At 32.2% G+C, this 58824-nt stretch overlaps 4 protein-coding genes across 5 annotated transcripts; 2 read left to right on the top strand and 2 right to left on the bottom strand.

Annotated features, from left to right (window-relative positions):
• Positions 1-4088: 4088 nt before the first annotated feature.
• LOC120088970 lies at positions 4089-5369 on the bottom strand. The gene has a single exon (XM_039046408.1). It carries the CDS (start codon positions 5367-5369, stop codon positions 4089-4091), a length of 1281 nt encoding a protein of 426 aa, XP_038902336.1.
• Positions 5370-10584: 5215 nt separating this feature from the next.
• LOC120088471 (AUGMIN subunit 2) lies at positions 10585-22422 on the top strand. 2 transcript variants are annotated; one of them, XM_039045805.1, is made up of 7 exons: positions 10585-10961; positions 11223-11458; positions 12854-12979; positions 13144-13248; positions 21035-21103; positions 21521-21634; positions 21797-22422. In XM_039045805.1, exons 2-7 carry the CDS (start codon positions 11336-11338, stop codon positions 22169-22171), a joined length of 912 nt encoding a protein of 303 aa, XP_038901733.1. In that variant the 5' UTR covers positions 10585-10961; positions 11223-11335; the 3' UTR covers positions 22172-22422. The 2 variants fall into 2 exon arrangements, with proteins under 2 accessions (XP_038901733.1, XP_038901732.1); XM_039045804.1 differs by having other exon boundaries at positions 11217-11458.
• A 3132-nt stretch (positions 22423-25554) lies between these two features.
• LOC120088275 lies at positions 25555-30141 on the top strand. The gene is made up of 9 exons (XM_039045460.1): positions 25555-26179; positions 26466-26607; positions 26692-26982; positions 27062-27209; positions 27754-28743; positions 28836-29074; positions 29154-29227; positions 29452-29575; positions 29719-30141. Exons 1-9 carry the CDS (start codon positions 26124-26126, stop codon positions 29749-29751), a joined length of 2097 nt encoding a protein of 698 aa, XP_038901388.1. The 5' UTR covers positions 25555-26123; the 3' UTR covers positions 29752-30141.
• A 755-nt stretch (positions 30142-30896) lies between these two features.
• LOC120089493 (small ubiquitin-related modifier 1-like) lies at positions 30897-33470 on the bottom strand. Its single transcript, XM_039046981.1, has 3 exons — positions 33306-33470; positions 31355-31504; positions 30897-31266 (listed from the first exon to the last, which is right to left on the bottom strand). The coding sequence occupies exons 1-3, from the start codon at positions 33390-33392 to the stop codon at positions 31201-31203; spliced, it is 303 nt and encodes a 100-aa protein (XP_038902909.1). The 5' UTR covers positions 33393-33470; the 3' UTR covers positions 30897-31200.
• Between the last annotated feature and the right edge of the window lie 25354 nt (positions 33471-58824).

Here is a 58824-nt window from a genome sequence, read left to right as displayed (position 1 = left end):
CGTGTATCGAATCTAGAGACGGACACGAGAGACATGAAAGCACAATTGTCAACTATTTTGTCTCTATTATAGTCTATGAAAGGTTCCACGGTGTTTGAGGCGACAAGATCTCCCACTCCACAGATAGGCCATAATGCCACTATGTCCCCACACTCGACTGTACGTAGGTTACCTACCCCACCTGTACGTAGGTCACCTACNCTGTACGTAGGTCACCTACCCCACCTCCACCTAACTCACCTACACCACCTCCACCTAAGTCACCTCCACCACCTCCAACTAAGTCACCTACCCCACCTCCACCTAAGTCACCTACCCCACCTTCGCCTAAGTCAACAATCCCACCTCCACCTTCATCTGTACAGATTGATATCACGACCTCCTCTAACACCCTACATCTCGATTCACAGGTATGATCATTATGTGATTCGAAAATTTCTTTTTTCATATTTGTTATTCAACATGTTCACCATTTTGATATATTTTTGTAGGTTATGGTCGAGAGTAGAAAAACAACACGTAAGAAGAAGGTCGTTGACAAGTACACACCTCCCGTTGAACCAAAAAAGAAAATAACAAAAGAGAAGGAAATTAAGGTTCAACTTCCTTTGGATCGTCCAAATATTAAGTACCCTCTCCCTGGGGTACCCACGATACAGTTTAAAGCGACGATCCAATACTCCTTGGGGCATGAGGTTCCAGTGGCTATATTGAAGGAAATGGTGAACTGGATTGCCGATAAGAATACGGACAATGAGGTTTGAGAAAATGCAGTTCGGCCATTATTCAAAAGCTTTTTCTAGGAGTTGACTGAACCAAGTTCATGGGTTGAGTGTGACGAAAGTTTACGATCCTTGTCCTTTTTACCAAGTACATACAATTATAAACCCTCTCCTAATATATATCTTGTTCTGGATGCAGACCCTGAATATCCTATTTAAGTTCATGAAAGATAAATTATATATGCGACCAGACATGTGTATGGCTCGCTTCACCATCCTACCAATTGGATGCTGCCGTAGCATGGACGGATGAGACGTTACCAAATTATATCATGGGTAAATTTGATGTCAAGCGGTCAGATGTGGACTTCGTATACACGACAACAAACATTGATCAGCATTGGATGTTGATAGCATTCGATCTAAATAGAGGTCGATTGTTCGTATTTGATTCACTACCGTCCATGACATCGAAGAAGAAGCTTGAGTCTTNCGATTGTTCGTATTTGATTCACTACCGTCCATGACATCGAAGAAGAAGCTGGAGTCTTTCCTTAAACCGTTGACTTACACCCTACCATCGCTATCGCTTCTTCACTACTGTGACTTGAAATGTTGGAAGCCGGACATCGAAACGTCTCATTGGAAGATATCCCGACCTACCTCTACGAATACACAGCACGGGTCTTTAGATTGTGGAATATTTGTTGTAAAATTGTTAGAACATTTAGTGACTGGTAGTGCCCCATCTGTAATAACTCAGGATAAGATGAATAACTATAAGATGCAATTGACATGTCAATTGTGGACGAACACTCTGTATTATTAACGTACATGTATATTATGTATATTATTGATGTAATTTTACTAACATATTATTTAAATTGTCAGTGTAGAACTACCATGAATATAGAAGATTCATTCATGAATAGCCAACAAGTTAAATTAAACTTATAAAAGAGGGAGCGAGATAAGCGAGACATCTAAAGGGATTCATGAATAGACAAACTAGACGATCGTTTATAGTCTTTACATGTTTGCTTAGTAACACTAGACGATCACCCACAAACACTCCGCGATTGCTTACAAGATACTCCGACCGCTTACTAACTATTACACGATCGCTTACCAGATTTTATACAATCGCTTAACTCTACTACACTATTGCTTAGTAGAAGTAGACGATGAGCGGCACACTACACGATTGTTTATCAAATGCTAAATGATCGTTTATAAGTTCTACACGATCGCTAACAAATACTAGACGCTAGCTTACAAAATACTCCACGATCGCTTATAGATTACAACACGATCACTTACCAACTACTACACGATCACAGGGCTCCGCTACACGATCGCTTAGAAGAAGTAAACAATAATCATTAATTACACTTATAAAAGGAGAGTGAGATACGCGAGAAGGGCTTACAAAATACTCCGCGATCGATTACAAACTCCTATACGATTGCATATAATTTATTACACGATCGCTTACAGATTACAACACGATCGCTTATCAACTACTACACGATCACAGGGCTCTGCTACACGATCGCTTAGAAGAAGTAAATGATAATCATTAATTACACTTATAAAAGGGAGAGCGAGATACGCGAGATGGGCTTTTTTATCCAAATAAAAATGCTAATTTTATTTTATTAATTTTTTTTACAATCACTCAATTTTGATTCGGAAACTTCTTTTTAAAAATTATATTTTAGGCTCTAAAGTTTAAACATGAAAATTATAATTTAAGTCAATTAACTTTAAAAAATATTTATTTTAAATTTTAAATTCTTATTTTTTTTAAAGAAAATTGTAAAAACCACCCCTTATGTATGGTGATAGTTGCAATTATACCCTTAAACTTTCAATAAAATTGAACCCTCAAAATTATATAAATGTTGAAATTATGTCAAATTAGACCTTCAAACTTACATAATTTTATAAATTGTAGCGTTTATATAAGTATAAAAGTTCAATTGTTAACATGTTTGGTTAATTTTCTACGCTTACAGATTACAACACAATCGTTTACTAACTACTACACGATCACAGGGCTCCGCTACACGATCGCTTAGAAGAAGTAAACGATAATCATTAATTACACTTATAAAAGGGAGAGCGAGATACGCGAGATGGGCTTACAAAATACTCTGCGGTCGCTTACAAACCCCTACATGATCGCTTATGATTTATTACACTATCGCTTACCAACTACCACACGATCGCTTGCGAACTACTACACGATCACAAGGCTCCGCTACACGATCGCTTAGGAGAAGTAAACGGTAATCATTAATTACACTTATAAAAGGGAGAGCGAAATGAGCGAAAGCGAGATTAGCGAGAGTGAGATGGGCGAGAGTGAGACGTTTCTAGAATGGTTCACGAATAACCAACAATTTAATTACACTTACAAAAGGGAAAGCGAGATATCTGAAGAGATTCATGAATAGACAAACTCTAGTAATCAAACTTATAAGTGAGACATTTTAAAAGGGATTATAAGTGATAGCAAAATTAGCGATGGCGAGACTAGCGAGAGCGAGACGTTTCCTGAATGGTTCACGAATAGCCAACAATTTAATTAATATTTGAAGAGATTTGTGAATAGACAAGTGGCACATAGAAAATTACAGTTTTGAGAATTAAAGTGGCACATAGAATGTTACAATTTTGAGGATTCGTGAATAGACAAGTGGCACATAGACAATTACATAGACAAGTGGCACATAGACAATTACAAAGACAATTGGCACATAGACAATTACAATCGATCGACATTTGAATCATTTGTATTAGAATCAATAGGTCGCCCTGACGTCAGCGGTTCATTGCAGTTTTGCCGATTATGCCCGTACTTCCCACACCTACACATTTTATTTGTCTGTGTTGTTCTCCTCTTGATGGTATTCTTTGTACTCTTCATCGTCCGACCTGTACCACTCTTCCAGGAGGTACAATATGCTTTTCCACATATCCCGGAGGTCTCTTCCATTCAGATATATGACCAAGTGGATTTACAGGTTCTGCATAAGCAGCCATGAGGGAGTCAATGCTATAGAATGGACTGCACAAACCATGGATGGGGATGTTTCATTCTCGTGCAGCCACAATCGCATGCGAACATGAGATACCGAGTGAGTCAAATTCCTTGCATGTGCATTCCTTCGTATGGAGGTTCACAATACAATCCAATTGATTGTCCTGCACATAGATCCTATAACAATTAATTGGCTCAACTCAATGTCGTCTACCTTTGTCACACTCAGTTGCTAATCGGTTTTCACAGTAGTCCGAGTGTGATGTCGTTCGAAATGCCAAATAATTTTTCTGTTCATAAAACCATGATTGGATGAGGCTTCAAACGTGATTCAACAAGCACATTATAGGCAGCTGTCGATATTCTTTGGTCAATGAATTGAAACACTCTGCACCATTGGATGTCATGTCATCGTATCTTCGTTTTGTTTGGTAAACACGCGTCCACCTTTCAAGACCAATATCCTCCAAATATTTCGATACTGCACCATTTCGAAAAGTGCGTAGTTGGTCATAGTGTGCTTGGAACTCTAACATACGAAATGCCCTGGCTACATCCCGGAACATCCCAACAATCGTGTTGTCCTTAAAGTTGAAAAGAATATTATTTTCTAGGTGGTAGGTGCACAATCCATGAAATGTTGTGAGAAAAATTGCACGAATGGCATTGCCAATAGATACTAATCGATCAGACACAAACACCAAGTTAAGGGGTTCTCCAATAGTATACTTCAAGTTCGACATAAACCACTTCCAAGCTCGATCAGTTTCATTGTCCACTATGGCATATGCTAGTGGGTAAACTTGGTTGTTGTTATCCATGGAGACGCCGACCAACATGGTCCCTTTGTATTTTTCTTTCAGATGCGATCCATCAACAATTATCATAGGCCGACAACTTGAAAAACCTTTAATACAAGGTTCTAATTCTATAAACATGTACTTGAAATGGACATCATTTTCAAGTTCGATTTCAAACCTTGTACCTGGATTCTCCATCTTTAACGTTTGACCATATGCATGTAAAACAGCGTACGACTCTTCTGGAGTACCCCTGGCGAGAGCATAAGTGGTTTCCCTTGCACGCCACACCTTATCGTAACTTATGTTTATGCCGTACTCTTTCTTCATATCCTCGACGATGTGACGAGGTTTATAAACACGTCCTATGCCTGTAAACTTGTCTTTGATTAGTTCACCAACTACCACAATTGTTGCTTGTCTATGGTCATGATTTAAAATTCCAATAAAACATGTGTGTGACCGCATATACTTCATGATCTTAAATATGTCACACCCTGAAATTTTAACTGCACGAAGGCTCCACTTACAATTATCCTCTATACATTTAACAGTAAACAAAGACTTAGTTGACTTTCTTACCTTATATTCAAAATTATTGTTTATGCACAGAATAGACAATCTCATTTTTAAATCACTCTTACTCAAAAAAATTTGATCAACTTCAACATCTGTCTCGGATGAAGAGGTGCCAGGCATAATCAATTTTCCTCTATGACATGAAGACATGGAATTCAATTCTGTTGATCTCTTAATAACAGCCACTGCAGGTCTATACACCTCTGAAGAACCACAGTCCATAGAATTAATCCTATTGATCTCTCATTATCGACCACGAAAGGATCACGCTCTTCTGAAGAACCACAATCCATAAAATTCAAGTCTGCTGATCTCTCATTACCAGACACAGGTCTGTTACATTAAGTTTATCTTTCCAAGTCCATTGCACGAATGCTGTCATTATCTATTGATAATGTTGATGGTTGAGTGTTCATAAACAATGGAATATCACTCTTTTCTCGATTAAGCTCATATGATGCCTCGTATTGTTTGTCTACACCTATACCATCATCACTCATATTCACATTTTCGTCGTGGTATGATTTTAGTGTTATATATAGCTGAACTGTAGAAAGATCGTCCCGACAAAGAAGGAAGTAAACATCACCGTCATTCCGTATAAATTGTGGAAGGGCTTCAAAGTCAAGCTTATATTTAACTCTCATAACAACATCAAACTCTAAGCAACTTACATTTGCAATCCTGTAAATTTGAGCTTTAAGTTCTTCATGCTTCAAGGTAATAGGCACAAAGATTCCTGTTAGCTCACCTCCAACATACAAATTTTGGTTCTCATCCCAATGACCTCTATATCGAATTAGTAACACTTTTGTGTCATCCTACAAAGCAAGAGAACATTTTTTTTTATTAAGCAGATAGTAATACACATGGATCTTTCTTGCTGTTACTCCCACGTGTTCTCGCTCTCGCGGCTCTCACTCCCAATTTCTCTCGCTCTCGTGCCTCTCGCTATCACTCAATCTCACTCTCTCGCTATCGCTCAATGTCGCTCTCTCCACCTTTTTCTTTGTCCCTCTTTCTCACACCCCTTTCGTTATGCTATTTTACAATGTCTATTTACATACCTGTTTTGAGACCACGTTTCTACAAACACCAATGAGACCAAGTTCAAGAAAAGTCTGTTCCGTTCTGAAAAACCCGTTCTAAAAACTCCGTTTGTTTCGAAAAACTCTGCTCTGGAAAACCTCATTCAATAAATCTCCGTTCAACAAAATGACGGTTCAAATGAAGTTTAGATTTTAAAGAATACACCATTTTGCTGTGTGTTAACGATTTTAAGTTGTAGATAGATTTCGTGAAAATTGTCAAATCAATCGTACAGTGACAAACAATCACATCACGATGGAAGATGAGCAGACAACGAGAACGAGATTAGCGAAGCAAGGGCGAGACGATTATTAGGGGCAATTTTTGTAATATCATCTCGTGCTGACGTAAGTAGATGATCAATTGACATTATTTTTTAAAAATGGATCATTTGACATTTTGGACCAAAAAATTGGGTCATCCGTACAAATTTCCCAAAAATAAAAAACTTTTGGACGCCCATATATGAGAAAAAATGGGATATTTTTAAAAATAAAAAAATAAGAAAAAATATTTATACAAAATACTAAAATTTTAATCTTCTTTAATAAAGGTTAATAGAGGTTAATAGAAGTTTATGAGTATCTATAAGTGTTTTTTGTGTTATTTCTGTAAATTGTTTGATTTTTTTTTTCTATCTGTGAAAAATTTTCAAAAAAAAAAAAAGCTATTTAAATATACTTTCTTTTAGTAGGATGGGGTATTAAAACTCTCACGACAGGGTTGATAGTATAAGAACTATGTTACTTAAGACTACGTTTGATAACCATTTCGATTTTTTCTTTTTGGTTTTTGAAAATTAAGCATATTTCCTCCCCACTTCTTACAATTATTTGTATTTTTTAAGTACAATCGTTGAATTCTTAGCCAAATTTCAAAAACAAAACAATTTTTTTTAAAAGTTGTTTTTTTTTTTTTGTAGTTTTCAGAATTTGGCTTAATTTTTTAAATCATTGGTAAAAAGTAGATAACAAAAGAAGAAATTTGGAGGTAAAAACAGTGTCTATAGGCTTAATTTTAAAAAAATTAAAGTCCCGTTTGGTAACCATTTTTTTTTTTTTTAAATTAAGCCTATGGACATTATTTACACCTCTAAATTTCTTTTTGTTATTTATTTTTCACCAATGATTTAAAAAACCAAGCTAGATTTTGAGAACTAATAAAAGTAGCTTTTAAAAAGTTATTTTTGTTTTTGGAATTTGACTAAAAATTCAACTATTTTACTTAAAAAAAGATACAAATTATGGTAAGAAATGTGGATGATATATGTTTAATTTTCAAAAACAAAAACAAAAAACTAAATGATTATCAAACGGGATCTAAATAGTTATCGAAGGGAGCTAAATTATTAGTTTTGGAACTTGAGTGTGTTTATAATTAGTTTCTTTTTCTATCTTAAATTTATAATAATTTAATCTCTAAATAACTAAAAGTCAAGTGCAATATATGAAAATTGAACCTAAATCCATGAAGTGCCCTAATTAACCTTTGTGATACTATATAGTTAAAAAAAAGAAAAGAACAAGAATAATTGAGGAACGCCTTTCTCATAAGTTGATATTTTGGGGTTGTGTGGTCACCAACTTTATAAATTGGTATTAAATAATTCTACTTGAAGTTTGTACATTTGGTGAGAAATTTCATTTTTCTATTTTCTCTATTTTACACCTTCACCGAGAAATTACATATTATAACTCTACATTCCAAACAAGTACTTACTAACTTTAACATCTTAACTCTCGAATCCCGAATTCATAAATCAAGTACTCCAAACACCCCCTAATGGTTTTTAAACTTGCACAAAAATAACAATTTAATCTATGAAATATGATCTACAACGATTTAGTCGTCACACATTCAATTTTTTTAATAATTTTATCCCCATATTTAGTATGTAACAATTTATTTTATATGATTTCACATCCGTAACCAGTGAACCCTTATCAAAATTCATTAAAATTACATGATCTTCATATAGATCTTAAACATATATGAGTACCTATTTAGTTTATTTAGCTACTTAGGCAATAAATTCCAATAAATCTTTACATTAGCTTTCCATAAAGAAATTAATGACTCGTTTAATAATGTTTTTGTTTCCTATTTCTTATTTTTATTTCTAATTTTTTAAGAAACTAACTTATTTATGATAACCATTCTCATTTTTGTTTCTAAAGTTTAAGAAACGATTCTAAAAATTAGGCAACATTTTAGAAACTACATAAAATAATTTCTCTTTATTTTATTTATTTTTTCTCTTAATATTAAGAAAAATGCTTAGGTGCATATTAACGGCACCTATTTTGTGTATCTCACAAAATTGTCCAATTATGATCTGTCACATGATAAAATATATTCTTATTTTATTTTAAAAATATTTTAATTTTTTTTTTTGACGTGAGTGATAAAAGAGAGAAGCATATATATAAGTACATCTTAGGATACACCTAGTATTATCCATTCANTATATTAATATGCTTGGTTTAGTCTCATTGATTTTAGTTTGACACATGTCTGGACAATATATAAATATTTTATTTTCTTATTATTTTATATTTATATATTATTTTTATTTTGAATTTAAAATTTTCTAATAGGTAGATTTATATATCCTTTTCTAGTTGTGAATTTTAAACTTTTCAATGTGTGTATTTATATATTATTTTAAAATTGAATTTAAATATTGTTTTAATTTTAAATTTAAAAAATTCAATAATAACATTTGTATATAATTCAATTTAAAACTTTGAATTTTACTTTTTGGTTCATTTAAAGTTTTGGTCTCTTTGTTTAGGAGTTATAATTTAGTTCTTATGATTCTAAAAGTCAAAATATAGCATTGAAGTTTGATAAAGCCTTATAAATAGTTTTTATGGTTTGATAAATCATTCATAAATAATCTTCACTATTTAGGAGGATTTTATTAAACTATATGGACTAAACTCTAATTATAAAACACAAAAGACTAGATCCCAACATTCGCCAATTTATTGAGTCAAATTTATAATTGAACTTTGAATATCAGTTTTAATTTATTTCATTAAACTGATAACTCTTATAAATTAATGAATTATTAAGACCATAACATGCATTCTAATAATATTAGCCAAATATAACAATTATATTTACTAGGTAATGTTATGCTCAATGCATCGCCATTTTCATCATATAATATAACATTTATATTAATCTTTAATAAAAATCATACAAACCCATCACACAATATACCATTTATATTAAAGTTTGATGCATGGATATGCTTTATTAATACATGCAATTTTATAATATACCATTTATATTAATTAGATGCATGTCATATAACACCATGCAACTATATAATATACTACTTATATTAAATATGATGTATGAAAATATTTATTCTAATATGGGATTTTTAAAACTATATGATATACATTATAGAACATATATTGTTCAATCATACATCACATGCATAAATTAAATAAATAGTAAAGTAGACTAAACTTTAGCACTACTAAAAATTAAATAAATCAATATAATCAAATTATATTAATTTAATTAATTAAAATAATAAATTCACATAAAATATAAATTAGAAAAAAAAAAAAAAAAAGCAAACTATGAGAAGAAGATCGAGACAAGCTCTCCATAGAAAGATCTCACATGTGGAAAGAGTGTTAAGACAAACCCTCCATATAAAGATTTTCGATTTGGGAGAAATAACCAATGACCACAAAGTCTTCCACATCTTTATCATAAGAGTGTATGAGGAGGAAGAAGAATAAAGAGAAATTGCTTGAGCCAATTTGTAGCCACTTTTTACTGAGTACGAGCCTTTCTTGTCACAATGCCAAAAGAATTCATCAGGACTAAAGGAGCTAGAAAAGATATTTGTTTGATAATTTGGGTGTCATCAAGGATGGAAAATTCAACAACAATGCTTGAATTCCAATTGCCATTGTCAATCAAACAACTAACATTTGGATGACTCAAAGGCTGAGGAGGAGAGATAAGTTTGAAAGTGGTCTCTCGTGGAATCTACAGATCAAAATGAATATCAATCGACTTATCAACGTTAATTTTCTACCTATCTCCTCTGATTATACAGTCTCGACTTGATAAAATGCTACACCATGTATAAGAGGGGCGACATTCAAATCTACAAGTAGAAAACGAGAGTGAAAAATACATTGCTTCTAAAATTTGAATTACTTGAGATTGATCAGAGTTTAATATATGCCATCAAACGAAATAGTTGTTGCAATTTTACAAATTATACAACTAAATTATTGTATAATAAAATTTTAAGGAGAAAAGTAATACAAAATTAGAAGTATAAAAACTAGTTGCTTAGGAATTAAATTTAAAAAACATTTTAAAGTGGTGGTTGGTGAGAGTGTAACGGATCAAAAGTGAACAAAGTGATTTTTAACCGAGAAAAAACCCTGTCTCCGGCCGCGGCCACGGCACCGCCACAAGGCATCTTCACCATTTTCCTGCCTTCTTCTTCACATCTACTCTCTTCTACAACCTACGCCGCCACACCCTCTCCGCCACTGTCACACACCTCCATCGCCTACGCTGCTGCAACGTTTCTTTCTCCTCTCACTATCACTCTCGGCTGCAACCTCGCCGGCACTCACCACTGCCCAACCTTCTTCTGATCCTCGCCGACGGCCCACTGCATTCCTCTGCTCGTCGCCAAGGTCGCACAACCCACCATCTCTCTATTGCTGAGTTCGCAAGGTTCAATTTTCTTTTTTTCCTTTTTTGCTTTTTTCATGTGCATTTTGATTTCTTCAACTTAACCCATTCGAAATTAGGGTAAAACTGGAATGAGTTCAAAATTCATCTTAAATCCTGTCGAATCCGGCCTGTTTTGGACTGAAATTTTGATGGGACCAATTGGGATTCAAGCCCTACTTTTTTTTAATGTATTTTTTTATTCTAACCAAACACGGGAAATGATTTCATATCCATTCTAATTTGAAATCCTTCCAGATTCAGGGTTCCAAACAGAGAATTATTCTCCGGCAATTAAAGACTGCAGGCTATAAAAATTCTGCAGTCTTAGTTGCTTTCTGCTTTGGCTCTGTCGAAGATCGCGTCTGGGTGATCGCATGTCGATGGGGAGCGATACCACTTGGGTTGGAAAGAAACCTCTGAGGCGAATCGGAGGAATGTCCGATGCTCTCTCAATTGCTGCCGATCTCGGTTTCTCTGTCTCTCCTCCGCCTTCACAGGTCACTGACCATTCTCTCTCTGTCTGTCTGTAAGTTTTAAATTTTATTTTTCATAGATAGATCTTACTTTTTAAAGTTTTTGGAAATCCTTAAAGAAGTTGATAGGTTAATGTGGGTTGTGAATTAGTTTTTGGAAATGGTATAGAGCTTTCAATTGGAATTCGTGGCACGCATTTGGACTCGAATTCAAATCCCAGAACTTAGTAAAATTAACCAAGGATTTAATGGAGGAAAATTTTATTCATTCATCAAATTCACAAAACGGGGTCAAGTGCTTACTATCCTCTTGACTGACGGGGAGTGAATTGTTACTGTACACATGGGATGAACTTAGGCAATACATTTAAAAGATAGTTCGCTTATCCTTTGCTTGGCTACTAAAACCACGCATATTAGTAAAATGTGCAAGCTGTTAAAAAAAAGGCCCATCTCTCTTGAAAGAAAAATTCTTTGTGGATGAGCTTACAGATATCCCAATTGTACCATATAATGAGCTTACAGATATCCCAATTGTACTATATATCCCCCAAAATTTGAATATAATCAAGAAAATCATGCATCGGTTCTTTGGGATGGGTGGAAGGAAGGCATCAATTAGACCATTGGGCTACAGTATTTATCCACATCACATTCAATTTTTGGTTGCAAGTGGTTGTGTAAACTAATAAGGAGGATTGGATATGAAAATAGTGAAATGGAGTAACCTCTGTTCTTGGCCATTTAACCACAAGACCAGTAGCTTAATCAAGCCTTATATCAAGCGTTGACTATGGAAAAAGATTATAATTTGGAATGACAGTTGATATTGCTTGGATTGTCCCTCGGGTGAGTTTTTGCTGTTGTTGGTCTGTGGCTCATGGTTTAAGGGAAAATCTACAAATACAATCAATTGGTCAGGGTCTTACATAACTATCTTGTGGATGATTAAGGACAGGAATAGGGAGATTTTTTGGGAAGAAAAGAGAGACAAGGGAGTTATTTGAGATCATGTGAATTATTTTGTATCTGTTGGTGTCCATTACCAAGGTATTATGGTTGCTTCTGTTTACTTAATTTCTTGGGCGCGACAGCTTCTTTTGTAATCTATTGTGTACCTTTTATCTTGAACAGGTGTCTTGTCTTTATCCAAGTAATTCTAAGGGCTATGTTAATAATTACCAATACAAGATATGAGATCACGGGAAATTTTCTGATTGTTTGAGATCATGTGAATTATTTTGCATCTCCTCCCCTTTCTCCCTGAAAGTTTCTGCTCATGGAAAGTTTTCTCTTTTAACTTTACTCATGGCTTGTTGTAGTGCATTATTTGGGATCGCTGATTTAGTAGTACATTATTACTTTTAGAATTTGAAACTTTAATTTGAAATTTCAAATGGGATAATTTGTCTTCTTTAGGAAGAACTACAAAACATATCTTCGGCTACTGGTGAGAAGGGTGATGATCTAATCAGAGTTTTACGAGAACTTACTGCTGTTCAAAGGAAAATAGCAGATCTTCAAGTGGAACTCCAAGGCCGTAAGGTGAGTATCCTGGTTTTTGCTTTTGTCAGTTTCAACTTTTAATGTGTACGAAGTTTTCAATGTCAAAATAAGGTAAAATTATTCTTGCTTCTTGTTAATTTATATGTTTTCTATATCCGTTTGGAGTTTATTGTTACTGACAGAATTGAAATATTTGTCCTTAGGATGACAAGAATGTAGCTCATTTGACACATGTGAGTGAAATGGAAAAGAAGATTGAAACTTTATCAAGGATTACTACCATATTGAAAGATGTCATCCAGAATAAGGTGCTTTCTTGGACTATGACGCTCAACCTTGTATATTTTGCCATCTTGTCTTGGATTTGTATCATGGTACCTTGTGCTTTTAACCTCTTTTTTATATAAATGACCTCAAATTTTTTTTTTGTAAAAAAAACATTTCAATGATAAATGAAATCAAGGGAGAATCCAAGCACCAAAAGGTGATTACAATAGAGAGCGCCAATTATGGACTAAGAAAGATAAGCTATAATGAATGAAAGGGTGCTTAATTTTGCACCAGGAAAAAGTAGTAGACAGAACCAACTCCAAAAAACTATTAAAGGAGGAAGAAGTTTCCTGGAAAAGCCTTCGATTTCTCACCCCACAAACTCCAAAAAAAAAGTACGCAGCAGAGCCAACCAAATTGTTTTCTTAGAACCACCAAGAGGATGACCCACCAGTAAAGAAGCCAGAATATCATAAATGTTATTTGGGCAAGTGAAGGACCAACCAAAGGCCTGCAAAACAATGACCTCAAAAATTGAGAGTAGCACTTCCACTAAATGGCATCACTAACTGTATGGGTTATTTCTTTGGTTGTAAGATGCCTTCAGTTTTAATCTCATGATATATATATATATATATATTTTTCTTTCTTTTAAGATAATAGATAATTTCATTGATTAAATGAAATATCCAAAGGTATCCAAGGGTACCAAGGAACCGATCGTATGGTATACAAAAGTTGTTTCCAATCTGCAATAAGAAAATAAAAACTATGGTATTTTAAAGCTGATATATCTTTCTTTACACACACACATACACACACACAAAAAAAAAAAAAAAAACATTAAAGATGGTGGAGTCTAAGATGTCTTTTGTATTAAGAACTATATATGCTCTTGCGGTAGTCTTGATCAATTGACTCTCCTGTATTTCTCCCAGAAGATACAAGCATTTCATTCGTCCCATATCTTCCACAAAACTGCAGAAACATTGCAAGTCCATAAGTGTTCTTTAAAAGTTTTGAAAGGCAGATCAATGAGCATTAATCAGAGCCAACTTTGTGTGTCATTTGGGAAAACCACAGTCCAATCAAAAGCTGTAAAAATTTCCTGCAAATGTAAGATGGACTCATTGTTGGATTGAGAAAGGCAGCAGCAGGAAGGAGAAATTTGGAGCCGGGCAGCACTTTTGAATACAGTCCATGGTATTGAGGCATGAATTAGCTATTTCCCCCAAAAGGATATTAATATGGTTTGGGCAAGGACACCTCCAAAGCTTCTTGTACAAGTCCTTATCATTAGATTGCCCATAAGGAATAATGCTTTTGTATAAGGATTTGGTGGAGAAATCAACTTTCTCTAGCTTCCAAGTCCAGAAGTCGCCACGCCACTGCCTGATAGTTCAATGTTGGGGATGCAAGGAGTGAAATCAGCCCACTCAATAATTTCTTCCTCCTTGAAAAGTCTTCTGAAAGTTAGGTTCCAAGAACAGAGATAAGAATCCCAAACCTCAACCACGCACGGATGCCCCTTACTAGCAAGTTGAAAAAGTCTGGGATATTTCTGCTTAAGGGCATCATTACCAGTCCATAAAGCATGCCAAAATTCAGTAGCAGCGCCATTGTCAATGGTGCAATGTATATTACCATAGGTGAGATCTTTCTGTTTCAATATGTGACTCCATGGACTTCTCAAGGAGGAACAATGCAAATCAGAAGCCATAAAATCAAAATGGCAGGACCCATATTTAGCTTTAATCAGAATTCTCCATGGTGCATCTTTTTTCATAATGAAAGCGTCAAATCCATTTTGCAAGGAGGACCATGTTTTGCTGTTTAATTTCAATGATTCCCAAGCCCCCTTCCTTCCATAGGTTTCTTAAGATTATCCCATCTCATCAGGTGATATAACTTGTTGTCTCTGTATCCAGCCCGCAAAAAGCATCTAAAACACTTTTCAATGCTTTTGACTACTTTAGATGGTACTTTAAAGAGAGAGAAAAAATAGATAGGCTGATTGGTTAGTGTAGCTTTCAAGAGCGTCTGTCTACCGCCTTTAGAGTGATGGTTGCGCTGCCAAGACTGTAGTCTTTTGTCTATCTTGTCCAAAATAGGTTGCCAAAAAGACAATGAGGAAGGTTTGCCATATAGCGGGAGTCCCAAGTAAGTGGTCGGCCATCTCTCTCTGACAATCAAACTTCAAAGCAATGTTCTCCACCCAAGAATCTTCACAATTGATACCCAAAGATTCTGATTTTTGTCTATTTATGTTGAGACCGGAGGCTGCTTCAAGAAAACTAACCAAGTTGATGAGGTTTTCAATTTTCTCTTCATTGTTGGTAGAGAACAGTAGGGTATCATCAGCAAAAAGTAGATGATTAATGTTGATGGATGATTGAGGCACTTTGTAACCGCAAATGAATTCCCTATCTGCCGCCAAAGAGGGAATTCTACTAAGACCCATGATGATGATGATGATAAATAGGAAGAGGGCTAGCAGATCACTTTGTCTTGGGTCTCTTGAAACTTTGAAATTCCCTTTAGGCTTGCCATTAATAATGATGAAGAAGTTGGTTGAGGATATGCAACCGCTAATCCATTGTCTCCATTTTGTGTCAAAGCTTTTTACTTTGAATAATTCCTCGAGAAAATCTCAATCAACTTTGTCAAAATCAAAAGCTTTCTTAATGTCAAGTTTAATGGCAACCCCTTGTACTTTCTTGGAATGCCAATCAACAAGGATTATGGCGATAAGAGATGCATCCAAGTTTGCCTTCCTTCTACAAAAGCCGTCTGAAAGCGCAAGATGGTTGATGGGAGAACTTGTTTAAGATGATTTGATAACACAAGTGCAATAATCTTATAGAGGCAAGTCATGAGGCTGATAGGTATACAATCCCCCACTTTCTTTGCATCAATCTTCTGATGAATAAGGCAATTGTAGGTCTCGCTAACAGTTGGGATGATGATACCGTTCTGAAAAAAATCTTGGAAGACTCTAATCGAGTCAGATTTTTTCATGATATTTCTTGAACGCTTTTGCTCCAATTCATCAGTTCTCCTACTTTTCATTTAAAAATTGGCAATCATTCAATCCTGCAAAGTATGTACTTGGTATAACTATCGTAAAACTCTTAGGTTTGAGAAAGAATTAGAATACTCTATTCATTCCCTAAAGATATGAATATATACAAGTATACAAAGCATAGAAAAGGAAAATATCACAAAATATTTATAAGAATGGAAAACCTTAACTATAGAATTATAACACTCCCCCTCAAGTTGGAGCATATATGTTAATCATGCCCAACTTGTTACATAGATAATCTATACATCTTCCATCCAATGCTTTCGTGAAGATATCTCCTAATTGTTTTCCAGTCTTCACATATCCTGTAGATGCCAACCCTTGTTGAATTTTCTCACGTACAAAATGGCAATCAACTTCAATATGTTTAGTCCTTTCATGAAATACTGGATTAGACGCAATATGAAGTGCTGCTTGACCACAACTTTGTCGGTGTGGTGATTTCAAATCCCAACTCAACAAGAAGTTCATATATCCAAATCAATTCACACACAGATTGTGCCATTACTCTATATTCTGATTTTGCACTTGAACGTGACACCACATTTTGCTTCTTACTCTTCCAAGAAATCAAATTACCACCAACAAAAACACAATACCCTGAGGTTGATCTTCTGTCTTCTTTAGATCCTGCCCAATCAGCGTCTGAGAAACATTCAATATTAGTATGACTATAATCCTTATATAATAATAAAACACACGCCCGGGAGCAGCCTTCAAATAACAAAGAAATCTGTTCCAATGCAGCCCAACAATCAACTGTGGGGCATGACATGTACTCGACTCACAATACTTACTGAATAGGCTATGTCGGGTCTAGTCACTGTAAGGTAATTAAGTTTTCCCACTAACCTCCTATATCTTTCAGGATCTTTTAGCAATTCTCCATCTTTTGTGAGTTGTAAGTTGGCATCAATGGGGTACTACATGGCTTAGACCCTAACTTTCCTGTTTCAGTCAACAAGTCAAGTACATATTTTTCTCTGTGATAATAGAATTCCTTTCTTGCTTACATGGCTTAGCCCCTAGATTTCTCTGTTTCAGTCAACAAGTCAAGTACACATTTTCTCTGTGATAATAGAATATCCTTTCTTGCTTCTTATTACTTCAATCCTAAGAAGTATTTTAACATGCCCAAATCTTTTATATGGAATTGACTATGAAGAAAGATCTTTAGAGACTAGATACCTTGAGGTGAGCCCGACTTTACTATCCTTGAGGTGGTTGAGGGACATTTTTCTACTTCGATTCATGTTTCCTTATCTGATGGTTTTTCTTTCTGGCTTTCGGCAGTTTATGGCCCTTCAGATGATATTTTCAAATCTGGCTTTTAGCAAGAGCTTGATGATATTTAGCTGGTTTGGGAGGTGAAAATTGGGTCATTGGTGGTGACTTCAATGTCACTATATCGATGTCTTGGGAAAAGTCACATGATAGAACAATTTCCTCTAGTATGCGTGCCTTCAATCAATGGATCATGGATTATCATTTATGGAATATTCCGTTATCAAACGGCTGTTTTACTTGGTCGAGTTCCGGTCCTACTCAATATTTATCTCTACTTGATTGGTTTTTGCTTACAGAAAATTGTCTTCGCAGGTTTGGGTCTATCATTCTTAAACGCCTGGATCGTATTACATCGGATCATTTTCCTTTGGCTTTATCTTTCAGAAGTATTGATTGGGGTCCATTCCCTTTCAGATTTGAAAATTCCTGGCTTCAAGTGCCTTCTTTCCGTTCCTTGGTGGAGAATAGGTGGAATTGCCACCCGCTAACCAATTGGCATGGGCATGGTTTTATGATGAAACTTCAGGGTTTGAAAGCTATTATCCGGGATTGGAATACCAATCGTCGCAGTGAGGTTACTAACCTTCATTCCCTTGTCTCACAATTAACCAATTTAGATGCCCTGAAAGACAATTTGGCCCTTAATGAGGAATAAATTCATAGACATTGTATTCTTTGTGAACAAATTGAAAATATGACTATTCAAGATCATATCCATTGGCAGCAACGTTGTAAGCTGAAATGGCTTCTTGATGATGAGGTATTTGCTGCTGTCTCCTCTCTTGGTGTTAGTAAATCTCCTAGTCCAGATGGTTTTACGGCTGAATTTTTTAAAATTTTTTGGCCTACTCTAAAATCTGATATGATGTTAGTCATTAATGATTTTTACAATTTTGGGATTATTAATGTGAAAATGAATGAGACTTATATCTGCCTGATACCTAAGAAAGTTGACTCTAGTCTCATTCCCTGTGCTTATAAAATTATTGCTCGTGTTTTGTCAAATCGCTTGAAAAAGCTTATTCCTTCTACCATTTCACCCAATCAGCTTGCTTTTGTAGCTAATAGACAGATTCTTGATGCTTCCCTGATGGCGAATGAGCTTATTGATGATTGGACCTCTCGGAAAAAACCAGGGGTTGTCTTAAAACCATCTTGAGAAAGCTTTTGACACAATTGATTGGGACTTCCTTGATTATATACTCCAGGTTAAAAGTTTTGGTTGCCGCTGGCGTAACTGGATTTGAGGATGCATTTCTAGTGCGAATTCCTCGATCATTATTAATGACCACCCTCGTGGCAAGATTCTTCCCTCACGAGGTATAAGATAGGGAGATCCTCTCTCCCTTTTCTTATTTATCTTAGTGGTTGATTGTCTGAGTCGTCTTATTGATCATAGCTCTGCATTGGGTCATATTAGTGCACATCCTATTGGCCATTCTGATTTTACTCTGACTCATTTATAGTTTGCTAATGACACTTTGTTGTTCTCTATTGCTGAAAGAACTGCCATACGGAACCTGTTTGAAATTGTCCATATTTTTTAGTGTGCTTCTGGCCTTAAAAATCAATCTTGCTAAGAGTGAGCTTCTTGGGATTCATGTCTCTTGACTTTGATTTTGACTGGTTGTTGCGTTCTTTTGGTTGTCAAAGGGGCTTTTGGCCAACTTCTTATTTAGGGCTTTCTTTGGGTGGTAGTTCAAAATCTGGTTTGTTTTGGCAGCCTGTGATTGAGAGGTTTCAACATAAACTCCGTAATTGGAAGTATTCTTATATTTCGAAAAGGGATCGTCACACGCTTATTCAAGCTACTCTTTCTAGCCTCCCTACATATTATCTGTCTTTGTTTAAGGCTCCTTCCTCTGTTATTGACTGCCTGGATAGATTAGTTCGGGATTTCTTTTGGGAAGGCTCTCGTGGTGATGGTGGTGTTCATAATGTAAATTGGATGGTTGCTTAGCGTCCAAATTATTGGGAGGTCTTGGCATTGGCAATTTTAAGCATCAGAATTTGGCTTTCTTGCAAAATGGACTTGGCGGTTTTTAACTGAACATGATGCTTTATGGAGGAAGCTTATTGTTGCCAAGTATTATTCTACTGATTGTGTTTGGCCCTCCCCTGTCAATGGAGCTTCTTCCAAATCACCATGGAGGTATATTTGTCTGTCTTCTGAGTTGATTGCTAATCGGGTTAGTCGCCGCATTGGGGATGGTTCATCTACTTCCTTTTGGAATGACTCTTGGCTTAGTTGTGGAGTCCTTTCTAGCACCTATCCGCGACTTTTTCGTCTTGTACAACATCCTGAGGTTACAGTTGCTAGTGTTTGGAACTCATCTATGGCTGCATGAAATTTGGACTTACATCGTAATCTTACTGAGTTAGAGATTGCTAAGTGGGCCTCATTATCCCTTCACTTGACACCAATCCGATTGCGTGATGCCCTTGATACTTGGTTGTGGCCTCTTGATCTATCTTTGGGCTTTACTGTGAAGCCTCTTATGGCTGATTTGGAGGGTGATCTGGATTCAAACTTGACTGATCTTTATTCGGTGATTTGGAAGGATAGATATCCTAAGAAAATTAAAATCTTTCTTTGGGAAATCAGCCGGGGTGCCATTAATACTACTGATCGTTTGCAGCGTCATATGCCTTACATGTCTCTTTCTCCATCTTGGTGTCATATGTGCCATGAACATGTTGAATCGTCAGTTCATCTATTTTTTCACTGTTCTTTTGCTACTACCATTTGGAACCTTCTCTTGCCTCATTTTGGTTGGCATTTCATTTGCCCTCATGATATTTCTGATGCTTTGGCCTCGGTGTTAATGGGACATCCTTTTGGTGGAACCAAAAAGGTCATTTGGTTGGCTTTTATCCGAGCTTTCCTTTGGTGCTTATGGGGTAAAAGAAACATACGACTTTTTCATGATACATGTTCTTCTTTTGTTCGGTTTTTTGAGTTAGTTTTATCTACTGCTTTTTCTTGGTGTAAATTACAGCACCATTTCACTCGTTTCAGTTTATCTTTCTTAGTCAATAATTGGCAATCTCTATTGTAATTCTTCGGGGTCTTCCCCTTATTCATATTTATAAAGTTTCTTTTACAAAAAAAAAAAAAAAGAAAAGAAATGGAAATCAAGCTAATCAAGTTAAAAATCAAAACCAAAAAATAATCAACATTCTTTTATTGTAGAAGTTCTCAAATATTTCCCTCGAATACTACCGAGCAAATTTTAGCTCATAAAGTCTCCTGCTTCGTACATATCCCAATTAGTTTCCAGCATTGTTTGGCCATGTCTTAACGTCTATAATTAACAAATAAAAAAATCTGAACATTAGGTTTCTTCTATGTTTCAACTTGCGTTTAACAGCAATGCCTTGAGCTTTGAGCATACATGAGTCAAATGCCGTTATATCTCTTATATCCTCATTTCCTCATTCCCAAATTGCAGGATCGTATAATTGCTCGTCTTCAGCAACCATATTCACTCGATTGCATTCCAGTGGAAGCAGAATTTCAGGTTTGTCTATCAATGAAATGCTCACTATTCCATGATAATTTATATTGTAAAACTATGTTTAGGGGGACTGGATTTTAGTAACATCCATCGACTCCCTAGGATTATGAGAAAATGGCATATAAAATGCAGTTAGAAAACGAAGTCTAATGCTACTCCTTTCTTTCCCAAAAAAGGATTTGATTGATCATCTAAACAGCCAAAACTAGAACACCTCAGCATTCCATAAACTTTTGTCTGTTTCTGGGACAAAATTCTTCATCATGAATTCATGATCATGTGAACAAGTAGTGAAGAAGTATGAAAACTGCGTGGCATTGTTTTGTATTTTCTGATTCTGATAAGATTTAGATTCTGCTAGAGTTGGCCAATCATGTGACTGACTGACAGACGACAATGCTTGATGGCAATGTTTTGCAGAAACAATTTTCTGAGTTATTGATGAAGGCTGCTAGTGATTATGGAGCTTTGACAGCTTCAGTTGCAGATTTCCAATGGAGTCAAAACTTCAAGGAGTCACCTTCAGTTTGGGGGGTAAACCTCAACGATCTCTTTCTTGTTTAATTTGATATGGACAAATACTAAAACCATGAATTCAAGTAGATGAAATCAAATCATCAAAGTTCATTGTGTGTTTAACAGCTCATTTAGATGCAAAGAATTGGAAATAATCTTGAGTCCGTTTCATTGATGTAGGAAATGCTTAGGCCCATCCCTGTAGCTTTAGCTTCTTGCACTAGATTCTTTGAAGCCATGAGTGCTATGAGGGAATCGTTTGCAACCCTACAAAATCTCAGAGTAGGTAATCCCAATCCATCTTTGCCTACAACCCCACCTATCGATTCATCGCTTCGACTAGCAGGTGAATCCGACTGCATCACACCGCCTCCATGGCGATCCGAATCAAGCTTTGATGACTTGGCCATCAGAACCGTGCATAGGCAAGAAAATGGGCAGCCACAAGCTGGGGATGAACACAGTGAACAAGATGACTATGACTCGAATCAGGTCAATGGCTCAAGCCATCGAAGATTGTCATGGCCCCCATCCATTAAAAAGAGTGGCATTTGATTGTTGGGTGTAGTCGTACCATCGTGCTTTGAGATGATAATTAGTGTCTTTATCCACTTAACTTTGATTGGCTTTGATGTTGCAGTTTTGATATAATAGTTCTCTAGTTGATTCAAACATTATCATTTTATGTACATGTAAAAGCCTGATTAGATTGATTCCAGTCACTCGACTAGTATTAATAGTTAGTACTGTAAACAAGCATCATTTCAACAACATTGGTTTAATCGAGATTTGTTAAATTGTTATAACAATCCTTTTAATCTATGGTTTAAATTACAAAAAATATTAATTTATACCTTTAAACCTTTAAGAATTGTATCGATTTAAATCCTGAATTAATGATTGTATCAATTTTAATATTGAGCTTTTTGTAGGTGTATTAATTTATACATTTCATTAGGTTTCATTTGGAAAAACTTTACGTGAAATTTATAATTGAATTTGTTCTAAAAAGTGAATCAATTTAGCTCATTTGATAAAATTTTCTTTAGAAATTATCTATACATTTACTCTAATAGTCTATTTTAGAAAATTGTCGTTCGAAGAATGTTACGATATCGGTCAAACGAAATTTGGAAGGTGTAAATTTAAATTGATACAATTAGTTATTTAGTATTTTAATTGACACGAAATAAAATTGGATGATATAAAGCGATAGATGCCCTTTAAATTAATCTCATAGCTTAGATACTTTATCAAATAACTTATAGAGCATGTAATTCGATTCCCATTATTTAGACGTATGAAAAAGAGGAATAGAATAAACAAAATAACAAGTCAGTGATTTGGAATTTTTAATAACTCTTCAATTGCATTTACAACATTTAATAATGAAGTGCTTTCCAGTGAATTCGCTTTATACTTTGTGGGACATATATTTCTGTCTTGTCTTATTTTCCAAAAGAAATCGAATATTATTACATCCAAATTCCGAAGTTATTTTGTATTAAATAACATTAAAACACTAATTATTTATTTCTTATGAGAATAAAACACATTCAATTCCGCATGATTGGAGACCAAAAAAAACACATTTAATTTGTTTTTAATTAATAAAAGAGCAGCCGAATATGGGCGCACATGCACCGAGATTCGCTACATGTGTCGCATATTAACAAAACCCGACACATTACACGTCATCAATTAACTTCCACGTGGATCCGGTCATTAAAGCCACGTCATTATTGTCTTTACCAGTGGGTCCTTCATGATGATTGGTTTTTCTGGCGGCAGTGGGACCTATCATTTCAATTCAAATTTTGGTGCGCATCTCTCCTTATCCATTATTTATTATTATTATTATATTAAAAGAAATTGCTTTTTTATTTTTATTTATTTCTTTTGAGGCAAGAGTCTTTCGAATCAAGGTTTCAATAATATTGTAAAAAAGGTCGAAAAAGAAAAAAGTTTTTGTCTTATTTATTAAATTAATGAAAAAGAAAATAGGCTTAGCGTGCAAAAGCAACCAAAGGGTGGTTAAGTAATTTCAAATTTCCTTGGATCTTTCTAGCCTTCTAGGTGGTTGCAGAATTTTTCTAATACTTTTAAACCTTGAAAATACTTTGCATAATTAATATTTAAATTCCCTATGAAACTTGGGAAGTTGAAAAAATATGAAAATTTTCAAAATGTGAAATATCAAAAAGATATGGTCGATAGATTTTTATTAGCGACTATTAGTAGTAAACTTCTGTTATGATATAAATAAATTTCTATCAAATTCTATAAAGGAGGTTAAAATTTTATTATTTCTATTATCATATAAATAAATTTCTATCAAATTCTAGAAAGAAGATTAAAATTTTATTATTTTGTATAAATAATCTTATTTATTTTTCTATTTTTGAAAATCTCTTTATAATTAATTATTACTTTTTATAACTATAAAATTAATTAATTTTCACAAGCTTGTTTACGTAATGTAATTTATTTATTTTTAGTACATAGGTAACATCATGTGGTTTTACCATATTAAAAAACTATTAATTGCATTTAAAAAATTACCAATTAAAATTAATATTCCAAACATTGATAATTTCTAAGTTTGAACCCAAAACATATGTTGTTTGAATTCTAATAATAGTTAAGTAATAAAATTGGCTAATTTCTAAAATTATATTTAATTAGTCATGGTACATTAAAAAAAATTAAAATAAGTCCTTAATTTCTTTATATTGTATTAGGGACCGTTTAATTTGTGTCTATTGTCCATATTTCATAAATGTTTAATTTAATAAAGTTTGATTACCTAACATTTCATTGTAAATTATATGAACTAAATTAGAAAAAAATTTATTGGACAAAGTTTGAATTCAACCATTTTAAAGACTCTAATTACATCAATGAAGGCAGAATAAGTGATTAAATTTTTTTATCCTAAAAGGATGACTATTTTTTTTTTAGTTTAACAAGATGTGTGAATCAAGCACTCGAATTTATAACATTTTGATCAAAATATATGATTTTACTTTATCTAGATAGGTTTAAGTTAGCTCGATCTTATGAAATATGGTTTAATTAGACAAATTGTAACTAAAGCGTAATTTAACTAGCCAAAAATATATATTTTTTATCTTTAAGTTTTTAGTTTAGTTTTTATTTGCTCCATAGATTTAAATGTTATACTTTTATCATGAGTTTTTGAGTTTAAATATTTGGTTCCTAAATTTCATAGCGTTTTATTTTTACCTTCGAATTTTTAGTTTAGTTTTCATTTACCCTAGACCTCAATACTTTACACTTTGATCCCAAGTTTTTACTAATATTTTATATTGATAATTGATGCTAACATTTGGTTAACTAATTTAAATGATGTAACCTATCTTTATTAATTTGAATAATGGTTGAAAAATTTAGTAAAAACTAGTTTAATCATAGTTAATTTAGTTCCTTTAAATTAATTAGTATACACTTACACCAATGTCTAAAATGAGTATTTTAAAATAATTAAATTTGAAATATAAATCTTGAATCTCTACCAATCGAAAAGCTCAAACAAAACTCAAATCTCAAAACTCAATTATAAAAATTTAAAATCTTAAAACCTTAAAATTAAAGAAAAATTAGGATAATTATTTTAAATGATAAAATTATTGGAAATATTTTTAAATATAGCAAAATATCACTGTTTGTCACTTATATAGATAGATATTTATATGTGTCTATTATTGTTTATCATTTATAGATAATAATATTTTGTTATATTTGAAAATAAGGTAACTCATTTTGCTATATTTGAAAAAAAAAATTGTAGAGACTGAGGAATTCTTTCCAAAATTATATCACCTACTAAAATATTAAAGGTTGAAATCTTGGACCCTAAAGAAAACAATAAAATAGTTCGATTAGGAAAATTTAAAGCGCATATTATATCTAACAAAGAGAAACTAAAATTAGGATTTTTACAAAGGGATGTCGGTTGCAGGAAGCAACCGCTAGATATGTTCGCACCCGATCCACGCGGTGAACTTCCATGGCCAGTCCTTCTCCTCCACCAAGATCTCTTCTTTCGCAGCTTCTTTCTTGTTTTCTCTAATGGCGGGAACCAGAAGAAGAAGGACCAGATCCCAATTCCCCCATTTTACCACCAACCCCTTTTCTCCTTCAAACTTCTTTTTGTTTACATAACCATATATGCCCCAACTTCTTCTCTTCTCGCCTTCCAACTCAAGCAATTCTTTCGATTTCAATCAATTTTTTCTATCCCAAACCCTTTCTTATTCGTTCGATTCAATTCCCCTTTCCCCTTTTCCGGAATGAAGTTTGTCGTTGATTGTTTCTTTTCGTTATGGATTCTCCGCTGCCCTGTTTGGGTTCTTCTTCTTAATTAAATTCCATGTGTTTCTCTATGTTTTTATCATGCGTCTCTTGTGTTTATGCGTCTTTGGAATTTTGGTGTCGTTTCTGAGAACTGTAATTGGTGGTGATTTGGGAATCAAGCTTCGCGTTAATGGGGAATGCTGATGATACTCGTTGTGTATTTCCTTTGACCAATTTGCAAATTGGGTTTGTTCTTCCTTCCTTTACCTTAATTCCTGTTGTTTCCCTATTTGTTTTCTTTATTGTTTGGTTTATCTGATTCTTTTTGTGTTTGTTTAAATGAATTCGCGTTCAACCTGTTTGATGATATTCCAAATAATTTGAAGGATTGATCATTGTATTTGTAACCCTGTTGATGAATTCTTAGATGAGTTTCTGTGTCCAGCAGATATCAATTTTCGGTGAATAGTATATTTTTTCAATGTTTTACTGTTTCTCCCCCTTTTTCTGGTTGACCCTTTCATCATTTCAGCGACCTGCAGTCGTATCTCTCTGATCTTAGCCTCTTCTTGGCACCTGAGAGTAAAAAGTTTTACATCTTGGTGGACAATCGGCCATGGTTGAGAGAATTTGGTTCTCGGCCTGCTCGCTTGTGGCAGCTGATGGTTACGAAGGTTTATATCAACTTTGTTTAATCCTGTTAAACTTTGTTTATTAATTTTCTGATGTTTAGAACTAATTAATGTTCTAATTTTCAGTCGAGGCTCTCACCTTTTGCAAATAGGAAAGTACGGAGGGATAGAAATAGTGAACGGGTGGCTTATCAGAGACCCAAAATTACTAAACCAAAGAAGTCCCTGCGGTGGTTCCCATTGATCAATGCAGTAACACTGTCTCGAAAGAAACTTCTACTTCCTATGCCTCCTGTGAAGAACCTTAGAAAATCTTTTGTCCTAAACAATGAACTGCATGGAATATTGTATGGTTTTATTGTTTTTGAAGTTTCATGGAACAATGTTAGAGGTATAAACTACTTGAATGAGCTTCAGGTACCAAGCCCCTTCCAAATGCTTTGTCTATTGTCTGTCTTGTAGTGTCTGTGTTTAATGATTTACATCTCACCTGCAGACGGATACGTCTCTGGCCATAGAGGCTAAATATATGCAACGATGGGAATTTGATTGCATATCTCAAGCTGCTGCGAGCATACCTTCTTGGTTCTTGGGTTCACCCGCCGATGGCCAACTGTTGAAGAATTATTTGGAATCAGCCACAGGTAGTTGTTACTTGTTAGTGTTTCTGATTAAATTTGACCTAGATGATACTAGAAATGCAAGTATGTTCATTCTGTTGTTCGTGCGGGGAGGCTTGGAACGGTGCATTGATTTGTGTTGATTTTTAGTTATTTGGTTCTTTCTATATCAATGATGATTCACATAGAGCTTTGTTTGATAATGTCCTTGGACTGCTCAGAGTCTAATGTTTTGTCTAGCCTTTGTAATAATTGACATAGTTTCAGGCTATGGTGAGCTGATGGCTAGTAAACTCCCTAGACCTCTCCAACAAATTCTTTTTGTTCGAATCTCTAGTGTGTGTGTGTGTGTGTGTATGTATATATGTATGTGTATATATATTGCCTGCAAATGTTCATTTACTAATGTGCCATGACTATTATCCTGTTTTTATTCTAGAAACTGCATAGTATGGTTTGGCTTAGTCTATTTATATGATCTAAGCATGTCTTTGGCTGTAATTATTGGGTAGCAGATGGCCTAGAAAGTGTCCACTTAAACCATTTAATTTTCAATACCATTTTTCAGGAGAAATTTTCTACGATGCTTTAGATGATTTTCATGATGTTGAAGACAGTTACCTCAATAGCATTCCCATTATGGAGGACGAGATTATCTCTTACAAAAACTTATACATGAATAATGATTTTCTGGAGTGCACCGATGGTGAACAAAACCTACATTCTACCACGGCAGAAGACAGCACAAATACACTACAGACACCTCCTCCTACTGGTCCGAACAAGAGAAGAAAAGTTACAAAATTTATTGGCCCAAATAATGAAGATGATACCTATCTGGAAGAGAGGAAAAACAGAATTATTGATTTGCCCAGTGTCCCAGAGATTCATGATACTAATTGTCAAGATGTAGTTGAGGCTACACAATACAAAGATGTATTAATTTTGTTCAGGTTCAATGATCGGGACCTTCCATTCAAGTTAAAACAAGTAATAATGTCTGATCTACGGTTGCTCACCTTGTTAGAAGCTGGTCTTCCATCCTGGGTCATCTTCCTTCAATCTTACCCAGTGTTTTGTCATCTCTATCGTCCTTGGATGTGCCCTTTTGCAAGAGCATTATATGTGCTGGTATCAGTTATCACTGTTCTCATAGGATTCTATGATTTATACAAAAATGTCCCACTTTTGAAGGCAGCAGCGTCTCGTTTGTGTGGACCCCTTTTTGATTGGATTGAGACTTGGGAGATGGTATCAAGGATCAAATACTTGGGAACAATGTTGTTCTTACATAATTTTGAGAAAGCTCTTACGTGGTTTCTTACTATTTCACGTACTACACGATCTTTTCTTTCAATCCTGGCTCAACCATTGGCAAGTCCTGTCATGGAACTTTTAGGGTTCCTACTTCCTGTTGGTAGTACTTTTATCGAATTTGTGGGGAACTTCTTTTCAGTAATCTGGGATGTCATTGAATTTTGTTGCACTATGGTTGTTGACTCAATCGAGTTGTTGCTCTTGCCAATATGGTTCATAGTCTCAACCCTCTGGAGATGTGGTAGGTTTATATTGCTTTTTCTATTTATTCTTGATCTTTTTCAGTGAAGTCAGTGTTTCACTAGATTTCTAATGGCCTTCTTTTCTTTGCAGTAACAATGATTTTGCTTCCTATATTGTGGATCATTTCCGAAATCCTATATGCTCCAATTAGAGCGGTCCTTTCATTAGCTAGTTTTGTCACTTACATATGCACCGGCATTTATGATATGTTCGGAGGCATACAAATTTTTCTCAGTAGTGTTTTTCAAGTTGCTTCTGTTTCAGAGGTAGCAGTTGCCACTTCTGAGGTTTCTGTTTTGCGTACACTTTGGAATGATCTCTTCTCTCAGGTACCACACTAAAGAATAACTACTCATGTATACATACTTTGGCAACTTTGCAATTATTGTGGCAATTTCTTTGCTTCAGGTTTTTCGAGCTGTTCGAAGTATATTAAATGGATTTGTTGCCTTCTTCACTGCTTGCAACAGACATCGGCTCAGGTAGGCTTTCTTTAGATTTATACCAAAATTTTCTTCTCAGTTGGTAGGATAATCTCACAATGCCCCATGCTGGAAGTGTGATGACAAGAGTGGAAAGAAGTTAACAAGAGTCTGCTAAGTAAACATATAAATGAACTGAAATAAATTCCTTTAGAAACTTAGTCCTCCCATGGGATATCCAATAATACTTGCCACTAATTATCACTTCTTCCGTGATGCAATAGCATCTATAATCATGTACAGGAATGTTTTGAAAGATTATCTGGACGAATGAGAGGCTCAGAGCAGGAAGCAAGTAGCAGTAAACATGTATATATGCCCCATCGTCTGACTAGTATATATGGACAGGTTTTTCCTCTCTCATTCCCTCAAATAAGTAAATTATCAACTATTCCCATAGTTCTTTGTGTAGTTTGAAGTAAAATTTTGAAGCCCTCGAGTATCCAAGATCTAATTCCCGGCATTTTGCAACGATTTTGTGGTGTTTACAGTCCATGGAAAAGCGCAAAGATCACACGGATTAGAAGTCTGTTGGTTTAAGCAGATGATTAGGACACATAAGATACATTTTCCCTTATGCATATTTAGTACAATTTAGTCAAAAGATACGGTTACAAGCAGAGCACGTCTTAGCAGATGAGGCAGTCTAATTATACTGTACAAAGTAGCATGAGTTTTTCCTTTTCCTACTTCAAAGAAAATGAAATCTTTGAGCTATATTAAGTTGATGAAATAACATGAATTGTACATCTTTATACCTTTGGTCCTTCCCATAGAGGTACTGTAAATCACTAGATGTAAATAACTTGTAAATTTAGTGTACAAATTTTCCTTGTTTCAAAGGTTTTGATTTGATTGTGTGAAATAGATTGGTTATATATTATACTACGACAAGGAGACAGAAATTGCTCGTACGGATCATTTCAGAAATTCCTAACACAGAAATTGGTGCTATATGTTCCAATAAAGTTCTGAATGCGTTCTGTATTTTTGGTCTCGTGATTGGTAAATTTGAGTTGGATGAGGCTAAACTTTTTTCAATGTCTTCCTTGTTACATATAACTATGACTATTTATTTATTTCGATTCTGTTCTCTTCTTGGATTGGTTATGGTTCTTGAAAACTGGATTTGAACAAAATTGATGAAAGTTTCTGGATTTTTAACGGAAACATAATCTTGCCACGCAAGTACTATTCTCTAATTTGAACTTAAATTTATTTATTTTTACTCTGAATTTTTAATTGAACTCTACGATTAGTTAAATGTTGTACTCTTTTTCTATCTAAACTATGTCAAATTACTCATTAATTTAAAAAGAAAAGTTTATATCATATCTTAACAAGGAAGACTCATGAGTTATGACCTACGACTTACTAATCGGTAGAAACGTAAAGGACTTGGAAGTTCTTTTAGAAAGTTAATACAGTGAAAATGAATCTTCAAAAGAACTTAATACGATCACAAAATTGGCCTCCTAGATTCACTATGATATACATACATGGCTTAGAATTGTTTCATTCTGATATTTAAAACAGGAACTTCATTAGACATATTATTCCAAAATGTGACGTAGAAGTTAAAACGGAACGAATATTGAAGGATCGAATCAACTCTCTCTCTCTCTCAACCATTCTTTGTGGTTCCAATGAGTTCATGTTACTTGACTCATGACTCCGAATCATTTGACCACTCTTATAAGTTTTATCAAAAAAAGCTCACAACATGATGAAGACGACGAGACTGGTGCATAATATTCAACTTTCCAAATATGCTACTAATGCTTTCTACAACAACAAGCCAAGAACAACGAATACGAGAAGATAACATTGAACTCACATCGTAAAGCTTAAACTTTGGGAAGTATTTAGGGAATCTACACCTAATAATAAACCTGCAAGAATCTCTAAACGACCGACATTTTTCCAAATCAATGAAAATACTAGTACTGATTCAGCACCAACAGCACATATTTTCAACGAGTAGATCCACCAGTTTGGTGCAACATTGCATCAATCTCATCCCCATCCTCCATCTCTAGCTGGTAAAAATACATGATTTGATTAAGGGGAAAAAAAAATACATGAATTTAATATAGGATTGCTTAAAAAATATGAGAAAAGGTTTACCTCATCGGGGGTTTGCTCTGCTCGAAGACGACGACCATCAAATAGAAAAGCAATGGAGTTCAAATCCACAGATTGTCGATCACAGTAAGCATTCATTAGTTTCTTCAGCTGAGTGCTCCTTTTAATCCTGAAGAACACCTCATTTCCATCCTAAGTAAATAAAAAAAGTGAGGACTAAGGGGTCAGTCTTTCATCAATATAAAGTCAATGCTTTCTTTTGGTGAAAAACTGTAACCTTTATTGAGAAAAATGAAAGAATGTACTAAGGGATACGAAAAAAATAAGCCTACAACAGGAATCCAAAAACTGCAGGAAGAGATCAAGAAAAATTTTACTCTCCTGAATAGTATTTCTATAACCAACAAATTGGTGTAATTAACAACAAAGAAACGAAAAGGAGAAAAAAGTACAATAATTGCAAGAACGTGATAAAGAAGAAAGATGTTGAAAGGAAACTCTAAAAAGATCAAGTGAAACAAAGAAGAAAAAAGAAACTCAGACATGATGTCAGAGGAAGACAACAGACGGAATGTAAAAGGCAAGTTGATTCAGTCCCTGAAAATTCGCAAGGAAACAAGAAAAAAGATTGGATCAATCACTCCAGAATAGATTGAGACAGAAATGGAGCTAAGCATTCAATAAAAACTTCAATCACCATGCTCTCCCTTGTCAAGAAAAAAAAAAAAATAAATAAATAAATAACTCCTCAATGGATAGATTAAACACGTCTTCCAATCAAACCACCATCATTTGTATCAATAATCACAACGAAGACCACAAAGCAGCACCCTTCCCAAAGTTTATTAAAAAAAAAAGCCACATAGATGTATATTTCCATGGCATGTGTAAATTCTTTAGATTGCTGACAGACTTGTGTTACTTCTTCTAATGCTTAGGCATGTGTCAGCTTTTATAGTACTATTCTTATTATTTAATATAATAAAACGGCTCAACTGAACCTTTCATTAAAGCAGTGAAAGAATTGTGAGAAACCCAACCCATAGTAGCTTAAAATATCCAATCTATTTTTTAAGGCTTGGTTTAAAACACATAATTGAATCTTTAAAATACATCAAAACCACTTCATTGGAAGTGATATTAGAAAAACACAAAAAAAAAAAAGGAAGAAAAGAAATTATTTCGTAATGTATTCCAACAAAATGAATAAAAGAATACTACCAAAATTCAGAGAAACCCCACAAATGATTTAGTGTCCATGCTAAAGATACACACCAAACGCGCTATTTATAAAAGAATACAAGAAAATGTGTAATCAATACTTGATAAGGCTACATCCCAGCAGGTATTTGATCCCCAAGTGATAAATCCATCCCAAGGAAAAGTATACAAGAATAATATCAAAGAATCACTAGCTTATCTGGGACATGACGGGAGGACCAACTCTCAGTCTTGTATCCCAGAGAGTAGTCTATAACAGCAAGGGAGCTTCGAAATCTTTTCCAAGAGATCAATCAAAGCTACGACAGGATTTTGTTCCCCAGAGTGAGTGTAACAAACAGAAAGAAAAAATGGAACAGCCTGAATGCCTACAAAACTGCTAATGTTACACAAAAACGGAAACTAGAATTCCACCCACCACTTAATTCGATTTGCTAGATTCAGAGAAGGAAAGTTTCAGAACCATTATACTTGCCAAATACAACCATCGCACTTGTCACATATAACTCCAATTTTAAAACGATTTAACCATTTCTCTTCCCCTTTTTCAGACTTCAAATTTCGCGAACAACCAAAAACGAATTCAACAATAGAACCCCATCAAGCCTATAATTTATACTTCTACTTGGGTGCCTGCTGCCTAACCGACATCTTCGAAAGAGAAAGAAAAGACCAAAACCCAGAAAACGTCAAGCGATCAAATGCAAATGAAAGAAAGATCAGCATTAGAAGGGTTCAAAAATGAACTTAATTTCTCAAGAAAGAAAGCAACCTGGCCTTTGACCTTCAGGTTGATATGCGCCGACTGGTCGTTGGGCTTCTTGTCTTCCTCCTGCTGCGTATTTGTGACCCCCGACATTCTTCAATCTTCGCCGATTTACCAGAAATTAGGGCTCAAATCTCCCGATTTCTGACTCGTGAAAAGAGGGAATTATTTTTTGAAAAACTAATTTATATTTATAGTAGAGTACCATTGGGCCACTAGGCTGACACTATTGGGCCTATTACTTCACTAATGGACCTAATTATCAATATATGCTGGACCGGCCCAAAAAATAGGTGGATATTTGAAGTATATGTATATATATACAAAGAAAGGAAATTTAGCATTTAATAACAATTTGGCTTTTAAAAATTAACTTTATAGAGACTATCTTACCCATGTGTTTTTTATGTTTTATTATCTATTTTTTATTTATGTTTTCAAAATTCAAGTCAAATTTTAAAAGCTATAAAAAATAATAGTTAGTTTTAAAAAAATTGTTTTTGTTTTTTAGAATTTGACTAGAAATTCAAGTGTTTATTTACGATAGATGAAAACCATAATAGATAAATTGATAGGAAACAAGTGTAAAATTCAAAAATAAAAAACAAATGAAATTGTTATCAAATACATCTATCATAAGGTCATTCATGGATCAGTTTACTTGATTGATTTTATTGGTTTTGACATGTGTCCTTAGTTTTTTTTTTTAGTACAACAATTACAAAATTACGAGGATGAGGGATCGAACATTTGAAGGAAGAAAGATCGTATCAATTACCGTCAAGCTAAGTTCGCTTTGACATGTTAATCCCTTAATTGAATTATGCTAAAGTGGACAACTATTGATTAATTTGGTATCAATAATAATTTTGATGGCAAGTGGACATAATAGATTGAAAATTTAGGGCATGTTTAGTAGAGAATCGAGATTTTGTTTATGTTTTCATATGCACGAGTTCAACAAATATGTATTTGGCAGACAATCCGGGTTCTGTTTCTCCAAGCAGTGCAAAACCTAAAAACAATACTTTTAGTTTTCGCTCTATCCAAATTTTAAATTTAAATTTCGAAATGCATAATTGTATTATGTAAAGATAAATACATTTAAAACTATATAATATATCATGTTATAAACTCAATTCATTTTTTAAAATATAATATGTACTATGTAATAAATAATAAATTATACAATATTACAAAACAATAACTACAATAAATTATATTCATAAATAAGTTAATAATAATTTATATTAGTGAGTAACTACAATAAGGCTTATGTTTTATATATAAATATAAAGTATCAAGCACATGTTGAACAATTGTTTAAATTAGAATTCAATTTCTGAATCTACTACCAAACTCATATGTGATTACATGAAATATAATTTTGTTTTCATTGCATCGTTTGTTTTTTAATTTTTGTTTTCAGATTCTCTAACAAACAGACCCTGAGTACGTGATAAGAATGGTTTTAAGACTAAATGAGTAATGTAGGTTATAGTTTATACCCATATACAATATTTATGGTAATTTGTTCTAATTATGCTAGGTAATTAGTTAATAAAATGTCTTTCTCTCCCTTCAATCAAATCAAAGAAAAAAAATTAGAATCCAATCACATTTAATTGAGGTAGAGTGTAGGATTTCCATTACATTAGAAAAAGTTCTCACAACTCTCTCTCTCTCTTTTCAATTTCCAACTATTTAGCATAATAAGAATGAGATTTTTTTTTCCTTGTATAAGTACTGAATTGATAATTTGCCACAAAACTTTGTTCGGCGTCCTATCAAAATTTAATTAAGAAGGTGAAGTGTAGATTTGAACCTCTTATCTTTAAAGAGGCGATAAAATGTCTAAACCATTTGCATTATGTGTGAAATACTCTTTTCACTTTCTTTTTCGACGTGAAGCATTTGTAAACGAATAATAAAGACCGAAACTATAAAAGTGGGTGGTCCCTAAAAATTATTTAGAGAAAAATGAGTTAATGAGAGAAAGCAAAGGGTGTGGTCCTTATGATTTCCACTTTGGCTTTGCAACCAAATAAAATGAATCTCATGGCCATTATTATCTCTTCCATCCGCAACTTTTGCCCTCCCATGTTCTTCTCCACTCTCCTTTCTCCTTGCACCTCATACTTTGATCCATTGAATCATTTTGGACATGTTTAAGAATCGAAAAGAGTTGAAATTACTTTTATCATTTTTAAAATCATTTCGATTCATGTTTTTAGTCATTCAAAATCAATTTTGATAATATGAAAATTGAATTTCAATGTTTTAAAGTAATTTTAAGTGGTTAAAAGTGTATTTCGGAGTGTTTTTGAAAAAGACAAAAATGATCTTAACAAAATTACTTTCAAACATGCATTTAGGTTGTTTTTCAAAATCTTTTTTGTTTAGGTCATATGGGATAATCATTTGGTCTCATGTGATAATTATTCGATAGATTTTTTAAAAGTAGATATGTTATTTCACCTATTTCTCATGATGTTTTCATCTTTCCTTAATAAACATTTGAATTCTTAGTCAAATTTTAAACACAAGATTAAATTTTTTAATAATACTTTTTGACTTTGAAAATTTTTCTTAGATTTTGAAATCACTTCTTAAAAGTAGACAACGAAACTAAGAAAATAATTGTTATTATTATCCAGCTTAAAATGCATGCTAAATTTTGAAAATTAACCTAAAAAAATTTTAAAAAGTTATTTTTGAAATTTAGAAATCGGTTAAAAGTTCAAATGTTATTTGAAAAAAAGATGAAGATCATTAGAAAGAAATAGTGAGAAAACAATAAAATTTTCAAAAGCTTAGACTTATGTTTTGTAATCATTTGGTTTTTTGTTTTTATTTTGAAAATTAAGCCTATAGATATTACTTCCTTCTGATTTGGAAAACAATTTTTCTTTTATATCATAGTTACCATAACCGTGCATAACCTCCCACTCAAGTCGATTATTAAAGAAAAAGATTAATTAATTATCATATAATTAATATATTATAAAAAAAATATAATAACCAACTTATCATATTATATTTATAACCTATAGTTTTAATATTTCATCATATGAAACATATAAACCATAGTTCTTTTTCTATTTTATGGTATTTAATATAAATCATATTTATATTAATTCCTCCAATGATTATATATCAAATACATCATATCCAATTATATCATATTATAACTGGAATTAATTTAATTATATCACATATAATAATTTTTCTCTTGTTAATTTGAACACTTCCAATTAACCCAAAATTCGATTCTCACTTGAACTCATTGAGCTACAAGGGACCTTATGGACCTGTGCTTGAAGCTCCAACGGTACGTGAATAACTGACTAACTCTTTAATCACGAAGATCCACCATCTGTTAACTGTTGGTCATTCCATTAAAGACCGACAGCGTCACACTTCGTAGATACAAATATATTTCGTGTCCGTTGGATATAACCAGTCAACAAATGTGATGACCCTTCAAAAATTACTCGTAAGTACAGCTAGACCAATTACCGTTTATCCCCTATAGTTATATCTAACTCCTTAAGTACCACGATTCCTCTAATGAACCAATAAATCATAGTCCTACTATGATTAAGTCCCTCTCTTCCCTAAGAAAGGGTTGGGCACTATGTCAACACACCAGAATCAGCCCTTATATGAGCAATTATCTACTTACTTTGCTTCGGAGGAGAGGGTGAATTCCGTCTTGTGTAGCTGAGTTCCCAACTCTCCAATTAGACGAATCCCTAAAATAGTAAGCTTGTTGAGTTGGCAATCTGGCCACTCTCACCCATACAAATCAAATGACTATCCTCATGAGTAAGAGTTCCCAACTTACTCAGAATTGAGGTCATATCACCTATGGTCATCCTAGTGAAATGTAAGTCTCAATTATCAACGACGTTATATAAAGAAACGAATCATTTCGTGGTCCAGTCTTATACAAACACTTTGTATAAGAAACCCCCGCTCACATGTCTCCACATGAATGGTCAGGATCAGACCATTTGTAGCACTTTACAACACTTGTAACATCTACAAAGTGGGTCGTATCCATAGTGTCACCATGTCACCAGGATAAGGTATCCCTCATTTATCCTTATACTACAGACCATTTAGTTTATTACTTAAGGCATGATCTACTTGTATGTCTCCACATACATGTTTAAGTTACATTAAATAACCTCGGATCTTAGTTTATTGGATTGAGTAAATGCCTATAAAATAACACTTATTTTATTAATAACAATATCTTCACAAACTGTTTACAAACTACAAGACTATAAGGAGAATTAGGACACCAATCTCAACAGTTCTCTCATTAGAGTTCCTTCATAAATGATAACCTAAACAGTCTATAGTAGATGGATAAAGTTTGGTACCTTATTCTGGTGACACTATGGAAATGACCCGCTTTGCAGATGTATAAATGTTGTAAAGTGCTACAAATGATATGATTCTGATCATTCATGTGGAGACATGTGAGCGGGGGTATCCTACACAAAGAGTTTGTATAAGACCAGACCACGAAATGACTAATCTTGTTATATAACGTCATTAATAATCAATTTTTCAATTGTGATATATATAAGCATTATGTTACAGGGGGTGCAACATGTTAGTAAGAATTTAACACTCGTTTAAGCACAATTGAAGGATCGATGTACCTACTACTGAAAAAGCTTTATCTGAATCTAATGTTATAGCATCTTCATTGAAGGATCCTATTGATGTACCTACTGCTGCAAAAGCTTAATCTGAATTTGATGTTATAGCATCAGATGGAAGTGCCAAACCCCGGAAGAATCAATCTTTGAGTTCATTACTCAAGTTTTCAAGCCTTGTCAAGTTAGTTATAGCTTAATCTGTGTACTTTTACTCTAAAGATAACTTTTCATTTCTATATTTTTTTTTTCTTTAGTAGTAATTGTACATAGAATGTATTACCTTAGTTGTTTCGTTCCTACTTTTGTTGGAAAAAATTCAACCTATAACTTTGGTATGACTAGATTTAATTGCACGATTATTTTAATTTTGTTTTGTTTTTGTTGGATGTATCTATATGACCCTACAAAGTAGATAATTAGATTTTATTTTGTGCATGTACAGGTAAAAGAGAAATGTTATTGTTTCTAATTTAAAAAACGATATTGTTGGTTTGCATGTACATAAGAATTTTTTTTTTCAATAACAAAACGATGATAGACATGTGATATCGGATAATTAATAACAAAAAAAGCAGGTGAAAAACCAACGTTCAAGATAATGCTCAATGCCGGTTGAAAATCGATATTGAAAATAGTATTTAATGTTGGTTGAAAACTGATATTGAAGATAACTGGCATTGAAATCTTGGTAATCTATAATGTCGGTTTAAAATCGATATTAAAGTCCAAATTTGTAGTAATGACTTTTACAAACGATTTAAAAAACCAAGCTAAATTATGAAAACTAAAACAAGTAGCTTTTATAAACTTGTTTTTATTTTTGGAATTTGGTTAAAAATTTAACCATTATACTTAATAAATATGCAACTTATTGTAAAAAATGGAAATGAAATAGACTTAATGTTCAAAAATTAAAAACAAAAAATAAAATTGTTACCAAACGGAACCTTAATGATTATCAAACCTTGTCTCAAAAAGTATCTAACGCGTTTTATGGAATTTGTTGACACAACTAACTCAACGATTGTGTGACATGCTTATGGGACATGAATAATTTGAAAATTTAAGAAATAATGAACAACATAAAAAATAGATAATTGGATAATCAAGTTCGACGTGCAACAACAACATCTATTTTAAACAGTATACTAAATCTCTTTTTTGGTTCTTTTCATTTGTTTTGAATCACTTCATTCTTGACTTATGTTAGTCCAAACCAAGAATATTATGTTTTTATATCATAAAAATTACTTAGAATCAAACATGAAAGTGTTGAAAATGACTTTTTGGGCTCAGGCCAATCGAAAAAGTAAAGGAGAGTGTGAAGTTTTGTCCCACATGGATAGTTTTAGAATTGCCTAGAGGGTATAAATACCAATGAGTTCTACATAAGAATCAAAAGTGAGTTGATGATGGAAGTATAATCCTTTCACCCTTAGTGTGTTACTGTTGTTGTCTAGGTCAAATTGTTGACTTTTGATTGTTGGAATTGTTATTGGTCAACTTGGTATCTGACATTGTAGATGTTAGCAACACAGATAAAATGCCTCTTATAGAATCAAGAAGAAGTAAGAGACAGAGAATTGAGAAAAATTTTGATTCTTATTTTTTAACTACTTTTTTAGTTGAGAGGCCAAATGATATTGACTATTAGTTTGCATGTATGTACCTTATAGATGAGGATCCTAAATCTTACCAAGAAGCCTTAAGTTATGTAGACTCTAGCTTATGGAAGGAAGCTATTAAGAGTGAATTGGATTCTCTAATCATGAACCAGACTTGGAACTTAGTAGATCTTCCAAAAGAGGAAGTAAACCTATCAAGTGTAAGTGGATTTTCAAAATGAAAATGAGGCCAGATGGTTCAATTGAAAGATACAAGGCTAGATTGGTAGTAGTAGGGTATACACAAAAACAAGATGTTGATTATTTTGACACGTATTCCCCTGCAACAAAAATAGCTACTATTAGGGTCTTGATTGCGTTGGCTGCTATCCATGGACTTCTAATTCACCAAATGGATGTAAAAACATTCCTGAATGGTGATCTAGAAGAAGAAATCTATATGGTACAACCTGAAGGTTTTACAGCTGTCGGTAAGGAAAACAAAATATGTAAACTAAACAAATCTCTTTATAGTCTTAAACAAGCTCCCAAACAATGGTATGAAAAATTCAATGATGCTTTGATAAAAAAAAATGGGTTTAAGGTAAACTCTTTAGATACGTGTGTTTATTCAAAGTTGTTTGGAGCAGAGTGTGTGATTATATGTTTGTATGTTGATGATATGCTCATTTTTGGAACAAACATAGAGGTGATACGTAATACCAAATTGTTATTATCTTCCCATTTTGAAATGAAAGATTCAGGGGAAGCTGACGTAATACTTGGTGTTAAGATAAAGAAAAACTATTTGTGCCAATCACACTACATTGAAAAATTACTAAAGAAGTTTGATTGTTTTGATGATCCTCCTGCAAGAACACCTTATGATGCTAGTATATTTCTTAAGCAAAATAACAGTGATAGTATATCTCAGTCTGAATATGCAAAGATTATAGGTAGAGTTATGTTTTTAATGAACTATACTAGACCTGATATTACATATGCTGTTAGTAGATTGAGTAGATATACACATAATCCTGATAAACATCATTGGAGTGTTTTTCGTCGTCTGTTAAGATATCTTAATGGAACCGTGAACTATTGTTTACATTTTAACAAATTTCTTGCTGTTTTAGAAGGTTATTGTGATGCTAACTGGGTATCTGATAATGCCGAAGTCAGTTCTACAAATGATTATATGTTTTTACTCGGAGGAGGAGCAATATCATGGAAGTCTACTAAACAAACTTGTATAGTTAGATCCACTATGGAATTATGATTTATTACTTTAGAACTAGCAGGACAGGAGGCTGAATGGCTTAGAAGCCTACTAGGGGATGTACCATTGTGGGAAGACATCAGTACCAGTATCTGTGCACTGTGATTCACAAGCTATCATAGGTATTGCCAAGAACAGTGTATATAATGGCAAAAGGAGACATATACGTCTTAGACATGGAGCTGTTAAACAATTATTAAAGGGAGAGTCTACTGCGACTTAAACATGGGACTTAAGCCCTTATAGGATTCTATAGCCCTTTATTTGGGTAGTCTATTGTGATAGACTTGGTGGTCCATAATCCTTCATTTGGGTGGTCCTAGTCCGAACTTGATGGAAAGAACTAAAACCTTTTAAATTCCATAGCCTTTTTTTTGGTGGTCCTGGTATGGACTTGATGGATACGTGTAAAGTATTCATAGCTCAGTTTTGAGTAGTTTGTCTTTGACATACTTGATGAAGAAGGTCCTAGTATGGATTAGACGAGAAGTCTTTATAGCTCAGTTTGAGTGGTCTATTGCGATAGACTTGATAAAGCAATTAACGTAATTGTGAAGGTGTGGCCGCCTTCTATGAAAGAGTTTGAAGGTCTCTTTCTAGAGCTTTCACAGTGACCCGAGGTTTATGTGTATGGCTATAATAAGTACACTTTATATCGCAGAATCGAGAGAAGGACTAGGAGTAAGGCGTGTTGTAGGGGTCTCAACCAATGTTATTGAAAGTTCAAGAGGTAATTCACTCTTTCTAACAAGGTTATTACCCTACTTCACCATGCATCAATTCAAATCGTTAGATATTGATGTTTTAGTCTGATCTCCTTTATTTGCTCAGAACACCTATTTTTTTATTTTTATTTTTCATTTAATCTTTTATATTCTTTGCTTGTTAACTTCTATAACAGTCATTTGTGGGGGATTGTTGAAAATGACTCTTTGGGTTTAGGCCTATAGGAAAAGTAAAGGAGAGTGTGAAGTTTTGTCCCATATGGATAGTTTTAGAATTGCTTAGAGGGTATAAATACCAAGGCATTCTAGATGAGAATCCAAAGTTATGGTGGAAGTATACCCTTTCACCAACCCCACTTGCGCGAAAAAGAATTAAATTTTTATTACTTATCCTTTTATTTTTGTTTAATATTGTTGACTTTTGACCATTGGAATTCTATCCGTTATTGGTCCGTTGGTTTTCGTCCATTAACAGACCTTTCCATTTCCACCCGTACCGTTCTGTCTGTTGGTGTCCTCCCCTCCTCCTCTATATAATCTTTGTTCAAATTTGTGAAGAGAACATACAACAAATTTATTCTTCCTTCTCCACTTCGTTTCCATTGTTCTGAGCAACCTTCTCTCCAGTGCCTGCTTGAATTTGGAGGTTGCGTTAACCTTGGGGAACAATCGGCTTAAGCGATTAGCACCGAGGTCGCGCCGTATTTACTTTCAGGACAGTGATTTTTCCACGACACAACAACATTCATGACATCTGATTCAACAGAAAGTTCAAAAAAATTAACTCTGTAAAGTCTATGGACTAAAAAGACACCATTATTATAGTTAGGTGATTAATTAAACAAGTAATTCAATGAAAATTCAATGAGAATTTATATTTGAGTCATTATTTTTTTAAAATCCATGTTAATCCTTATGCTTTTGAATATTTTATTTTGAAGTACTTTTGTATATGCTTATTTTTGTACTTTTGTAGAATTTTCCTATTACACTCAATAAAAACCTAGCTAGGCTCACTATTTTCCAAATTTAGGATGTGATTGGAAATAATTATGCATAATATCATGCACGACTATCTTTTTCTTCTTCTTTTCTTAAGGGTATGTGAAGTAAATGATTAAACCTCATATTTCAATATTGATAGTACAAGTTCATACCAGTGTTTATATTGACATGTGATGCTGGAGTTTTATTAAATACACCATATAAAAATTCAACAAGAATTTCAAATAATCTTTTAATGCGCATTTTAAATACTAATGATATTATTTCTTTTGAAAATACTCAAATTGAAATATAGTGAATTGAAAGTGAATAATTTTTTCTTAAAAAAATATATATACTAATTAAAATAAAGAAATAAAAAACCAAAATAAAGAAAAAAAATAACTTGTATTTTCATGTCCTAATGGTTTCCCTTTTTTTAAAAAAAATAAATAAATAAAAAGAGTAGTGACTGTGACATGCTATAAACTTGGAAGTTTCGGGGAAAGAATATAAGGATCATTTCTTTTTCTTATTTGACAAGTTGAACTTTAATTTGGACAATTTTCATTGACTTCAAAGCTATTTTGTTACCAAAAATTTGACTATAAAAATATTTAGTGAACGAAAAATTAGCAGAAAATTGCGCGAAACGACAAAAAAACATACAATTTGATGAAGACGTATACCTAACAGTGCTTTGACATTAATTTTCCTTTTTGTTTTCCATTAATGTTTAAAAAACTAGCTTATATACTGATAATTAATAATTAGCTTTAAGAGAACTCACAAATAAAAAAAGTTATAAAAAAATATAACTTGAAATTAAGGAAATCTATTACACAAACACGAATATTCCACGTATAGTCCTGACAATTACAGAAATAAAAAAATAAAAATACTGACAACTAATTATGCAAATAACACCAAGTATTTTATAACCTAGTTCAGTGATATACCCACCTATGTTTGAGGGTCAGTATGCCTGAGAAAGATAAACTCACTAATATAAAACGTTAAGCATTTACAACGTTGTACTTTTCTATAAAGTAATGATAATTATAGTGACACTCATAAAGCCTTACTTATTGTTAATCACCTAGACTCTCCCTAGATGTAAGACTCATTCTCGATAGAACTTAGGTTCTTCCTAAGTATATGAATATTAGTAAAGAATCACTTAGGCTCTTTCTAAGTGTGAAACACCTTCTTTCTAATGATTTATCTTTACACGTTCAAATGAAGACCGTTCCACTTTATAGACTTAGGCTCCCCTAAGTTTGAGAACACTTTCTCAATCAGCGTTATCTTGAGATCCCCCTAAGGATAGGCTCCCTCTAAGATTAAGAATATCTTCTAATTCACAAAAAGTCTTAGGATCTGTTTGATAACATTTTGGTTTTATTTTTTCTGTTTTTCAATTATTTTTTAAAGAAACATACTTGTTTGATAATTATTCTCGTTTTTTGTATCCAACGTCGGTGTAGGCACACACTTCTAGCTTTCCTTTTATAGGTTATAGGTTTGAATCCTGTTTGAGGTAAAAAAAAATTTACATTTTTTAATTTCTTAATTTTGCAATATATTTATATTTGTGTAATTTGTAATTTGTAATTTTTTATTATTTAAAATTAGATACTATTTTAATTTCTAATAGGTATATTTTAAATATTTTTTGAATTTTGAATTTCAAATTTTGCGATATGCATGTTTATAAATTATTTTCATTTTCATTTTTTATTTTTAGTAAATTTAAAACTAGTTAGAATTTTATAATATAAAAATTTTATTCACACATTCATTTAACTTAATTATAATATTTTACAACCGCGACATATATATTAGATATAATTGGATTAGATTTCAGTTAGTATTATTTAAGATAAATGACTTGAGTGAAAGATAATATTTCAAATAAAATGTAAATGATTTTTTTTTTTTATTGAAAGAAGCAGATGACTTGGATGGAAAACAATTGTATTAGTCATAAATAATATTTAATAAATATATATATATATATATATATGCGCGCGCGCATAATTAAATTATATTTGAACTATAAAATAAAGGGAAAGGTAAGAAAAAAAAATACAAGAAACGAGAAATAAGAAAAAATTATCAAACAAGTTTAGGGCCTGTTTGGTAGGCAATCTGAAACAGAGTTGTATTTCGTGTTTTTAGATATATGTTTGGTAGCAGATTCATAAATTCAATTCTAATTTAAACATTTTTTTCAAAATGTGTTTGAAAATATATTTAAAACTATAAAACTACTTATAGTTACTTACTAAATACTAGGTTGAATATAAACTATTACTAATTTATGAAGTTATTTTATGTTAAAAATTTTGTATAATTCTTATTTTGTAATATCATATAATATATATAATATACTATATATACATATTTCAATTTTAAAAAAACAATTAAGTTTATAATATAAATACTATATTTGTTATTTTATTTATTATTTTTAATATAATTATGCATTTTAAAACTTTAAATTCGAAATCTAAATACTCTAAAAACATAAAAAAAATTGTTTTCAGAATTTATACTGTTTAGATTACAGAATCTGAAAATAGTTATCAAGAATAAAATTCAGATTTTCAACCAAATACATAATCGTTGAACTCAGTAAATCAAAAAACATTAAACATAATTTGAATTGCCTACCAAACATGCCTTTATATTTATGTTTCTTTTTTTCAAGAAATAATAAATAGTTAACAAACATATTCTTATTTCTAGTTCTTAAAAAGCAAAAAAATGTAAAATAGGAAACAAGAACTAGAAAACAAAAAACAAAAAACAGAAACGTTATCAAACGAACCCTTAACCATCACAGTACAATATGCCACAAAAGACTGATTAGACTCCTTACTTTGGCCTAAAAGGTTGTTTAATTTAGTTTTTCATTTTTTTTTTCAATCCTCCTGTTTTTAATATCTTATTGTTTTATTTTCTCTCGCATCCCCTCTTCGATTTTGTTAAAAATTACTGTGAAATTGTTAGGTGAATTGATTTGAAAAAAAAAAAGAAAGAAAAAAAAGAAAGAGTAAGCAATTGAAAAACAGTGGTCAAATGCTTTGTAATTACTGTTTTATTCAAAGGGAAAGTCTAAATTTGTCTCTAATTTCCAATTTTGAATACAAATCATCACTATTATTAGTTAAATAAACGTGATTATTTGTGAAAATAAACACACGTGCCAACACTAAATATGTTGCATTAAGAATTCTTTAATATTCAATTTCAATTTCAATTTTTTTAAAAAAATTGAGCAATTCAATAATCAACGAACACAATTTTAGAATGTGTTTGGTTTAACTTTTTCAGGTGTTTAATTTTAAAAATGAGGGTTTGTTTGAATTGACTAGAGAAAAAAAATATTTTTTCAAAAAAGTAATTTTTATTTCAACTATTTTAATAAAAATTGTTCAAAATAAACATTAAAAGTATTTCAAAAGTTATTTTGAGTGGTTACCAAATATTTCAATTCTTTTTTCCAAAATAACTTATTTTCAAAGTTAAACATTTGAAAAGTTAAATTAAAAACACTCTATGTCATATTAATAGTGAAAAGTTATTTTGGAAAAAAATATTCCAAAATTTGAAGTGATTTGTAGTCACTCAAAATAGTTTTTAGAATATATTTAAAGTGTATTTTAAGCGGTTTTTTTCAAAGAGTTTGAATGAAAATTACTTTTTATTAACCTATGCCGTATTAATAGTGAAATTGTCAATTGATTATAAACCAAATGGCTAAGACATTATATGATAGGTTCAATTTCTCTTTTCCTACATGGCCATATATTGAACTAAAGTTATGATTAAAAGGAGGAAAAAAAAAAACACCAATTTGGTAAAGAATCTAAAAACAAAAATTTGAAAACAATGGATTAAATGAAAACAAAGTTGTATTTCATATATTAAAATATGTATTTGATGGCATAATTCATAAATTGAATTTTAATCTAAACAATTGTAAACTAGTTGTAATTGTCCACTAAATATTAGTTGACAATAAATTATTTTTAATTTATTCATGAACATGTTTTATGTTAACAAAATTATAATTATTATTTTATAATATTATATACTTTATAGGAAAAATTGAATTTTTGTCCTTATGATTTAGAGTAAGTTAAATTTAAGTCTTATGGTTTATAATTACAATTTACCCCCTATAGTTTAATAAAAGTTTCATAATAAATAGTCCTCGTGGCATGGTCTATTTACAAGGATTTGACAAACTATATGAATTCTTAGAACTAAATTTAAAATTTTAAAATTATATGAACTAACTTTTAAATTTATCCAAATCATAGGGACCAAAGTTGAAATTTAACCAAATTTAATTTATAATACATTACATAATACATATTTTAAATAAAAAAATTGAATTAGGTTTATAACATGATATACTATATTTCTAAATGTTTTTATTTTTTATTTAATATGATTCTGTATTTAAAATATTAAAATTAAAATTTTGGATACAAATAAATATAAAAATATTGTTTTCAAAACTTGCATTGTTTGGATCATAGAATCCAAAAATAGTTTTCAGAAATAGATTAGGGTTGTCAGGTAAACATATATTTGTTGAACTCGGTGAATCTGAAAACATAAAATAAAATCGAGATGGATAAAGCAATGCCTATACTTGAAGAAAATTTCATTCGAAGTCTATGTCACCATGTGCCCGAGACGATGCAAATCGACTGACGTCCTAAAAAGGGTTAATTTTAAAATAAAATAAAAATGAGTCGTCACCAATCTTTTTTACGGTGTGATTGGGCACCAAAATAAAATAAATAACTTTTAATAAAAATGGTGAGAAATTATTAGAATTGAGGAAAATTTTCTCACCACAAAAATGTGAGAAATTATTACAATTTCTCAAAATCTGTCATTAATAACTTTTTAATAAAGGATGTTTTAGAAAAATATTAATTAAATTCATTTTTTTCTTGGAATCAAATCTCGAAAAAGTGTGGTCTTAAAGAAAACAAATTATTAGAAACCTTTTGGAAATAATATATTAATTTTTAAATATTCAAAAACACTTAGAGAATGTAACTCAAAGAAAAATTTTTGATGACTTAAAAAGAGTTCTAGAAAAGATTTTTAAAAACTTAGATAAATTTACGTTAGAAATCAAATAGGATTTAATATAAACATTGCACAAATAAAAAGATAACTTAAAAAACATGATAATAAGTTAAGTAAACGTAAAATAACATTTAAGATTTTAACAAAAATATATTGGAGATTGATCTCGAACTCTCAAAAAATCGATTCCTCACCTTAAGAATTCTAGAATATCGGACTCCCAAATTTCCTAGATTTCGTTCGTCAGAAATTTTAGAAAAACGTCATTGAAACTAATATTTAAGAAAAGAGATTAAAATTCATTTAAAAAAAATTAAAAATGAGTTAATTTCAAAGACTTGAAAATAAACCTAATAGTGTTGAAAATGCTAGAGCAATTTTACTTTAAAAAACAACATTAATTTAAATATGTAAAACTATGTTGGCAAAATATGTAAATTAACAATGCATTTAAAGCAATAAACTAACGAACAATGATATTTACATAGATATAAATTTAATAAAGCATATTGGAGGTCGATCTTGGACTCCCAAAGAATCGACTCCTCACCTTAAGATTCTAGAAAATCAGATTCCCAAATATTTCTAGAATCCATCGTTGGATATTTTTTTCAAAAAGAAAATTAATTAAAAATATTAACAAATTTAAGCAACTATTAACAATATATATATATATATATATTAAATTGACCATAAAAAAGAGAAGAAAAATATATTATTTAAATATGCACATAAAAATATGGGAAGATGCTAAAGAAACACTAATCAATGTTATAATAAAAAAAGAATTAAATTTAAAAACTAATTATAAACATAAAATAAAGATAAATATATAACGAACAAAGTTTAAGAATAAACTAACAAATGAAAGAAATAATAAAGAAAAAAAATAACAATATTAACGAAATTGAATTTTTATTTAACTAATTTATCTTTTTTTCCATCAATTTTGTCTTACTCCCTTATTCTCTCACACTTTAAACACTCTAATTTTTTCTCATCTCTCTTATTTTGTTACTAAAAAGAAACTCACAAAGAAAATAAAAGAGAAGTAAAAACGAACAATTAGTGGAAAAAAAAAAAAGAAAGAAAGATAAACAACAAGATATGAAATATAAATAAAAGAGAAATTCACAAGACAATAAAAAAATAATGTAATAGAAAGGAAAATGGAGAAAATAGCAAGAACAATAACCAAATATCTAACCCTTTAGTTTTTTTTTTCCCTTTTAAGGGAAGCTTGAAGAAAAAAAAAGGTTGAAATCCAAAACACTAAACTTTCTTGTTGTTTGAAGTATGAATCATTGGGACCAAAACCCTAACTAAGTTAGAGTTTTTCTTGTGTGTTGGATTCTTGACATTGTAGTGAATTTTTTTTGGTAGAACTCTCCCTTGATGTATGTAAGAACGAAGGCCTTATAGTTTCTAAAGAAGAGAGGATTTGGGGGTATAGTTGCTATTTTTTTTTTTTTTTTTTTGTTTTTACTTTCTTTTTATAGCTTTATTTAACTTTTATGTATCTTGTTCTCACGAATTATTTATTAATGAAAGGACGAAGGCCTTATAGTTTCTAAAGAAGAGAGGATTTGGGGGTATAGTTGCTATTTTTTTTTTTTTTTTTTTGGAGAAAGTTCGGTATTTAGAACCAAAAAACTTTCTTCCAAATGTTATTTTCTTTTTATTGATTTTTATTTCAAATTTGAAAATTTATCAAACTTGTCTTATCCTTAAAAAGGAAGGACAACTTTAAACCAAAACCAAATTCAAAATTTTTCCATATTTGCTTTGTTTTATGTTTATTTCTTTTTGTACCTTAACTAAATTGGTTACTTTAACCATAAAATGTGGAAAATCATCAAATTAAAATTAACGAAACTAAAACAAATTAAATTAATAATTAAATTGATTTTAAACAAGGTCAGAGAAAAATAGGTGGCTACAATCTATTTTAATGTTATTAAATAGGAGTGCAACAAAAAATCTAAACATTATATAGAGAGCAAAAGTAACAAATTCAAAACAAAAGCAAAAATAAAAATGAAAAATTAGAAGAACAAAAAAAAAAAAAAAAAAACTAAGAGTCAAATCGATAATAAATCAAATAATTGATTTTGTTCTTCATTGGACAACGATTTGGATTCCTTTTTCATAAAACCAATTAATTTTGTTTGGTTCTTGATAATTGACCCCAAAACTTACAAAATCAAACCAACTTTCACACTTACTATTAAGTTTCGGTTGGCTTTTCAGCTATTAATTTTAATTAATTAATTAATTGATGTTTTGATGATAATAAAACCTGCTTTTATTCATTAACATGAGTATTTTGAAGTGTCTATTGTGTAGAACTCAGAACAATGATTCCAAGGAAATATGAACCATTCAAATCAGAGTTCAAACGAAGAAGATATGACTGAAACAAGTTTAGCGGAAAAATCTCAAGCTGACAACGTGGCAGAAGTTTTCTCATGAAAGTTGATTAATTGAAAGGTGTCATTTGAAGCAATAGAGGAGCGACATATGGTAATAGCTAGTTTTAGACACATAGTGGGCATTTTATTTGTTAGGTTTTTAAAAGATATGATTTGAAAAGATATATATTATTATATTATTTTTTGTTTGTATCTAACGACTAGAATTTAAAACATCCACAATTGATTTTTCTTTTCCAAGAATCAGTGGCCCATCACTAGTTTTCCTCTCTTTTTAAACTCTTCATTTTCTCAAAATTAAATAATAGTTTTTATTATTATCAATCCTTCACTCATTAAGCCACCATTGTTACTCGATCTCCAAGTTTCAATTTTCTTCTTTTCATCTTCTTTTTCAAAGAGATATTTTATGTTGTGAGTATTGATTCAAATTTGTAAATTCCATTATTTTAGAGAGTTTGTCGAGTGTGCTATTTATTTTTCCAAACTATTATAAGGGTTGCTCTTGATCCCAAAAAAAAGTTGTTGTAACGATTTGATCCTCAACCATGGAAAAGATCAACCCGAGAAAAGAACGTTGTACGGTTTGACTTTAAGCCATAGAAAGAGTCAAGTTTGTAGTGACATATCCAATAGGAGCTTGGGAAGTAGATGTAGGCCGGTTGTGCCGAACCACTACAAAATTTTCGGTTGTTAATTTCTCTATCACTCTCCTATTTAATTTTAATTTGTTATTATATTTTATTATTTGTAATTAATTGCAATTTTTGTTCTTGAAATTAACGGCTCATATTTGATTATTTTGATAGGTTGTTCTTGAATTTCTATATTCAACATCAATTTTGTTACTAAAATTAAATTGGGTGCCTAAAAGTGTTAGTTTTAATTATTTGGCTATTCTTGAATTTATTTGCATGAATTTATTATTTAAATTACTTGTTAGTAAAAAGTTTGTTAATTTGTTTAATTATTGAGTAAAATTAAATAAACCCTATTCAACTTCCTCTAGGGTTGCCAGGGTTGTCATACCCATCCTACAGTTTCATTTTATAGCATGTATTAGGTGTTTAAGAGCTAACTTAATCATCTCGTTGTTGGGAAAAACTAGAGAAATTAAAAGAAAACAGTCAAATTAGAAAACACACAAGAATTTACAAATAAAACCAAATTCAAATTCAGAGAAAAACCACAACCCATAAATCCACTATGTGAATGATCGTAACAATTACATAAAATAATTCTCTCCCAAGTCCCAATTTAGAACCAAAGGGGTATAGACTTCTTTTATAGTACTTAGAACCTATAACTTTCTTAAATATTTTCGATGTGAGACAACTATACTTCTAATAAATCTAACTCGACTCCATAGCTAGTGTGAAGACGAATTAGAGTATGATTGCATGCAATCATGGTCGACAATTGGTATTGAGTAGCAAGTAGATTCTCTGCAACTCCACTCAGAGATAACTTCCACGTCGTTGAGTCATCACTTCAACATGCTTCAAGACGACCACATACGCATGTCTACTACGCAAATTTTACTTTTATTATTACGTAATATAATCAATTTCCCAAATATTCAAAATTATTGATTTGAAAATACAATGCCACGTGGTAGGATGTCTATTTCAATCTCATAGGGACTAAGGACTATACATGAAAATAGAATCATATTATTCATTACGGAACTATAAATAAAACTAAACAAAATCACACCCCATCTTTTGCACGTGCTTGTCCAGTCCTTTGAACAATGTAAAACGAATAATCAAATTTCAAAAATACCCCCTTTTAATTTTAAATGATTACGCCAATTTCTTTCTATTTCCCTTTTATATCTAAAAAAAAAATATGTGATACAGATTAATCGGCAGAAATACAAAATATATATATATATATATAATAATCAAAAGTTTTTTTTTTTTTTCTTTTGGAGAGAATTTCATTATAAGAAGTTTAATTGAGTGATGTGGATTGAAGTTACAACTGAATATATATATATACATAGTACCAAACACTAGAGCTATTTGTTTTAAATTAACCATTAATTTAATTAAATTACAAGCCTAATTAAATTTTGTACTAAAATTCTCTAAAGTTATAGTCCATTGGGCATTTATTTATTTTTGGCAAATTACAAAAATCACTTTTGAAGTATGGTGGTAGTTACAACTACCCTCTCAACCCTCAAGCTTATAATAATTGTTAGGAATTAGACCCATAAATGATAAAAATTAAATACTTAAACTTATACTAGTGTTATAATTAATAAAATTATGTAAATTTCAGTGGCCAATTTGACCACTTTTTAATATTTACTAGTTAAAAGACACGTACAATGCACATGAAAATTCTTAGTTTTAATTGAAAGTAAAAAGAAAAAAGAAAAAAGTAGTGTGAGAATTCAAATTTTCTTGTTATATAAATTAGTTTAGAATAAATTTGAAATGTGTTGCAAGTAGTTTCATAATTTTAAAATGTGATATTATAAGGTAGTATTTAAATTTTGAATGATTGTATTTTATGTTAAGTTCAAATGGTAAATATTTGATATGAAATTAATAAATAATGAAAGAAATAAAAATGATTAAAAGAGACCACATGGATGATTAAAATTTCAATGCATAGAATGCAACTGAATTTGTTAAAGGAGTGACATGGTATGATAGTTTATTACCTCAAAAAAAAAATTCTTGAGTATTCTTCCGGGAGGAAAAAAGAAATAAGTTTTTAATAAATTGCATTTTAACTATATGAGAATACCGACCTTTATAATAAGATTTTAGGCACATCTCTCCCTATCAATTTGTGATTTTTTATACCTATTGTTTGGATTACATTCAGACATGAATGAATGAGCCAATTCGGTGTGTAATCATGTTCATTCGAACAGTCGTGTCCTGTTAGCAAACATTGCAACTATTCAATGTCCTTCTCTCAACGAAGACTTCAACTAGAAAGGTCACGTCCTATTAACAATGATTGAAGAGTAAATTTTAAATTTATTAAAATAATAAGGGTGAAACAGAAAAACAAAGATTATCCGATCTTCAATAACCTTATAAAATTTAAAAGTATTGAAAAATGTATAAAAAAAAGTATTATAACACACACATATAATGCAAATAAAATGAAAAGTTAGAAATTAAAACTGTGATAAATAAGTGGCATGATAAGATGGTTTATTATTTCATAGATAAATCTTTATTGTTCCTAAAAGAGATTGATTCTAAGAGAAAAAAGAAATAAATAAATAAGTTTTTAATAAAAAGGGCATTCATTATAAGAGAATCTCATTATAAACAATAGTTTAGGGACATCTCTTTAAAATTGAAGTGTAATTCAACATTCAATTAATATAAGGTAGAAAAGCATGCCTTTGTGTATTATATTCCTTAACTAAATCAATGGTATTATTGTGAGAAGAGGAGTGATGTCCATGAACATGTTTAAACACATACATTGCAGTGATTGACTACAGTCTCAATTTTTTCACTATCATTTCATGTGAACTTGTTGAATGATCAACGGTGCATAGTCTGCATGTTATCTTTGTTTTCCTTTGAGTTTTTGTCATGCATAACAAAATAGCAATACGAATAAAACATCCATTTTAATTAGTTTAAATGGAAAACAGAAATAAGAGAATAAACAACATCATACTCCACAATCGAACATTCTTTTATTTACCACACTCCAAAATAGCAAGTTAAAGCTTTGATAAATAAATGACATTGTAAGATAATTCTTTACCCGATGAATGATTATATAAAAAAACTAGTTTTTGGGAAAGAAAATAAAGAACGAAAGAAATATTTAATAAAATGAACTCTAATCTCTTTATAAAGAACATTTTAGGCACATTCCTATTGATAGACGGTAATTTTTCATATCTACGATTCGAATCGCACCCATATATGAATGGATGCATCGATTCAATGTATAACCACCTCTATTTGTCTCCTAGTATAATTTGTAAAACTATTTGATGAAGGGCAAATTATGAATTTATTAAAATTGTAAGGACAAAAAAGGGAACTAAAGATTCTCCACTATAGCCCCATTTTATATATATAGTATTGATATAAGTTTGAGGACACAATTTTTAAAATATAAAGTCTAAGAGTATAATTGTAATTATCATCATACTTTATGATTTTTTTATTTTTTTTTTATTTATTTTTTTTTTTTTTTGTGGTGGTAGTTGCAACTTACTTTATTTTTTAAAGATACTTTCTATTACCTAAAACGATTAATTTCAGAAAACAACCTAACAATCTTCTTTTCTTCCCCACAAAATGATGTGTTTCACCATAGTTGATAGCAAGTAATAGTATTTGAATACATTGGCTCAAATACTCACGAAAAGCAGAAAAGTATTTGAAGATACTTTCTCAAGTTGTTATTCTTCAATTGGCCTCTATTAATAAACTACTGATGATGATGATGATGATAATAATAATAATAATGAAACAAGGTCTACAATTCATTTCTTATACGTCAAAACCTCTTTTTTTTTAAAAAAAGGAAGATGAGGATAACAAAATGGTAATTGACATGAAAATTAAGATATAAATCCCTATGCCCTACCCACATTTAAATATATTCTTATATGTCATAAACCAAAAGGAGAAAATAAAAATAATATAAGTGACAAAATAGGAATTTCAAGAAATAGCAGATGAGCAAAATTGATTGAGTTATTCAGTACAAAAGGATCTAATAAATAATATAGGGGCAATAGAGGAAGCCCAACGAAAAGATAATGCGTATATAGAAGAATAACAAATATGTATCTAAACAAATGGCATCGTAAAGAATAAAGAATAGAGAGGAAAAGAAATGGATCAATGATTTGTTGTGATGGGCTCTTTGGGCTTTGTTCTCACATCCCCCTCAAACGAGAGGGTGAAGGTAAAACCTCAAGTTTGTGGTGAAGAGTAGCGAAACGGGCCTCTGTCAATGATTTGGTTAAACCATTTGCTAGTTGATCTGAAGAAGGCACATACCGAAGGTCGATTATTTTAGCCAACACTTTGTCACGAATAAAATGAACATCGAGCTCAACATGTTTACTGCGAGAGTGAAAAACTGGATTGGCAACTAATGAGAGGACATTTAAGTTATCACACCAAATGAAAGGAGTAGCACTCTAGCAGAGGTTGAGTTCATGAAGAAGAGACTGAACCTAAATGATTTCAGCTGCAGTTTGAGGTAAAGAACGTTATTTTAATTCTGTATTTGATCTAGCAACCACTTATTGCTTTTTTTAAGACCAAGAGATCAGGAATGGCTAAGAAAAAGATAATGAGCTGCAATAAACTTCCTATCATCAACATTACACGCCCGATCAGCATTAGTATAGGCAACAAGATTCGTGTGTTATGTTTTTGGGAGAAACAAACCATAATTGATAGTGCTCTTAAGATAGCAAAGAACACACTTAGCTGCTTGCCAATGAAGAGATGTAGGATGCTGTAAAAACTTACTTAATTTATTTACAATGTATGAGATGTTCGGTCTGATGTATGTGTGATACTGAAGAATACCCAAAATGCTTCGATATTGATTTGGGTTGTCCATAGGTTCCCCATCAAGAGCAAAGAGCTGCTTACCCATGACGGCAGGGGTTGAACAAGGCTTAATATGGGATAAGCCAAAGCAATCCAATAGATCAACAATGTACTTTCTTTGTAGTAGATGCATCCCAACAGGAGTCCGGAGAACTTCAACCCCCAGATAATAGCTCAATAGACCCAAGTCTTTAAAAAAAAACATAACATTTAATTTTCCAATGAACCTTTTTATAAAGGAGGAGGAGTCACCTGTGATTAGTTTATCATCAACATAAATCAACACAAATACCATGAGACCATTATTTCGAAAGAAAAAGAGTGAGTTATCAGCTCGAGAATTGACAAATCCCCAGTGAAGAACAGTATGTTTGAGACGATCAAACCAAGCTTGAGGTGCCTGCTTGAGACCATATAGGACCTTATGTAATTTGCAGACATAGGTTGGCCGTTGCAAGTCAATAAATTTTTCTGGTTGCTTCATATATATATATCCTCTTCAAGAACTCCATTAAGGAAAACATTTTTTATGTCAAGTAGTCTGACAGCCAAGTCTTTTGAGATGGCCAGGGTGAGGATTATGTGAATGGTAGGAGCTTTTACAATTAGACTAAAAATCTTGTGGAAATCCACGCCTGACAGTTGATGGAATCCTTTTGCAACCAAACGAGCTTTGCATCGTTCTATGGAACCATAAAGGAGTCGTTTGACTTTGAATGCCCATTTGTTACCTACAAGGTTGACACTCAGAGGGCAACGAACGAGACTCCACATTCCATTTTTTGCAATAGCAGTCATTTCAATATCCATAGCAACTTTCCATCGATTTGATGAAAGCGCCTCAGAAACAGAGAGATACTCATGTGCAGGGGAAGAGGTAGATGCATATAGAGTAGTCCACTGTTTTGGCTTAAAGATGCCACATTTGGCTCGAGTCTGCATTGGATAGAATGGGGCTAGACTTGTAATGGTAGGCCCAGGGGGCAGAGGAGGAGCATCTGATTGAGCAGGAGTAGATGCCTCAATATAGGGAATGATAGTATCACTATGAGCAGGTAAGAAGGTGCCGTGCCGAGGAGATGGAGAGAGTGATGTTGCAATGACCACATGAGAGTGAGCTATATTTAATGGCAACATAAGGGAGGGTGGAGGTGGAAACACAAGTCAAGAAGGAGAATATGATGCAATGAGCAATTGTGATGAAGGGAAAGGAAACCAATGGACAACAGTAGAGGTTTTGGGATTGGAGGAGGATGTTGAATGGTTGAGAAAGCCAGACTTAAAAGGGAAGGAGGACTCGTCGAACACAACATGTGTAGAGATATAAATTCGACTGTAAAGGAATAGTGAAGTTCCATTACGGAAGCGAGGATCTTCCTAGTTTTTTAATTTTTTACACATAATGAAAATTAGAGAACAAAATATGCATAAAATCAACTAACAACATACTGAGAGAAGGGAAAAAGAAATTAAGGTTTCAAGAAAGACCTACCCTTGAGGAATTCACATCCTTCACGAAATCCATCTTCTCCACAAAAAAATCTCGAACCCTGGAACCAAGAACTGACAAAGAGGACACCACCACAATTGTTTCATCTGTATTCTTTTTAGGGTAGGGTGAGAATATCAGGAATGTGTGGGCTCTGAAAATTTTGGGAAGATGAATGGAAATTTTGAGAAAGTATTTTCTCAGGGGAAAAACAGAATCATATACTCTTACTTTTCTATGAAGAAGAAGACGATAAAGATGATTCTACCCTCAAACTACTCATCTACACACGTCTGTCACTGTCTCTTATACACATCTAGATGTGTATAAGAGACAGCACTAACGTAAACCATATGCTATATCATAGATAACACATAACCTATAGTTTTTATATTGTATCAAATACAATATAACCTGTAATTTTTATTTCTCTCATAAGTGCATAGTATTTAATATAAATCACATTTATACTAAAATTTGATTAAATGAATCTCATCTATATAATTAATATTTGAATCATATTCAAATATTTATTTCCTCTTGAATAAACTTTATATTATAATGTACCAAATACATTATATTAATTATATCACATATAATTAATTTAAATTAATTATATCATATATGATTAATTCCCTCAATTAATTTGAACAATTCAAATTAATCCAAAATTAATTCTCATTAATCTCCGTTGAGCTACAGAGGGGAACTTATGAACATATAGATTGAAGCTCCAATGGTACTTGAATAATTAATTAAAATTCTTTAATTAAATTATTCAACATCTATTAATTGTCGGTCACTCCACTAAAAACCGATAGCTGCACTTTTCACACTACAGATATATTATCATGTCCATTGGATATAACCAGTCAACAGTGCGATGTTCCTTCACAAACTGCTCGTAAGTTATGGGCTAAGATTACGTTTTGCCCCTGTAGTTACATCTAACTCTTTAAGTAACATTGATTCTTTTAATGAATAATAAGTCATAGTCCAACTATGACCAAATCTCTATCGAGCAAAGAAATGGTGTGGCACCACATTGTTCAAGCCTCAAATACCCCTGCTCACATGTCTCCACGTGAATGATCAGGATCAGGTCATTTGTAGCACTTTATAACAATTGTAATATCTATAAAGTGGGTCATGTTCGTAGTGTCACTAGGATAAAATATCCAGCTTTTTCCTTCTACTACAGACCATTTAGGTTATCACTTAAACATGATCCACCTATATGTCTCTACATACATGTTTAAGCTATAGATAATAATTTTGGATGTTAGTTTATTGGTTTTGTGGGTTAATGCTACTAAATGTCGAATAAAATATTTCATATTTTATTAAATAAATAAAATGTTTGTACATTACAATTACAAACTACATAACCCATGAGATTTAGGGCATCAACCCCAACAGACCGATGGAGTTGAGACATTTGTAACCTTTGTGGGCTTCACTATAGCCAAGGAAAACACACATGGTGCTGTGAAATTGAAATTTATGAGATTGATATGGTCGGAAGCAGGGATAACATTCTATCCCAAAGGTATAGAGAAGAGAATAATCGGGCAATTGATTGAAAGCTTTCTGCCAAGGGGAGAGATTTTGTAGAATGGGGGTAGGTAACCAATTTATTAGAAAG

This window comes from Benincasa hispida, chromosome 10 (genome assembly GCF_009727055.1).
Source record: "Benincasa hispida cultivar B227 chromosome 10, ASM972705v1, whole genome shotgun sequence".
Lineage (NCBI taxonomy): Eukaryota > Viridiplantae > Streptophyta > Magnoliopsida > Cucurbitales > Cucurbitaceae > Benincasa > Benincasa hispida.
The sequence above is the reverse complement of the archived record's forward strand: the minus strand, read 5'-3'. Positions and strand labels throughout refer to the sequence as shown.

Coding starts and splice junctions, on each gene's coding strand:
- LOC120088970 (XM_039046408.1), bottom strand. CDS start 5,369: ATGGACTGTGGTTCTTCAGAGGTGTATAGACCTGCAGTGGCTGTTATT.
- LOC120088471 (XM_039045805.1), top strand. CDS start 11,336: ATGTCGATGGGGAGCGATACCACTTGGGTTGGAAAGAAACCTCTGAGG. Junction 21,104..21,520: donor CAGTGGAAGCAGAATTTCAG/GTTTGTCTATCA, acceptor AATGTTTTGCAG/AAACAATTTTCTGAGTTATT. Junction 21,635..21,796: donor AGTCACCTTCAGTTTGGGGG/GTAAACCTCAAC, acceptor TCATTGATGTAG/GAAATGCTTAGGCCCATCCC.
- LOC120088275 (XM_039045460.1), top strand. CDS start 26,124: ATGGGGAATGCTGATGATACTCGTTGTGTATTTCCTTTGACCAATTTG. Junction 26,608..26,691: donor GGCAGCTGATGGTTACGAAG/GTTTATATCAAC, acceptor TCTAATTTTCAG/TCGAGGCTCTCACCTTTTGC. Junction 27,210..27,753: donor TTATTTGGAATCAGCCACAG/GTAGTTGTTACT, acceptor ACCATTTTTCAG/GAGAAATTTTCTACGATGCT.
- LOC120089493 (XM_039046981.1), bottom strand. CDS start 33,392: ATGTCGGGGGTCACAAATACGCAGCAGGAGGAAGACAAGAAGCCCAAC. Junction 31,505..33,305: donor ACCTGAAGGTCAAAGGCCAG/GTTGCTTTCTTT, acceptor TTATTTACTTAG/GATGGAAATGAGGTGTTCTT. Junction 31,267..31,354: donor CAGAGCAAACCCCCGATGAG/GTAAACCTTTTC, acceptor TATTTTTACCAG/CTAGAGATGGAGGATGGGGA.